Raw genomic sequence first — 72,089 nt, 5'->3', positions numbered from 1 at the left:
TTGACTTTCTGTATAATCAAAATCATAAGTTGTATTGAATAAAATATAAAAACAGGATGATTCAAAATCAACTTACATAAATAAGAACATCGGGACGTCTTGTTCTCTCTGCTCAGCAACCAGGGGTGTTACCAGGTGTTCCTTCCGTAGGATTCAGGAGTGAGGACGTTCGTAGATTCTTTTTTTTTTCATTAAGGGATGAGAATCCACCGTTACCAGTTAGTATACACGTGTTCTAGCAACGTTAACCAGATCCTACTGACTTTGCGCCAAATGTTATATCACTAATTACTTGTTTAACTTTTTTAAAAGAACTAAGTTGGTACAATTGAAATATTACATTATTTAAAATGACTACAAATTTGACTGAGTTGAAGTAACAGCTAGGAGTAGTCTTCATCGTCTAGGACGATAATTTATAACCTGCCTATAAAACGCAGAGTTGCTGGTCCCATGGCTGTTGGATAACGGTCGGTCCAAGAGTCTTCTGCAAGTCAGCGGTTTCTATGGGAACTGCATGATGAAATGTGAAGTCGGCGAAAACTTCAGCTAGTTCAAGGTTAATATTTTCTCATATAACATATATAACATTATATATATATATATATATATATATATATATATATATATATATATATATATATATATATATATATATATATATATATAAAATGTGCACTCGTAAATAAATGTGATATTTTCGGTCAATTTGGAGATAAAAAAGACAAGAGTTGTGCTACTTTATCTATTTATTGAAGACATTTCGCCCAATGTTCATTGGGCATCATCAGTTCATGTAAAAGAGTATTATAAGCGATACATCTATATGAAAAACAATTAAGTAAATGATCTTACCTTTAAAAGATCTGTAGCATTAAGATGTTATTATTGTGAAGAAACATCAAAAATTAATCTATTAAATAAATCAGCAAAAACACAGAAACACAGAACGCCGGAAGATTCCCAATTAAAGTAATTTTATATTAATTTTTTAATTTAACTTTTGAAAACATTGATTGATTCTAAAATCTATCAAAAAATGTAATTGTCAATTTTGAAATGTTATATTAACAAAGGCAAGGCTAGGGATCTTGACTGTTATGATCATATCATGCAAAATAAAGTATTTGAAAGCTTGAATGTCAAAACTGACAATCAGCTGGTGAGATTTAAGGAAAAGTTTTGTAGATGCCAACATAAATGTTATGATATAATAAAAGAAGTTGAAGAAAAAACCAATAATTTAAAAGTAGAATACGGAAGAATCAATTTTGTAGTATTAGTGCATGGTAAATTTGGCTTAAGTTGCTGATATCAGTTCTCTTATTTAATGCATTAGGTTGTTTCAAAATATGACACATCTCCATAAACTGTCTCTTATTAAGGTTACGTTCTCTACAGAGAATTCTAACATCATCAAAATTCACAGTATGTTTGGTGTTGATTGCATGTTCTGCAAGGGCACAAGTATGTTTAGAAAGTTTAATGTCACTACGATGTGAAGTAAGGCGTCTTTTAAGGGAACAGCCAGTTTGACCAATATAACATGCATCACATTCAGAACAGGGTATGTGATAGACTACATTCACTTGTTCCCAAAAGGAAAGAGGTGTTTTAATTTTAGAAAATAAGTTCCTGACAGTCTTAGCATTATTGATAGCAATCTTAACCGGGATATTGTTCTGTTTGTACAATTTAATAAGCTTTTCAGTATTATATGGGAAATAGGCTAGTGAAGAGTAGTAGGTGGTGGAAGTTGCAATTTTAGGAGAAAGTAGAGTACTGTTGTTCATAATATTATTAGAAATCATTCTAAGTTGATCATCATTAGGTAAATCATCAATAGAAGACCCAAAACTTATTGAAAAAAGGTATTTATTTATGAGAGATGTAGGGTAAGAATTGTCAGATAGTATACTTCTGAGTAACAAAAGAGAATCCCTTTTGTTATCAGGATGTGTTAACCTATGTAGCCTACAGCTGAGTGCTTTTATAAGATTTATTTTGTATTTGAACGGATGGCAAGAATGATAGTTAAGAAACCTATTACTAGCTATAGGTTTCCTGTACCAACTTGTACTTAGTGTATTGTCACTATTTCTAAAGACACGCATGTCTAAGAAAGGAATACTATTGTTATTCATTGTTATTTATTGTTATTCATTCATCTATAATGAACATTGGGCGAAACGTCTTCAATAAATATAGATAAAGTAGCACAACGCTTGTCTTTTTTCTTATCTCCAAATTGACCGAAAATATCCCATTCACTTACGAGTGCACATTTTTTTTTATATTAAATTAAACGGTCATATTTCTTAAAGATATATATTTATATATATATATATATATATATATATATATATATATATATATATATATATTTAACAGGTTGACTACCACGCTGATTAGGTATTATTTGCTTATGTATTTGTGAACCATATTGGTATACAGCACTATTTTGATAACGGCTGTGTGTACCAGTAAAGATGCACAAGCTTAACATTTATATGAAATGTTATTGATGAAAATCTTTTAGATGAACTGATGATGCCCAATGAACATTGGGCGAAACGTCTTCAATAAATAGATAAAGTAGCACAACTCTTGTCTTTTTTATCTGCAAATTGACCGAAAATATCCCATTCACTTACGAGTGCACATTTTTTTTATATTAAATTAAACGGTCATATTCCTTAAAGATATATATATATATATATATATATATATATATATATATATATATATATATATATATATTAACAGGTTGACTCTGCCACGCTGATTAGGTATTATTTGCTTATGTATTTGTGAACCATATTGGTATACAGCACTATTTTGATAACGGCTGTGTGTACCAGTAAAGAATCACAAGCTTAACATTTATATGAAAATTTTAATCCGTTGGCCTCCTAGATAAATTTGATGTATATTGCAAAAAAATACTACAGAAACAAAATAATAATCGATAATCAAATATTTAAATAAAAAGCAGATTAAACAATCAATACGGTGTGGCCTCTAGGACTGCTATATTGATTTTCCCAAACAAGCTTCTGGATATGATAGTGTGCACCATATTGGTGCATATGGCATTAGTGCAATGATATAAACAATATCAGATCAAAATGAATGATATAAACAATAAAAAGAAAATATGTTGGAATATTTGTTTTAAATTAAAAATCGACCAGTTTACGACTTTTGCACCATGCTGTATAAAATAATGAATATTTACAGGAATGTATTACATGAATTAATACAATGTAAGAAGGCTCTCTATATGATGATAATACTTTACGGTAAGTTTTTTAATCCAGGGCAGGATCAATCTAACTTTCTTCACGTATTACTTTTCAACAAAATATAAATGCAAACGAGGATAAAATTCGAACACCAAGTTTTATCTGTGCCTGTGGGTGCCGCAGTTTGAAGATGAATTTATTTATTAAAGTAGGGTGAATCATCCCCCTTCGGTATGACTCACTTCAGATAAAAGTAGTTATTTGTGATAGGGGCAAGGGAGCTTTCACTTCCAATACGAGTCCATTTTCTACACCCTTTTCCTTATATATTTGCTAGTATTTGCGTCCTATAGTATAAAGAATTTGTGTTGTACGGGTAACTAGACATTTGTTATAGTAAATTTTTAATAAGCTTGGATAGTACACTCAGAGAAAAGGTTTTTATTTTTAATTAGATTTTTATCTAACTTAAAATGATATTCACTTTCAAAATTTTTTTTTGAACATCCCATTTAGTTACAGTCTGTAATAAGGATTATAATAAGTAAATTGTTTAATTAGATTACAAGAGACTTGCAGGAGAGTGTCCAGTGACAATAACCTATTAAATCATAATTTTAGTAACAAAATTATTTGTGACTCTAATATAATGTTTATAATAAATAAAATTTTTTTTTTTTTTTAAATTTAAAAGTTTAAAATCTTGTTGGTAGATCGTTTGGAGTAAGACGGTTTAGCCTTCTATTTTCCTGGGGCCTCACAAGGTTCTTCGCTATCCTGTTGGGGTGGTTTTGCAATCGTCTGTCATATTTTTGGGAGTAATTGGCAATTCCTTCTTTGACAGTTTTCATCTGAAGATCACGATTGATGAATTCGATTGGAATCTCTCCAGTATGTCGATATTGGATCTTGACGCAGATCCCCACAGTTGGATCCCATAGCTCCATATTGGCTTTATAACTGACTTGTATACTAGGATTTTATTGTACAAATTCAGTTGTGATATTTTTTCTATTAGCCAGTACATTGTACTGAGTTTCAGAACCAACTGTTTTCTTTTCGTGAATATGTGTTTCTTCCACGTTAATCTGAGGTCCAGGTGCATACCCAAGTATTTTACATCATTCTTTTGTTGTAGTATTTGGTTATTTAATGAGACGGTTGGGCATGCACCTTTTCGATTAGTGAACGTTATATGTACTGACTTTCTTTTGTTAACTTTAATTCGCCATGTTTGTAACCAAATCTTTATTTTGTCGAGATTGGTCTGGAGCAGTTGTGAGGCGATATACGGGTTTGAGTGAGCCGCAAGGATTGCTGTGTCGTCTGCGTATGTGGCTTTGACGATGTTTTGACTTTAGGAAGATCTGCTGTGTAAAGTAGGGAGAGAACAGGTCCAAGGACACTACCCTGGGGTACTCCAGCTTTAATTGGATATAAGTTAGTGCACTGATCCTTTACTTTTACAAGGAAATGCCGATCGGAAAGATAGGACTTGAGGATTAGAAAGTAGTTGAGAGGAAGGACTTATTTTGTATAGCAGGTCAGTGTGCCAGCCTTTTTCAAAAGCCTGCGAAAACGATCTCCCCTGTCATTACGTTGTCCAAGTCCAAAATTCACTACAATGTTTTCTTGTCTACCTTTTCCTACTTTGGCATTGAAGTCTCCCAGTATTATTGTAATGTCTTTGTTTTTCAGCTGACTCATTACCTTCTTTATACCATCATAAAAATTCTCTATGTCATGTTCACTACTGCTGGCTGTGGGCGCATAAACTTGGACCAGATTTATATCTACTGGTTTTGAGTTTAATTGCATCACGATGACTCTGCCCGAAATGTAACTTACAGATTTAATACAGCAAGAGGCTTCTTTATGTACAATGTATGCGACGCCATTCCGGTGGTTAGTGACTTTTTCTCCGGAATAGAATAAATAAACACCTACAAAAATTTCAGTCAAATATGAAGAATAAATAACAAAAGTTACCAAATAAAGAATATTAACTAATACAAAATCATACAAATTAAAAAAAATGCTTTCATTAATTACAGAATATAGCAAATGAGACCTAGAAGCATTTAAATTTGGACAAAACCTTGAATAAATACCTTCGGTTGATACTTAATAAGGAATTTATAGGTAGCCAAATAAAAAAAATATAGTACAAGAGACACGGAAAGGAATGTGAACTTAATTCGATTAGGTGGGACAAGAACATCAGCCTCAGATACTTGTCCTTGTTCTTGTCCTCAAAAAAGGATACCAAATAAAAGAAAAACAACTTAAAATAATCTGCTATGCAGACGACGCAATACTACTCTCTCAAATTGAAGATGATTTACAACGTATGCTGCACCATTTTAATATAACCGTCAGAAAATTTAACATGTTAATTTCTCCAAAAAAGAAAAAATGCATGGTTACAACAGCAAACTTCTTCTTCTTCTTGAAAATCATCATCGCTATTTTAATTTTATTGGCCGCGCTTCTGAATAATTCTAATGAGCTGCAACCGAGCCACTCTCTCAAATTTCTTAGCCAGGATAATTTGCGTCGTCCTTGGTTTCTCTTTCTTTGTATCTTCCCTTGCATAATTAATCTAACTAATACGTACTTCTCGCCCCTCATTATATGACCCAGATATTGAATCTTTCTAATTTTAACAGTTTTTATGACTTCACATTTTTTCTTCATTCTTTATAACACCTCTATATTAGATACTTTTTCAGTCCACGATATTCTGTGGGTTCTCCTGTAGCGCCACATCTCCAAGGAGTTTAATTTTTTGATTTCAGATTGTTTTATTGTCCACGCTTCCATGCCGTATAGTAAAGTAGAAAAAACGTAACAACGTAGCATTCTTGTGCGGATCTCTAGATTAAGGTTACGGTTGCAAAGTAAGTTCTTCAATTTTATGACCGCGTTTCTTGCCATTTCTATTCTAGATCTGATTTCTTTTGTTTGATCTCCATCTTCGGTTAGCCACGTTCCTAAATATTTATATGTTGTTACTCTTTCGATCGTTGTATTATTGATGATCAGGTTATCTACATTTTGTGGTTTTTTTTGAGAATATCATTGATTTCATTTTCTTGAGATTCATTTGCAGTCCGTACCTTTCACATGCATTGTATACATGTTGTATTATGTACTGTAGATCTTCCATGTCACTTGCAAATATGACCGTATCGTCCGCATATCTAATATTATTAATGCTATTTCCGTTGACCAAAATATTTTCCACAATATCCAATAAAGGTTCTTGAAATATCACTTCAATGTAGACGTTGAATAAGAGTGGTGAAAGTATGCACCCTTGTCGAAATCCTCTAAGTATATTTACTTCCTCTGTCAGTTCTCCTTCGACTGTTATTCTTGCTTTCTGATTTTGATACATATTCGATATAATTTGTAGATCTCTACTATCTATGTTTTTGGTCTTAAGAATACTTAAAAGCTTTTCATGTTGAACTCTATCAAAAGATTCTTTAAAATCTATGAAGCAAGCATATATGTCCTGATTCATGTCCAGACATTGTTGTGTCAGAACATTGACTCCGAATAATGCTTCTCTAGTTCCTAGACCTTTGTCCTAGACCCTAACACATCTATGAATCACTTATTTCTTGTTTTAATTTCATGTGGATTCTGTTATGTATGATTTGAAGGAAGGTTTTCAATGTGTGGCTCATTAATGCAATTATCCGGTAGTCATTGCAATTTTTAGCATTTGTGATTTTTGGAATCGTTACAAAAGTTGAGAGAAGCCATTCTTTGGGTATGTGTCCCGTCTTGTATATGGAGTTAAAAAGTCCTACCAAGACATCAATATTATCTTCATCAATTATCTTCAAAAGTTCAATTGGTATATTATCGGGTCCTGGAGCTTTTCTACCTTTTGTGTGTTTTATGGCATAAATAATTTTCTCTTTCATTATTTCTGGTCCCGTGATTTCTCCGTCAACTTCTTATTGTTCTACTTTTTGGTCATAAAATAGGTGTTCAATGTATTCTTTCCATCTACGTAATTTGTCTTGCGTTTCAGTTATAGTGGTACCATCTGCATTTGTTAATATTGTTACGATAATTATCCTGGCCTAAAATAACCGTATTATATTATGACTAATGCTGTTCTGTTTTAGAATATACGAGACCTTTCGAATAGCTGGCATAAACTCCAAGTAATAAAAAAAACTGGTTCCATTCGAATCTTCCGGAATTAGGCCTGTCCATTCGAGGCGAAACCAGGTCAATTGATGTCAAAATCCATGGGATTCTAGAGCAGCTGTTTTCGTATAAATATAAGGGAACTTTTATTTTGAAAACAGTTAGTTAATAAAGAAGATTCGCGCTCGTGATATTATTGTTACGCTCGCCTACTAATAAATTATTGTAGTGATAAATAAACTTATATAAATTATCGTGCCTTTTAATAAATTAAAGTAGGAACAAGATAATAAATTAGTAAAGACATTATAAATTAAAGACATAACAATTAATAAATTCACAACAAATGGTGTCAGAAGTGGGATCGAACATAAATTAGACTTATAATAATAATACAAGTGAATATTTATAAATTGTGAAAATGACGACGATTTATGAGCTGACAGTGACTAATTTAAGAAGACATCTTGAAGACAGAGAATTAGCTTCTACCGGAAAAAAGGCTGAGTTAGTCCAACGACTAAAGAACGCTTTGCTAGAAGAAGGACTAGATCCAGAGACTTATATATTTGAAGATGCTGTCCTCTCGTCGATTTCGAAAGTTTCTGGTGACATCGCATCATTAGAGAACAAAGTTTCTGGCGATATTTCGAAAGTTTCCGGCGACATCGCATCATTAGAGAACAAAGTTTCCGGTGACATCGCATCATTAGAGAACAAAGTTTCCGGTGACATCGCATCATTGGAGAACAAAGTTTCTGGCGATATTTCGAAAGTTTCCGGCGACATCGCCTCATTAGAAAACAAAGTTTCTAACGAGATTTCTTCTCTGGAAAGTAAAGTTTCTGCTAACATCTCTAAAGTCACTTCTGAGATGTCTGCTCTTGACGATAGAGTGTCTTCATTAAAAAACCAAGTTGCTGCCGATATGTTGGCCTTCGAAGAAAAGATATGGAAAGAGATGGAAAGGAAGATGGAGGAAACAGGGACAGCAGAGAGAGGAAACAATCCAATTACAGCAGAGACAAAAGAAGACGAGACGAAATGTAAGTTGGAAACACGGCCGAAATTTGAAGGAAGTGGAGGTTCTGTCCATGTGAAAGTCCCAACTTTCGATGGAAAATCGTCATGGAACAACTACATGAAACAGTTCGAATCAGCCGCAAGAGCAAATGGATGGTCTGAAAAAGAAAAGGCTGTAAACCTGACTATCGCTCTTCGAGGAGATGCCTTAGATGTGCTTCAGACCATAGCCATAGAGGAGACCGATGATTTCGAACAACTGAAGAAGAGATTAAATATGCGATATGGCCACGAACATTTGGAGCATGTATATCAGTCACAGCTTAAAAATCGTAGACAGAAGAAAGATGAGGCTCTTCAAGAATATGAGGTAGATATTGCCAGATTAGTACGATATGCTTATCCAACAGCTCCCGAAGACATGATGGAAAAATTGGCCGTTCAAACGTTTATTGATGGTCTTCGTGATCATGAAATGCAGAGAACACTGCGATTAGCTCGTCACAAGACGCTGGTTGATGTTCTATCCGCCGCCCTCGAATACGAATCAGCTACGCAGGCCTCTGGCGGGTACAGTAAAGTTAGGACTGTAAAAGAGGAAGGAGATGAAGATAAACTTGACCAGCTCGTTAATATGATGAAAAGCATGACATACAAGAAAACGAAGACCATCAGATGCTGGAATTGTGGCGAAATAGGACACGTACGAAGCTCCTGTAAGCACCCTAGGTACGACGCAAATCAAGAAACTCACCATCAGGAAAACTAGAACGGGTCAGCCTTAGGGGGGCAGCTTCGACCCAAAACTTTTCCAAAGACCCTCTCATACTAATAGCTTCTTTGAAATGTCGTGAAGATAGTGTATATGTAGATGGAGACATAAATGGTAAAAAGCATACGTTGTTGGTGGATACCGGAGCGACCAGAACCATTATACGCCCGACAGTTATAAACAGCCGAAAGAAACTGTTACCAACGAGGTTACGACTTCGGACCGCTACAGGTGAAAATGCCAACATTCATGGAGAAATCCAGGTACAATTGGGAATTGGGGCAGAAAAGTTTGTCCATACTGTTATAGTTGCTGACATCGAAGAGGATGTTATATTAGGAATGGACGTAATGAATATGCATGGATTCCAATTGGATTTTAAGAATAAGGTAATCAAAGTTGGCAACGAGGAGGTATTTCTCCATCCACATAATGACAACACTGTGCAAGCAGCCATTACAGAAGATACAGTCGTGCCTGCGAGAAGCGAAACGATCATAGTAGCGCGACTACAGGGAATTGTAGACGAAGGGAGACCTGTTATGATGGAGCCTTGGAACCACGACGATGAGGTTGGCCGTGGAATCATAATTGGAAAGGAATTGGTGACTTCGGCTAAAGAAATTCCTGTGAGACTTATCAATGTCAACGACTACCCAGTGACCATAAAGAAAGAGACAAAAGTAGGAACTTGTGTACCTGTGACATCCATAATCCGTCAGGCGACAACATCTGATAATTCCAACGACAAATTCGACCAAATGGTTGCAGTTGCAGGACAGTCTCTAAATCAGATGGAGAAAAGGAAATTAAGGGAATTTCTGCGGCAGTATCGTGATATTTTCGTACCGAAAGGAGGAAAGACGGGAAGAACTACCGTTGTTAAGCATAAAATTGATACTGGTAATGCTAAGCCAATTCGTCAAACAGCTCGACGATTACCACAGGCGAAGAGAGAGGAAGCTGAAACGATTGTTCAGGAAATGAAGAAAGACGGGGTGATAGAACCTTCTACGAGCCCATGGGTCTCTCCGGTGGTCCTGGTTAAGAAGAAAGACGGAACGACGAGGTTCTGTGTGGATTACCGTTTGCTGAACAACGTTACCAAGAAAGATAGTTATCCTCTGCCTCGGATCGATGACACATTGGACACATTGGCTGGAAGTAAATTGTTTTCTACTTTAGATTTGAAGTCTGGATACTGGCAGGTAGAAATGGACCCAGTCGATAAAGAAAAGACAGCCTTCACCACAGGATCTGGATTGTGGCAATTCAACGTTATGCCATTTGGACTTTGTAATGCTCCTGCGACATTTGAGAGGCTTATGGAAAATGTGTTGAGAGGGTTATCTTGGAAAACATGCCTGGTTTATTTGGATGACATAATCGTCTTGGGGGAGACATTCGAAGATCATTTGAGGAATTTAGAAAACGTTTTTAATCGACTTAAAGCTGCCCAATTGATGCTAAACCCCAAGAAGTGCCAGCTATTTCAAGGTAAAGTCAATTATCTGGGTCATATAGTCAGTAAAGAAGGAGTGGCCGTGGATAAAGGAAAAATCGATTCCATTAAGGAATGGCCAAAACCAACTGACAAACATCAAGTGAGAAGTTTTCTTGGACTATGTACTTACTACCGGAGGTTTATTAAGAAGTTTGCAGATATCGCTAAGCCATTAACGCGACTTACGGAGGAAGCAAGAGATTACCGCTGGGATACAGACTGCCAAAATGCCTTTGAGACCTTGAAAAAGCATTTAATAACAGCACCAATTTTAGGGTATCCACTGCCAGAAGGAGAGTTCATCTTAGATACAGATGCAAGTAATGTGGGAATTGGAGGAGTGCTGTCTCAGATTCAAGGAGGACAGGAACGAGTCCTCGGATATTTTAGTAAAGTTCTTTCAAAACCTGAGCGGAATTATTGCGTCACGAGGAGAGAACTTCTAGCAGTAGTTAAATCAGTAGAGCACTTCTATCAATACCTCTATGGCAGAAAGTTTCTAATCCGAACCGACCATGCCGCCCTTAAGTGGTTGATGCAGTTTAAGAATCCAGAGGGTCAGATAGCCAGGTGGATCGAACGACTCCAAGAATACGATTTTAAGATTGAGCACCGGGCCGGAGTTAGCCATAGAAACGCTGATTCTCTTTCCAGAAGGCCATGCCCAGTAGAGTGTTCCCACTGCAACAAAACGGAATCCAAGGAAGCAGCAGTGCTAAGAACAACGATGGTCAACGACGACTGGACGCCTATTAAGATCAGAGAAGAACAAGAAAGAGATCCAGTTATACAGAAAATTCGAAAATGGAAAGAGGAAAACCGTCGACCACCTTGGCAAGAAATATCAAACCTATGCTCAGTAGTTAAGACGTATTGGGCCCAGTGGGACTCATTTATCATGGAAGATGGCTTGCTTAAACGAGTCCTGGAAAATGATGACGGTTCAGAGAAGAGAAGACAGTTGGTGATCCCAAAGAGCAGAATAGCCGAAGTACTTCGTCAGTTACACGACAGTCCATCGGGAGGGCATTTTGGTGTAAGGAAAACCCTTCAGCGAATTCGGGAACGGTTTTATTGGATGAACAGTTCCGACGACGTAAAAGACTGGTGTAAGAAATGTACTATTTGTGCTACGAGTAACGGGCCTCACCGGAAAAGGAGAGCTCCTATGAGACAATATAATGTTGGAAGCCCGTTTGAAAGAATAGCTTTGGACATCGCTGGACCATTTCCAGAAAGTGAAAATGGAGGCAAGTACATGTTGGTAGTAATGGATTACTTTACTAAGTGGGTCGAGATTTACGCACTTCCCGACCAGAAGGCCGCCACCGTTGCAGATAAGTTGATCCAAGAATATATCAGCCGATTTGGAGTGCCTTTGGAGATACATAGTGACCAAGGCAGGAACTTCGAAAGCGATCTATTCCAAGGAATATGTGATAGACTAGGCATGAAGAAAACAAGAACTACAGCATATCATCCGCAATCTGATGGTATGGTAGAGCGGATGAATAGGACAGTCGGCAAGTATTTGACGAAGATGGTGTCCGATCATCAGCGAGATTGGGACCAATACCTTCCGTTCTTCACAATGGCCTACAGATCTGCTGTTAACGAATCAACAGGTCAGACACCAGCCAGAGTCCTATTCGGACGCGAAATGCGACTACCTTGTGATCTAGAATTTGGGTGTCGACCTGGAGAAGATGTAGCAGGTGAGGATTATGTGATCGAATTACGAAGAAAAATGGACGATATACATGAGTTGGTCCGTTCCCACCTTCAGATCGCTAGCGACCGAATGAAGAAACGGTACGATACACAAGCCGAAAAGGGTTGCTTTAAGAAGAACGACAAAGTCTGGCTGTATAATCCCAAGAAGCGAAAAGGTTGTTCTCCCAAATTGCAGCAGTTTTGGGAAGGTCCATACCTCATCATGGAGAAGATCAACGATGTCATCTACCGAATAAGCAAGATTCCGAGGGGAAAGCCGATGATAGTACACCATAACCGGCTGGCGTCTTTCGAAGGTGACCACGACGTAGATGAAGAAGTGGAAGTAAACCAAGTCCAAGACGTGTCTGACCTCACGTTTGAGGAATTCATGGGTGCCTATGGAGGTACCGGTAAAGCAAGACATGGTGTTACCACTGAAGAAAAGCAAGATCTACTCGCGCTCCCCGATGACTACTCGCTGGCCCTTACCATCCCGGCCAGTATCAAAGACGCACCAGGGTTGGCATCCGTCTTTCGAAGGAAGTTTGGTCGAGTTGCAGAACTTCAATGCCAGGTGCCAGCTCCCGGTAAAACCTTGAAACTCCAAGATGCATCACGTTACCTTTTCTACCTGGTAACAAAAGACACTGCCCGTGACCAACCTACCTACCGAGATGTGTGGGAAGCTTTACTTCAATTGAGAGAGCACGTACTAGAGTCCGACGTGCAAAAGTTAGCCATGCCAAAGTTGGAGTGCCGCCAATTAGATTGGAGGGTCATCCGAAATATGGTGGAGGAGATCTTTAAAGACACCGAAGTCCAGGTGTTAGTCTGTTGCAATCCGCATAGTTACTGGTGCGGAGAGAAAACCGTCCCTTGTCATTTTTATACAACTGGAAGTTGTAAAAGAGGGTCCAGTTGCCGATACCAGCATACAGTTCCGGTTCCAGTCCCGACAAGGTTCCAGGAGGAACCATCTTTTAAGAGGGGGGCAATGTTACGATAATTATCCTGGCCTAAAATAACCGTATTATATTATGACTAATGCTGTTCTGTTTTAGAATATACGAGACCTTTCGAATAGCTGGCATAAACTCCAAGTAATAAAAAAAACTGGTTCCATTCGAATCTTCCGGAATTAGGCCTGTCCATTCGAGGCGAAACCAGGTCAATTGATGTCAAAATCCATGGGATTCTAGAGCAGCTGTTTTCGTATAAATATAAGGGAACTTTTATTTTGAAAACAGTTAGTTAATAAAGAAGATTCGCGCTCGTGATATTATTGTTACGCTCGCCTACTAATAAATTATTGTAGTGATAAATAAACTTATATAAATTATCGTGCCTTTTAATAAATTAAAGTAGGAACAAGATAATAAATTAGTAAAGACATTATAAATTAAAGACATAACAATTAATAAATTCACAACAATATCCCGATTGGTTTGTTACGATTTCCTGAAATCATTGCTTTAACCTTCTTATGGGTGTTGAAAGTGTCATACCTTGCCTCACATTCCTCAATTTCTCCACGTTAAATGGACATCCATGTTTCCTTAGTTTGTTTTATTTTCTGTTTTATTTGTTTATTAATTTCTTGATATTTAATTTTATTTTTGTTTTTATGTATTCTTGTTTCGTCCATCTTTTCGAGAATTTCTTGTGTCATCCATTCTTGTTTGGCAGCTTTTGTAAATGTTAATGTTTTCCATCCCACAGTCTCTATTGTGTTCTTTATATTCTTCCATTTTGTTTCGATATCTGTAGTGTTCTTATTTTGTTGTTTTATTTCTTGGATACTCTGATTTATTTTATTTCGAGTTTCTTGGTATGTATATAAAGTAAGTAAACTTACTAAGATGTAAATTGAAGCTGGAAGGTCAAATATAAGAACAAGTGATGGAGTTTAAATATCTAGTCATCACATAATCTAGCTACGGAAAGCTCGAAACTGAAGTGGAAGATCAAGTGCATAGACCAAACAGAGCCGCAGGCTGTCTGAATGAAACAATATGGAGAAATAAAAATATCGGGAAAGAAACGAAAGGCAGAATTTACAAAACAGTCATCAGACCAATAACAACATACGCGGCAGAAACACGACCTACACAGAGACGCAGAGAGGACAAAAAGGATGTTAGAAACAGCAGAGATGATAACACTTCCATATATATATGACACCGAAGAATGAACAATAAAAAAGAAAATAAAAGACGACTCGCAGGAATCTAAACAGATTGTTTACGATAATCTGCAATAATCACCTAACTAGACCGGGTACGTAACAAAGAAATCATAAATAGAATCTCAGTGACGCCAACAATTGTTAAATATATCTGGTAAAAGAGTCTCACACGGTTTGACGATCTAGCTAGATTGGGAGAATCAAGCTGACCAAAGCGAGTATTCTTACCGTTATTTAAGATTCGGCACCGAAGAGAGTGGAAGAAGATAGTAGATAGAGAAAAAAACATAACATTCTTTGAGAAATAGCCTAAAGGATATATGCTCATGGAATATTGAATGACCTACTTTACCAAGAGTCAATGGTCCATATATATACATATATATACATATATATATATATATATATATATATATATATATATATATATATATATATTGTTATGCTATTTAAATTGTATTATATTGCTTACTTAGGAAAAATCCTGTCTATATTTATTAAATGAACTAATCTCCAATTAATCACAATAAATCAGCATTAATTAATTACAATCTCAGGCTATTTAAATTGTACGATTTACCTTTGATCGTGGATTCAAAATATTTTCCAATTGGCGTCCTAATCGGGATAGGTAATATGACCTGAATAAAATACATAGAATTTCAACTGAACTATATGTGAGATGTCCTTTATTTTAATGAAATTTTATACAACAATCAATCCTGTAATATTTGCAATATACTAACTTTAAATATATGAGAAGTTGTTTTCTATCATGGACCCAAATGTTATTTTACATTGATTTTTAATATGTGTTATAACTAAGCTCTTTTTATAATTCGTTTTTTTTTTAGTGATCGCAAAATTAACTGTCTCTATTATTTATTCAATTTACTTAATTAATAAATGAAAATCACACTCCGGCTCTAATGAAATTTGACTGACCTTTCCTTCTCTGCCGTTGCAATTCTATGGCCACGCCACAACAAAAAAATCCTTTCTCTGCTTCTGCTCCTATTGTGGTCCAGATGACGTACACCTTTCTCCTATCTGTCCTTGTATCTCCAAATGTTTCCGGCTTCGTCTGCTATTAATATTCTTCGGCCCTTTGGTTTTCTATCTCTCTGTACCCCGTTCCTCACACTGGTCAGCTTTTCCACCGCAAATAAACACACCCGGTAAATTACGTCTTCGGGACTTCAAACAAACACAAATCACACAGCTCCTTCCTTCTTGGACGACGAAAAACTGACTAACTAACCTTTTTTTCTTCTCTCCTATCTCATAGCCAAAATCAACCTCCTTGCATTCAAAAATTGACCAATAAAAATCATCCACCTCTTGTGACGTATATCGTTGCCACCCAACTCTCTCTATAAAACGTCATTCGGGTTATTCCAGAAAACAAACCTTCTTTAATTATTCTAACTAAATCTATCTGCTTTACAAATATTTCTTACTAATAGCTACAAACGATACCTGTTTCTCAATTCAATGTCTTTTGTTAATAAACTTTTACCGATATAATCTTTCGGGGAGAAAACCACCGCAAATCCCGGTCTATTGTTCAACACTTTCTATATACACTTTTATTCCGGGTAAAACCATTTCACAATAACCGACTTATTTAAATTTCTTATCGATAATATTTGAAAGTCTTGTCTCTGAGGCCTAATGAACAATTCTTCGAACAACTTAAAATACATATTTTGTCTTATACAGGATGTTTGAAAATTCATATGCCCGTGTCTTTATGAAATATCAATAATTTTAATTTTTATTTAAGTAATAAAATTTGTATATCGGTTTTTTATTGCTTATGGACATTCAAAAGTACAACAATATATATATATATATATATATATATATATATATATATATATATGTACATATATATAATATTTAAAAAGCCTTTCTGGTCTTCAAAGGAAGATTATTTTGGAAGTCTAGAAGATAAAAAGTATTGAACGCGATCAGAAGTATACATTCTTTAATCAAAATGGTCAAAATATATCATCGGAACAGAAAAGCTGCCGAAGAGCCAAATTTTGCACCAAAAGTTATATTTTACTTATTCTTCATTCTTCTGTAACTTTCAAACTTTTGACGAACTTAAACTTTCATCAGCATTATTATCGTTAATAATAGTTCAAAACTAAACTTTGGTAAATAAAACAAGTAAACAATATATTTAGTTCTTATAATTTTTAAACTGTACCTACTCACATAAAAAACAGACTGATTTACTTTGTAACTTCATGAACTGGAGTTTTGTTTCTTACTAAAAATAAAATTAAAAATATCTTTCGTGTATTATATGTATCACTATTTTCTTGTTTTGTCGAATATTTATTATTAAGGACATTTGCCATAACAAGAAAAGTAGGAAGAACCAGTGGAAAAACATAAGAGCATCGTCAAGCAAACATCCATAAAAATATAGCACTTTAACTCTAAAATGCGCAATTTTTTTTCCTGATTTCATCTATAATTAACAAAAAAAATGCCAAAAAAATCTATGTCAGATAAAAACGTTTATATAGGGTAAGTCATAACTATTGGGACATAGACTAAGGACAGGTTATTTGGACCAAAATATGGCTATTGGGCCAAATATGCCTTAATAAAATGTTGCTGAGAAAAAAGATACAGGGTGTTAAAGTTAATTTTTGTTTTTCGTTTTTTGCTAATAGTTTCCCTGTATATTTATAAATTGCTATCAAAATTGGCACAGAGGCATAATCTTAGACAAGAAATAGTAAATTCATAGATAACCAGCTAATTTTTTCAAGATACTTTCATTAACAGCATCAAAAACAACTTTCCATATTGTCTGACGGAACTTGTTTTCCGATTTTGAGTAAAAGTAGTTGAGTGAATAAAATGCTAGCAATATTTATCTTTCACTAACATTTTTTTGTTGTTCATAATTTCGTATTTGTCGCTGAAAATAATAATGCCTTACCAATCATTTTATTCACTTTTTTTTTCCATTATCTTAAGAAGACTATTATAATTTTTTTGCCGACGGGCACTCTAACTATAAGTCTGCAGCCTTTCATAAGCGTCATTTTAACCTAAACTATAAACTACACCTACACCACTGGTTCAATGACGAATGCAGAACAGAGTTAAAAAAAAGATCAGATTTGAGATTAAAAAGTTTACGTTTCCGCAGCGGAAACGAAAGTATATGGAGAATAAAATTAAGCGCATTGAAGAAAATTACAAGAAAAATGAAATAAAATTTTTTTATAAAGAAGTAAAATACATTAAAACTGGGTACCAGGGAAGAACGATGAATGTAAAAGATAAGCAAGGAAACCTGATAGTGGATGAAGACCAAATATGTGAAAGGTGGAAAGAATATTTCGAAGAGATACTAAATGACGAAGTGACTACTGAAGAAAATTGTTATGTTCCTAGACAAATAGTAATAGAAGAAATACCAAAGCCCACAAGAGAAGAAATTGAAGAAATAATAAAAGATATGAAAAACCAAAAAAGTCCCGGGGAGAGCGGCATTGTGGCAGAGAACATAAAATATGGAGGAGAGGTCTTAATAAACAAACTTGGTGAGCTAATACTAGAAGTATGGGATGCCGAAGAAATGCCTCAAGAATGGAATAAGTCGATTATAATTCCTATACACAAAAAGGGAGATAGAACTGAATGCACAAACTATAGAGGAATATCATTATAAGAAGTAATGTATAAAGTACTCGCCATACTAATTAAAAAACAATTAGAAATATATATAGAAAAGAATCTAGGAGAATACCAGGGAGGATTTCGGAAAGGAAGATCAACAACCGATCAAATTTTTATGCTAAAACAAATCCTGACCAATTGCTATGAATACAACATTTCAGCACAAGTACTTTTCATTGATTACAAAGCTGCCTACGATACAATAAACAGAAACAAGTTAATAGAAACACTAAAAGAATTCCAAGTGCCAGAAAAAATAATAAGATTGGTAAAAATGACAATTAGACAAACCATTTGTGCTGTGAGATGCAACGGTACAGTCTCAGAAGAATTCGAAGTGAAAAAAGGTGTTCGCCAAGGAGACCCGTTGTCTACATTGCTATTCAATATAGTTCTAGAAAAAAATGTAAGGATTAGTGGGATAAATAGGTCCGGTACTATTTTATACAAGGAGCACCAATGCTTAGCATACGCTGATGATGTGGTTCTCATTGCAAGAAATGGACAAGAACTATCAAATATAACAAAAAGACTGATTCGGGAAAGCTCTAAAATGGGACTGAAAGTTAATATTAATAAATCGAAGTACATGGAGATCTCGAGCAAAAAAGGAATAAGCACCAGGGGATCCTTTAAATTGGAGGTGGAGAATGGATCAGTTGTAGAATTCGAGAAGGTGGATGAATATATGTACTTAGGTACTCTTATTGATCAGACATGTAAAGAAGAAATTGAAATCAACCTGAGACTGACCAAGAGCAACAGGTGTGCTGGAGCCATGAGCAAAATAATGAAGGCCAAAGATATATCTCGTAATACAAAAATAAGAGTATACAAAACTATAATTAGACCCACAATGCTATACGCTGCCGAGACATGGACGGAACAAAACCATACAGAACACATTGGAAGCATGGGAAAGAAAGATACTTCGCAGAATATTTGGTGGAAAAGTAGTAGAAGGAGAATTGAGAAGACGAACTAATGCAGAAGTGTATCAGTTGTATGCTAACCCTACAATAACAAATGTGGTGAAAAAACGTCGACTAGAATGGCTCGGCCATCTAGAAAGAATGCAAGGTAATAGACTAGTCAAGAATATTGCTTGGAGAGTACCTGAGGGCAAAAAAAAAGAGAGGAAGACCAAGAAAGAAATGGAGAGATGCAGTGATGGAAGATGTCAGAGAGATGGGAATCAGAGATTGGAAGCTGTTAGCTAAGAATAGAAAACGATGGAAATTATCCATCCAGCAATGGGCCTAAAAGGCCTGTTAACGCTGTACATACAATAAACTACACCTAATAAAATTAAATAAAAGTAACTACAGAAATATATTTACAGAAGAAAGTCCTCAAAAAAGGGAATAAACATAGATACTTGCTTCACGACTAGAATATCTGTAATTAAATTAACATTCCAGAATGGGAAACAGAAATAAAAATGCTCTGTTACGTAGACGATGCAATATTGATAGCCCAAGATGAAGATAATCTAAAAAGACTGGTCCAAAGATTTAACATAAGAGCAAAAGAATTTAATATGGCACTTCACGTCAGAAAACTAAAACAATAGTAATCAGCAAAGAACCGACCAGATGTAAAATAGAAATTGATGGCATCAGTATTGAACAAGTAATGGAAATAAAATACCGGGGAATTATACTGTCTAGCTATGGAGACCTGGACAAAGAAGTGAGAGATTACGTACAAAAAGCAAATAGATTGGTAGGATGCCTTAATAACACTATATGGCGGAACAGATACATTAACACTGAGATCTAGTCAAGAATTTATAAAGCCAGTGTAAAACCAATAATGACATATGCCTCAGAAACAAGAGCCGACACTGCCACAACACAAAGGCTACTGGAAACGGCAGAGATGAGAATACTGAGAAGAATTGCAGGAAATACGCTGAGAGATCGAAAGAGAAGTGAAGACTTTAAAAGAAAATGTAACGTATCGTGTATAAATGAATGGACACAAAATAGAAAAAAAGAATGGAGTAACCACATAAGCAGAATGGGGAAGACCCGTGTCGTCAAAATAGCAAGAGATAAGTCACCAATCGGCAGAAGAAGTATCGGACGACCGTGCAAAAGATGGAGTAACAACCTTCCATAGAGGTATTAATACGCCAATGAACAAGCAGAATTGCTTATAAAGAGGAAGAAGAAGAAATAATAATACTGTACTATATCAACAACTGATATTTAAAACAATGTACAACACGAAGATAAGAATATATATTATAAAAATTGCGTCTTTAAAATTAAAATTCAACAATAACTAGAAACACAAACGACGAAAGTGACTACTAGAAAGCAAAGATCATCTATTTTCTGTTCAAAACCCAGAAAATAAAGTTTATATTTACCAAACCCTACTGTATATTTGCATTTTAAACACAATTGATTCATAATGGATTATTGTCCATTGAATACACTGAAGGTAAAGAAGATAGGGTAGGTAAAATGCAACTTACCTAAAATCAAAATTGCCCTGAGGTACAGAAGCATGAGCCACATTAATAATACACAGAAATAAAAAAAGAGCAAATGAGCATATAAAAAATGGTATGGTATAAAAAAAAAAGGATACGGATACAATAAATGTTGATAGTCATTTATTGTATCCGTTTAGCAATGTTTGATACTATTTGTATTTAGCTTACTCAAAATACTTACATTTTTTTTCTCTCGGAAACTGTTTTAGTATGACATTTACATAGTTCTTCGCACTTTCTTTTTCTAAACAACTTTATAACGAAACTACTTTTCTTAGGCGTACAACAACATTTATTAACATTTTCACAATTGCAAGGTATTCCTTCACCGGCCTTCTTACATGTCCGCATAGTTTTGCTAAAAGAAAACGTTATGAAATCACCTATAAAAATCAAACAATAAACTATTTTTAATTTTTTTTTGTATTGGAAAAGAAAATAAACCAATTCTAAAAATGTATTATGATTGCTTTACTTCAAGAACGAAATTTTACAAATATTGTTGCGTTTTGCACATGCGATGACCTCAATATAACAATTGGGGTCATCAGAAAGGGAAGAGAAGATATGTTCAATCTATAACTCGCTGGTTTCTCCCTTTCACATTGGGTATGAATATTAAAATAGAAAAATGTAAATGTAGAAATGTAGAAAAATATAAAATACAGTAAATACGCTAAAATGAATGTTTATATATACGTAAAGTGTTCTTTTTTGACAATGTTCAATCGCGATTGCGGCACAACTGCGATAAAATTCTAAACAAATATGAAATCTATATACCAAGTAAACGTACTTGATATATGCAGCAACAAGATAAATGGTGTATTGTACTTTAATGAAATTATAGAATCAACCGCTATCGAAAAGACGCCTTCAGCGACGTACAGGACCCACAAGAAGTTGATAATGGACCAGCCTCCGCCCCAACTGCATAAAACGACTGTCTCGGTCACAAGACAGCCTAAGCGAAGTGTCTCAGGTACCTTTAACCCCCCCCCCACACACACACACACACACACACACCTGTGTGGTTTGAGAGATAAAACTCGACTATGATTTTGTAGATGGAATTCGTCCCTTATCTCACACACACGTCTGGTTTTATTTCGCAGATGGCTCGTCTTGTAAATTAGTTCTTAAAACAGCTGTATTTGTCGTACAGGGAATCTATGAATACGGGGAGAATCAAAACTACCACAAAGTCTGTTAATATTATATAAATGTTTATATATCGTTGCGAAACTGCAACAATTATATAAATGTATATAGGCTATGTGTACTCTTTATTCTTTAATATATTCCATTACTTCGTTAGTAATCACCAACATTAATTTGGTTACATGCTACAATTTAGTTACATAAGAAATCAGTCTTTAAATATGGTTTTACTTACAACGTGAGGATAATGCCATAATGAAAGCTGGTCAACATATTAAAATTTACAAACAAACATATAATACATTTAAAAATTGGTACAAAAACAAACAATATCATAGAGCCTCAACAAAAAGGATGCCCTAATGGTTCCATGGGTTGCAAAGAACAACTTATTATCGACTTAGTCATTTCTAAAGAGGCATACACCAAATTGTATTCATTGACTACATTCAGTGCCGCATAAATGGCTTATAGATATATTGACGCCTTTATAAAACATATAACGACGAAGTGGAAGACTAACATTCACCTTCAAATACCTGGTGAAAAGGTATTTGGTTGAGTCCACTTTGATTTTGTCTAGTGATGAACCCACTATCTCAGCTACAAATATCTCGAAGTACAGCAAGCGCGAAAAATTGACCATAAACTAATAAAAACCGAACTAACTTCTGAGTTTGTGCGAAGAATAAGAGAGCTAAATCGGTCATATCTTAATAGCAAAAAGTTGTTAGTGCATTAAATACGTACGCCTATTCCGTGCTTAGCTTCTCGTTTGGTATTATAAAGTGGTTAAAAACGGATATAGAGGGGCACAAAGGCGCAAAAACACCATCCACGCAGTGCAGTAGGTAGAACAACATTACCGCGATATTAAGTGGAAAGAGGACTTATGGACGTAGGTAAACAACTGGATAAACAGGTTGCTAATTTAAGAACTTATTTTTCGGTGCAGGCTGAGATATACTTAACATCGAGTAATTTGCGCAGTAGATGATACAACGCCCCTAAAACTGAGGGAACAAGAAATGCGCATAAACCACCTGACTAAGCAAGAAAAAATGCACACCTGGATGGGTAAACCTCTGTATGGGCGACATTTCAATAAGATCAGCCAAGAATATGTTGACAATACAGCGTCGAACTTTTGGTTGACATCATGAAAGATGTTTCCCGAGACGAGGGTTTCCTACTTGTCATTCAGGATCAGGTTATAACAACTAAAAATTACCTGAAATATATTGTTAAAGATCCTTAAGTCCAAAATGACAAATGCCGATATGGATGCCAAGCCCAAGAAACCATCCAACATCTTATAGGGGGCTTCCAGGCGTTTGTCGGTACTGATTATAAATAATGCCATGACACAGTAGGAAAAATTATTATCCACCAAGAACTAGCTGACAAACTGTGACTTCTACAAACCGACCATCTTCCTTATTATCAATACGTCCTGATAGAATGCTTGAAAATGACAACTACACGCTATACTGGGACCGCACTGTGCTCACATACCAACCAGTGGCACATAATAGACCGGATCTCATACTAGTTAATAAACTTACTAGGCATTCCACACTTATTTGGGGTGGTTATACCTAACACTAATAATTTGCATGTTAAATATAACGAAAATATCGCCCAGTACAGAGATCTAGAAATACAAATCAGGAGACAATGGAGAATGGAAGGTACCTAGATAGTACCTATTATTCTATCTACTGCTGGTGTTATTCCCAAAAACCTCCCAGAGAACAAAACAGCTGAGTTTAAGGCCATGCAAAAAGCTGTACTTCTCGCGACATCCATATGTGTACGAAAATTCTTGGTAGATACTTCAGCATACCAAGTCACCTAGGGCTCGATAACACGGAAAGAGTTCCATCAGAGCTCAATCCTTTTGATACCGTAGGTATCTGGGATGAGTAAATTTTCCCCTTGGAGGGAGTGTAAGCCGTATGGCTAAATCTGGGAAAGCAATATTCATTAAATAAAACAAAACACAACAAATTTGATCAAATATCTATATAAATAACAGTGAAGTTTTCACAAAGAAGTATTTTTCTTTCTACGCGTAATTTGACAGGTTACATCAAAATAATGGATCTTTAAATAAAAGTTCTCTGGTTATCTTTTACACAATAATATATTTATAAAAACCATGAGCTAAAAAAGTAAATTTAAAAAATTTTGGAGATAGGACCTTTTTTGTTACAAGACAGTATAGGACAATAATTATATTTAGTATTGTTCTGAAGCTATTTTCTTGTGGCATTTTAAAATAATTACTATGTAAATGGGAATAAGCCACAATTAAAGGTTAAAATACATTTATTGACGTTTCAATTTCCGAAGTGGAAATTGAAACGTCAATAAATGTATTTTAACCTTTAATTGTGGCTTATTCCCATTTAAATATTAATTAATTATATTTAGTTTTAATCCGTGTAAACAAAATATACGATTCCGTACATCGCGCATCGTTAGAAATTATGGGAATATTGAAGGGGCTTTAATACAAAAACACTATTAATAATTTCAGAATTAACTAAATAATCACAATCAGTAACAATCCTATTAACTTCAATATTAATCAGAAAGAAGCCCAGATAATCGCCGCCGCTATTGTCTAATATTAATGTACAAATTGCCTCAATAAAATAGAAAAACAGCTCTGGCGGTACGGTTGTTCGTAATGATCAGCTTTGATTTTCGCCGACGATCATGTTATCTCAGTGCAACCTGTATATCACACAGAATTTATGGTTAGAGAATTTTATAATTGGCACAGAAAATGGGCACTACAACTACTACAAGTTAGTGGAAAAAGAGAGATTATTTTCAATTATATTAAGCCACGATTCATGGTATACATGACAAAACCATTATTAGAACACTATTAGGTACAAAAACCACTATTAGATACAAGACTTTAATATGGCTTTATTATTTAAAGGTATGCAGTTAATTTAATTTTGTTTTAGATACAATAGATTTTATCTAAAACAAAATCTCAAATGTTTCTGCAATATTGTCATTCTCGGCGGGCGAACTTTCGACACCAAATTGTCTTTGTACCTGGGGTAATGCAAGGGTCAAATTTTAGTATAGGAAATTTCGACACCGCGGCGTAAAGCAGGTAGGTAGGTAATTAGCGGCGATGGACATTTGCACCCAAGCAGGACAAGCGGGTTTTCCCAATATTTATTGTCACGGCGGGGGGCGTGGCACTTGTGTACTTGTGACTAAATTATTTCAGTTGTAATTTATTTCTTGTTTGACGTTGACTTGTGCACGTATACGGATATTTAAAAAATGAGTTTGATAAAAAGTTCCCGTGGTCGAGATTTATTAGTGGTGGAGCATCATTCGTTCTCGAAACAGAAAGTGTTTAAAAGCGGCGAGATATTTTGGCGCTGCATCCAAAGAAATACTAAGTGTTCCGCAAAAGTGTTTACAATAGGCTGTGAGGACCTCACCATCACAAGAAGTGATTTGGTACATAATCATGAAGCCGATCCAAAAAAGCTTGAAGTACAGATGGTAACCAATGCATGTAAAAGAAAAGCCCAAGAGGACATATCGGAAAAGCCTGCCAAAATTATAAGAACTGCTGTTGCTGAGTGTGATGCCAATTTGCTGACGGTTCCTGACATAGCTAGCATAAGAAAGAACATTTACAACTGTCGTCGTAAACTGTTACCAGGTCCGTTACCAAGAAGCATATCAGAAGTCCATAACGCGGTTAGTAATTATTCTCCCAAAACCTGTCGCAATGAAAGTTTTTTGTTTTTAAATCATCCTGAATTAAATGTAATTGTATTTTCATGCGAGACAAATATTCGTTTGTTGTGTAAATTAAAAACTTTGTATATGGATGGTACATTTTCATACAGTACCAAATATTTGTAAACTTTGAAAAAGCAATTCACTGTGCTTTATTGTATATGTGGCCCAATGCAAAAATTAGTGGATGCCGTTTTCACTTACACCAAAACTGGTTTTAAAAAATTCAATCTTTGGGTTTGGTACAAGAATATAATGATACAAATTCAGAAATTGGAAAATGGTTAAGGCATACGTTTGGTTTAACTTATTTAAATCCAGCAGAAGTTGAAGAATGCTTTCTTTATGATTTAATGTCATATAAACCTATAAACGCAACACTTGATATATATGCAGATTATTTACTGGAAAATTACATTTTCGATAGCGCTCTATTTCCACCACACATATGGTCTAATCAGAATCCGTCTATTGCGAGGACCACAAATGCCTGTGAATCCTTTCATTCGAGATTTAATTCTTCTTTTTATTAAACACATCCTTCTATTTTTATTTTTATTGAAAAGTTAAAAGAATTTCAAGTAGACACTTATGTCAAAATAAATAGTTTACATATACCAGCAAAAATCAAAGATACTACTGTTAAGGCTAAATTGGCATTTTTGGAGAAAATGATGGATAAACTACGATCCCAACAAATACGTAGGTTAGATTTTATAAAAGCTATATCTTATCATTCCTATAATAGCAAATAAATCATTGTATACAAGTATATTAATGGTAAAATGTACAAAAATTAGGTACTAGTTGTATTATATTTAGATATTATTACAGTTATAAAGAAATAAAATGCACATTACTTTTATTAAAATAAATAAATTAATTAATTATGGTATTTTATTTATGTCGCAGCTATATTTATTTGGTGTCGAATATACCTGTAAGATAAAAACGGGAATTGGGGCTGGTGTCGAAAATTGCCATTAAATTTTAGTCGCTACCTGCTTAGTGTCGAAATTTCCTACGCCCGTCATTCTGTTAATTTTTTGTGAAATGAATGAATTTGTGTTTTAGTCTTTCTCTATTTTCCAAAGTATTTCATATATAAATGATAAACCAATAATAACTAACCTGATAGTTTTTGGATTGCATTTTTAGAAATTTCTGTGCATCAATCAAAAAAGCAAGCAAGAAATTGAAGTAAGAAAATCTGTCAATATTTATAGGAACCGCGTCAACCGTGTAATTTAAGCCACAAACGAATTCTGCATCCCTCTTCTGGTTTGCGCGCAGCTCACGTCTATTGCTATGCTAGGCATATAGTAATTGCAGAACTAATCTCATCGACTGAAAGTTTTTGGGTTGCATTTTTAGAAGTTTCTGTGTAATGCATCAAAAATGTTGCAAAGGGGGCAGCGAAATTGAAGCAAGAAAATCAGTCAATATTTATAGGAACCGCGTCAACCCTGTAATTTAAGCCACAAACGAGTTCTTCACCTTTGGTTTGAGCGCAGCTCGTCTATTGCTATCTTGGACATACAGTAGTTGCAGAACAAATCTCACCGTATGATAAGTCAGTTGTAATGCGTTGATCTGGTGATTTAGTTATTGAGCTTGGGATAGGTGAACATGTGTGTATGTATATACTTTTTAACTTTATTTGTTGCAATCTGTTATGAATATAAGAATAAACAATATGTGACACAGTGGGAGTTACATCCGGTGGTGAGCACCCTTTACAGTACCTATATTTAGTTTACATTTACATTACCAAATTTTTTGACTTTTATACAAACAACTATTCACAATTTAAACAAATTTCTGTCTAGTTTCTAGCGGAGGAGAGATCTAGAGAATCCAGCCTTTTAAGTCGTCTAAGCAGTGGTGGAGTCAGGAGGTCGTTGGCGAGTGGATTTGGATGAGATGATAGTCTCTTAAAGTAGTTTTTACACTAAATGGCGGTTGCTTCTCTAACAGTTTCAACATTAAAGTTATGATGAATAACATCGTTTATCACATACCATGGGGCATTGCAGACATTAAGACATCACAAAGGACTTTGGATTGAAATCTTTGTAGCCTTTGTTTGCAAATTTGTATTACTGGCTGTTTCCCAGATTTGAATCCCGTGCATCCATAGCGGCCATAGTATTGTCTTATAGAGAAGAAGTCTGTTTTGGGTACTTAAACCTGACTTCCGATTCATAAATAAGTACATTTTTTTGTAAAGCATGCCCAGTTACAGTCGGTTGGACCACATATGTTTTCCCAAATTTAGGTGATTGTCTAAATGTATATTTTGTGTTTGGGATTTGGTTACCGATACTAAAAAAATCGATAATATGAAAATGTCATCAATACATACATCGGTACAATAATGAGATAACAATATATCAGGTATTATCATCATCATCCAGTCTTCTGCGCCCAAAGTTGAACATAGGCTTCCCCTAATTTCTTAAAAAATTCTGTCAGTCTTGAGCTTCCTGCAGCCAATTTTTTGACGTCGTCTGTCCAACGTGTAGGTAGTCTACCTCTTCTGTCAGCACGTGGTTTCCATACTGCAATTTTTTAGTTTTACCGCTCGTCATTCATTTTGGCCACATGGCCCACCCAGTTCCACTATCAGCTTTACATTATTTGTAATTCTAGGCATAAAAAATGCTTTTATGCCGGTGGCATATAAAAATATTGTTCAACATCGTTGACACTAGGCGGATTGAAGAAAACTACTTCGTGTTTGGAATGGACCGTATTTTATGCTGGTTAAGAACTTTTTTTGAATTGTAGAATAACGAGACTTTGATTTAGTCGAACGATTATTCTACTAGTTTGCCTGACGGATTCAGACAGACTCTCTTGAAATGAAAAATGTAAAATACCGAGACTAATTATAGATAATTTACTTTACAACTCTGCTTGACATGATTCAAACACACTATTTATGAAAAGAAAATCGGTTGCTAATTATAATTGCTCTTGGCAACACAGAACATTCACTCTAAACTGGAGCTGGATATTAGTGACACACAATATGGGTTCCGCAATGGTATGGGTACCAGAGAGGCACTATTCCCCTTCAACGTGCTGACACAGAGATGTTTGGATGTTAACCGTCCTCTTTACGTCTGTTTTATAGGATACAATAAAACGTTTGATAAAGTAAAACATGACCGACTCATGGAAATTCTAAAAAATAAAAACCTAGATGAAAGAGATTTAAGGCTAATAACAAACCTTTATTACAATCAGCGAGCAATAGTACGAATTGAAAAAGAGACATCTAAAGAAATGGAAATAAAGAGAGGAGTCAGGCAAGGCTGCATACTATCACCTCTATTATTTAACGCTTATTCTGAAGAGGTAATTCGAGAAACTCTGGAAGATGAAACAGTCGGCATAAAAGTAAATGGAGTCTTAGTTAACAACATTAGATATGCAGATGATACAGTAATAATAGCCGATAGTTTACAAGACCTGGAACGACTCATAAATAAAATAGTAATGTGCAGAAATCAAAGTCAGAATCGAAAAAGCACGTTCTAATTTTATGAAAATGAAAAAGGTCCCATGTGGCAAATATTTACAGAGTACTATACTAGGGAGTGGAATCATGTACGTTAAATCTAGACACAATGAGACGACTTAACGCCTTTGAAATGTGGACCTATAGAAGAATTATGAGAGTTTCCTGGGTAGATGGAGTTACGAACAATGAAGTACTGAGAAAAATAGGTAAAGAGAAGGAAGTTGAACTTACAATTAAAGAAAGAAAGCTACAGTATCTCGGACATGTGATGCGGGGCGAGAAGTATGGCATCCTGCGACTCATAATGCAAGGAAAGATAAATGACAGAAGAAGCCTCGGAAGAAGACGAATTTCATGGCTCAAGAACCTGAGAGAATGGTTTGGATGCAGCTCAAAACAACTTTTTAGAGCTACTGCCTCAAAAATTAAAATAGCTATGATGATTGCCAACCTCCGTAGCGGAGATCTGAAGAAGAAGAACACAGAACAGGGTTGGTGCTGCAAAAATGGTGACGTAATTTTACATTAAAATATTAAAAATAATAAATGAAATTAAATTTGAACACGAATAGTGCATTGCTGAATTGTCACTGCGAAAGAGACAATTCAATGCGTTTTAACTATCGTAGGAATCATTTCAACAATTGCTAATTGACAGAACCATAATATTTTTTTATGAAAGTTATTTACACTTTTTGAGAACGATTTCCGAACTGGGCTTTTGTTTATTCACAAAACAAAACACTGTAGTTAATGAAATATTGTGTAATAGGGAAACTAATTAATAAAATAACTTACGCTAATTGTTTGGTTCCTTCTTTTAAAGTTCGGTGCTTATCTAAATCATTAGTAATTTCCCCTGTTGAAGCCTTAATTAATACAGTAGATCTGGAAATTGTAATTTTTACTTTAGAACTTCTTACAGATTTGGTAACACAATCTTCTATATTGACTTTGGTTTTATTGAGACCTGCAGTTTTTACTTTATTATTTTTCGATTGTGAGGAATCGTTCGGCTCAGTGGTAGAGATTTGACTAATTTCAAGTTTATTTATAGTTGAAAGTTCTGTGGAAGGCTCTTCATCGCTCAGATAGTTTGGAAAATTATTAGATTTTGCAACACACCTTGACTGTGGATCCTTTTCATCTTTTTCCCAATTTTGCGAAGTGCTTGATTTTAAAGCCGAAGATCCATCGCTGGCAGTTTGAGAAACTTCTCCTAAATCTTTGGTTGTTGTTGATTGAGATTGCTCAGGTATACTGGTAACTGAAGTACCATTACTCGTGTATGTGGTTGTAGAAACAACAGTATTTTTTGGATGTAACGTTTCGTCTGTCATTATTTTCTTTCTGTTAAAGATAAAACTGTATTTTTATAATTTAAATAAGGAAACGTATATATATTGTTATGATTCATTTTATCGGCCAAAGAGAAAAATAAAAATTAATAAATAGACCATTTAAATAAATTTTCAAGACATCCTGGTAAACAAAATTTATGTATTAGATTAAGATAAGATTAGATTAACAGAAAGTTTTGCCTGTCAACAACTGATTTTTTAAACACTCGTAGGAAAAATCTTTTTATATAGAATTAGAAAGCCCATACTCATTATAATCTTTTTATTGTTTGTATATGACCTAGGATTAAGATATTGTAATTAACCTTTTGTTGTATGGAATGAATTATGTATTTGTAAACAAAGGGAAAGCCAGTTTTAAAGCAAACATTTTAGTTTCTCTAGAAACAGTAATGGGGTTTTTTCTTAATGATTGTAAACAAAATAAAGCTTTTTGATTGGACAGTTTTTTTTTGAATGGGGAATTGATAGTCGATGTATGAGAGAAAGGGGCAGTTGTCATTTGATCATCGAAAGGAAAGGTCGCGTCTCGATAGAGGGTGTGTTCGTGAGTTTGGATACCGGCATTGTGAAAGGAAGTTAGCAGGATTGTGGAAGGAGATTACAATTCGATGAAAAGATTTCCTTGGATCTAAAGTTGGAGTTTCTGGAATACGTAGGAAATAGTTTGGCGGCATGACAGAAAGAGGTCCTTGTGTCATTGAGAAGTAGCTGAGTGTTTTGAGGAATTCAATTTCAAGTTTTAATTGTTGGAGAATTGAGTCGGGTGTTTCGTACACTCTTTGCAGGAGGATTGCAGATACGAAAAGAAGAAAGCCGAGGAGAATAGTGGTAGATCACATTGCTGTCGAGCATGGACGATTCTGGGTATGGTCCAAATACAATCTACGAAGGAAAGGTCAGTGATTTTCTGTTCAGAATTGAAAATTTTGTAACTGTGAATGAAGTTTGTTGACATCGTTGTCGTTACCATTTTAACTCAAGAGTAGACTTCATTTGTAAAATGTTTTAAAGTTTTGTTTTTGCAATAAAGTAAATATTGAAGAATCATAAAGATAAAAAGTTTTAAATACAATCATTGAAATTGGCTTTAAATTGGTTTTGTCTTCAAGAAGACGTAAAATATTCTTTTTGTGTAAATTTTATTGTATTCATTTACGCTGATTGATAAGATAACGGTAAAATGTGATAATTGTTTTATTCTGCTTTAAATAAAATAAAAAAATACCAATTTTTTTGTACCTTACTATTTTTATTATTATTATTTTTTTCTCTATCCCGATAAAGGACAACTAGGAAATCTTTGGACCCACACAACATAGGTTAATATGAGGAGATTTTTCACCCTGAGAACAATTAAGTTATGTTTTTGATTTGCTATATTAATCAATTAAAAAAATTAATAACATAATAAATGACCCCCAACGTGTAAAGCTTAGAAAGTATTTCTAGTTGAAATTTAGAAGGATAGAGAAAAAAAAGCCGGTGATTGAAAATTTATTTGCCCGATGGTAAAAGTTGATATATTTGCATTTTACGACATAATATTTCAAATTTCTCTAGGTACAAATTTTGCATGATTTATATTATTATATTTGATTGTTTTTTTACAATTGACAATTTTTTTTTTTAATTTAGTGAATTTGTTTGAATTTATTGCATTTGGGATAAGAGGAAAAGTTTTTCGTCTTTGCAACATTACACGAATTTTAAAGCTTCATATTTGGCGGGGATAAATAATCTAACGAAAATGTCTACCACGGGAAGCAAAAGTGTGGAAAGTAAAACACAAAACGCAAACTTAGAAACAACAACCATGGAGACCGAAAAACAGAAATTATCAATAGATAAATTATTACAGCTAATGCAAATACAAACACTAACAATGAATGAAACATCAAAGAAAATGGATAGAGTGTGCGCTCACACACTCTAGTCTCTCGTTTGATGTTATCACTCTTGCAATCTTAGCATTTGCAAGATCTTAGCCTTCTTTGCTTCTTGTTGTAGTAGTATCGTACCCAAATTGGGCATAGAATGCTGCTTTGTATACGCTACGAGAATTTATTCTGTTAGAACATCCATTCTGATCCTCCAACTTACGCCTATCTTACACTCACATCTTAGACTTATATAACTCTTGCACGCAAATAGTGTTCTCTGAAGTATCTTTATATCTCCTTGGCGGTATACATTTCTAAACATAAAAGGTAAAATAAATAGGTGACATGAATGCTAAAGTCGGAAAAGAGGAAATGCATATATAGAAAAATAACAGGTAGACGAAGGTCACATGAGTCAAATGAAAATGGGACAATATTAATAGAATTTGCTACAGGGAACAAAATGAAAATAGATAGCACAAGTTTTGATCAAAAGACATTCATGATCATAAGGTAACATGGTATTGTCCTGTTGGAACATCAGATAGATTCTGTCCTAATAGAAAGCAAACATAATAATAATAAGGTAATAATCGATTGCATGATATAGAAGAACAACGGCAGACTATGTCGGATGCAGCGGAAAAGTATACAGGAAGAAAGCATATAAAGAGACGGCAAGACTGGTTCGATAAAGAACGTATAAATACTTTGGTAAAAAGAAATAGAGCGAAACTACAAGATATAGAGAAAATATCCAAAATGCGATGAAAACTATGTAAGGAGAAGAATAGAAGCTAAAAGAATTTACAGAAAAAGAAAAGAAAACAGCTAGAATAGCAACTGAAAACATAGAAGAAGCCTATATAAAGAAAGAGTTAAAAAATTTCTACTAAGAAGTTAAGAAAGCCAGAGAAACTAAAAAGAATAATCCACAAGTTTGCAGAACCAAAAAAGGTTTACTTTTGGAGAAATAGCAGAAAAATCAAACAGATGGTTGAATGAAGTCAAAGAATAGAATAGAATAAGAGACCTAAAAAATAACAAAAGTGCAGGAGAAAGTGATATCCCAGCTAAGATTTTTAAGGAAGATTGAAGGAAAGAATTTAGTAATTTGGCAAAAGAAAGAAATGCCGAAACAATGGAATAGCACACAAATTTGTCCTATCTATAAAAAAGGAGACAAAACGGAGTGCAAAAACTATAGAGGTATAGCACTATTTGTGTAATCTATAAAATACTTGCAAAAAATATTAGGAAGAGATTAATGAAATACGGGGGTCGGCATAAGTCAAGCAATGCTCTAGAAAGATCGGCATAAGTCCGGCAACGCTCATAAGTCTGACAATGCTGTTGAAAAAGATTAAAACGAAGCATGTTCGTGCTTCAGCTCAGACAATTGAGTTGGTGTCATGATACCACGTGGTAGTCGAGAAGACGCGTTTTCAGAATGAATAATCGATACAAGATCACGCTTCACGAAAGTGTTTTTTTTTTGTTACGTCGTATCTTTGTACGAACGCGGATTACGAAACTATGTTTACCAAATTTTAACAACAATTTCCGAATTCACCGCTACCAAATCGTTCAACAGAGTGAAAGATATACCAGAAATTCTTAAAAACGGGCTCTGTTGCCGAGGCGCCGCGTTCTGGACGACCGGTCACTGTAACAACTAACCAAAATATGGAAACAGTGGCGCTGGCGTTTGTTGAGCATCCGAATCAATCTGCAGTGTGGCTATCAGAAGATTTTCAAATATTCCATCGTTCTTTATGACTAATGCTGAAACGCATGCACTATAGCAGATTGAAATTTTGCAAGCGGTAGCTCGGATGCAGTCAGAACGATCCGCAGTTCCAGCGTTCTATTTTATGTACGGATGAAGCAATCGTCAAGCTAAACAGTACGGTCAATCGGCATAACTGCGTTTACTGGAACGACCAGAATCATCTTTATTCAGTCTTTATTGAAGAAGCATTAAACGTGCCTGGGGTGTGTGTGTGGGTAGGTATCCATGCGGTAGGTCTCATGAGTCCATACTTTTTTGAGGGCCAACGTTATCTGGAAATGCTTGAAGATTTACGTTGGCAAATGGTCAACGATCCAATACTTGCGAACATCCGTCATTTCAAGCAGCATGGTGCTTCGCCGCCAAACGCGGCATGTGTGTGGGAGTACCTTAATGTTTATTTTACAGAATGAATAGGCGGACGAGGAATCACTGAGTGGCCCGCATGGTCATGTGACAGGACAACCTGTGGTTTCTTCCTGTGAGCCTTGTCAAGAACCGTGTTTTTGCAAGAGGACCATGTACTTCTAAACTCAGCAGACGCAGGGAGTGAACACAAACTAGGACTAGCAAAAATAAGAATGAAAATTGCATCAAACATTTTCTACAGGAAGTCACCAAGGAAAAATTCAATGTAGAATCACTGTGGAAGGACTCTACAAGAGAAATGTACCAAAGGAGACTAGCACAAAAGATAAAGCTGAAACAAATAGACGACATCGAAGATATAAACGCGAGCTGGGAGAAAATTAAAAACAACATTGAAGAAGCAGCAACAGAAGTTCTAGGAAAACGCAAAGTCATACTGAACAAAAGAAACAACAACAATACACCATGGTTCAGAAAAAAAATAAAAGTGAAATGTAAAGAGAAACAAGAGGCCTACACGAAGTACAAACAAAAAATGAATACTGGGAACAGTTTACAAAAAGGATTGAAAGCAACTTCTACGATACACAAAAGCAAATATGGAGATTTATAAGAAACCAACAAAAAGAAATGGCAGAATTAAAGGAATACAATAACATACCAGCAAACAGATGGGAAAGATAAGCATGCAATATAGAAGACATAAATGGATGGGTGACAAAACAGAAACATGAGTGGAATGAACACATTAGTAGAATGGCAGAGGATAGGATAGTACGAATAGCACGAGATAAGTCACCAAATGGACGAAGAAGTATTGGAAGACCAAGAAAAAGATGGTGCGATAATTTAAACAATTCATGAGGCTAATATTGAAGAAGAAACAGGCTTTAAAGCCTACATACAAGGAGGAAGAAGAAGAAGAAGACCACGCACCCTTCCCAACTCAAATTGAAGAAGAATTTAAAAATCTTCACGGACAGCTTGACGTGCTTCACCGGACCTGCCTCTCTGTTGCGAAATGTTGCAGTAAATGCATTGATTCAATGGGTATCAATTAGAACACTTACAGTAACCCTTTTTTAAATCCCTTTTGTATTTTTTTTTTGAATAAATTCATTCTGACGCTGCATTTTTTCTCTTAATTCAAATTTGTTATCTGATTTATGCCTACCCCTGTATGATAAGAAGGTGGTCGAAGAATACCAGGGTGGTTTTAGACTAGGAGGAACAACTACTAATCAAATAAGTATGTTAAAATAAATACAAAATAATAGCTACGAACAAAACTTAGGATTACATACATATACTATTTATCAATTTTAAACAAGCATACGTCTCCATAAATCGAACGATGCTATATGAGGCCATGAAAACATTACAATAGATATACCAGAAAACCTTGTAAGGCTAGTGATAATGATACTTCGGAACACGAGAAATAGTGAGCATGAACAAGTTCGCAGTGAATAGAGTTTAAAACAAGGGGATCTGCTACCAACAAATTTATTCAATCTAGTATTAGAACAAATCGTAAGAAGATCAAATATGAGTACAAACAGGACTATTTTCAATCGCAAGGAACATTGCATAGCGTACGCGAATGGTGTGGTGATACTAGCGAGTACAAAAAAACATCTAAAAAAAGTTTTACAGAAATTTGAAAAAGAAGCGGACAGATACGGATGTACAATAAACCAAACAAAAATGCAATATATGGACATGATATGAGACATAACAAATAACAGTAAATATAATTATTAAAATAAAAGGAGTAAAAAATGTCAGAATTTGAATACTTGGTATTAACCATGACAAACACAGGAAACGAAATTAAAAAGATAGGCAAACGATTAATGAAGGGAAACAGAGCGATAAGGCCACTAAATTCAATACTGAAATCAAAAAATGTGTCAAGAACAGCTAAACTGCGATTTAGTCGAAATTCTATGAGACACTAATCCGACCCATAGTGATGTATGCCAGCGAAACGTGGGTTATGAACTAGCAGGAAGAAAAGAAAGTAGAGAGGGAAAGGTGCTCAGAAGAATATTTGGGAGAAAAATATTAAAATGAGAATGAATGTAAAACCAATAATTACTGCAAAAATACGAGCCCAAAGAGCTAGATGGCTTGGTTCACATTATACCAGAGAACCGAAATTTCAAAACAATACGGAAGGCGGAAGAAATGGGGAAAAAGAAGAGATATCCAAAGAAGAAATGGTTGAAAGTAGTAAAGTTAGACTTGTCAGAAATACAGAAATGTCAGAAATACAGTGTGAGAGATTAGAGAGAGAAAGCAAGGGAGCGAAAAGAAAAGGGAGGAATATAACCAAGTTTTTAGAAGCCAGGGCCCTACAAAGCCTGTAGCGTTGTTTCTGAAGGCCTGTAAGTCTTTCTGAAGAAATGCGGTCACATTGTGAATTCGGCTTTTAACGATAATTAGGCTCAGTTAAAGTTTTCTCAACGGTTTCCCTCCTCTTTTTAATGCATTTTTTAGATATTTCCCAGAATTTTACATATCAGACTAGAAGAAAAATGGATGTGAGTTTGATTTCCTAACGTGGTAAAAATTGATTTAACTTAGTTACTTGGGTAAAATGGTAATGTGATGTTATTATTACTGCTAAAATTATTTAAACAGCTTCAAGTACAAAGCGCTAAATAAAAACTAAATGTATCAAATAAATTATAACTTACTTATTTTCTGTTGTATCAGACGAATTCCTAAAGCGGCCTTTTGGAGACTTATGGTCTTTCGACATCTGTTGACTTCTCTCAGTTTTCTTTTTAACAATTTTCTCCAAACTTGAACACCTACTATTTAATAGTTGCAGAGCCTTCTTTTGTACTCTAACGTCATGTTCTATTTGTTTTATTTGTTTAAAGTTTTCCCTGGCCTCTAATTTAAGCAAACAGAATAACGTTTCCTCTTCTGTTGACCAGCAAGTGCACCCATGCCATTTTGGTAGCAGTAAACTTCCACATTTTTCACATTTGTCTCGTTGAGTATTACTTGAAACATTTGTCCTTTTATTACTACTAGTTTGTGTATTATTACTATTATTAGTAGCATGGATATTATAAGTATTAGTTCTGGGAGGCTCTGGATTTTTGCTGCTGCCCTTGTTTTTCCATTTAAAAGATGAGAGGACTAAAAAATTATTCACATCAATAAGAAAAAGAAATTAATTAACTACAATGTGAAGACGATATAAATGTAAGTAATTTTATTTATGAACCATTCCAAAGAAATCAAAATTACCATTTCCACTTTTCCATAATAGTTATTTAGAATTATTCATAATGGATTTTGTAATTGAGCAAACGCAACAAAGCAAGAACTTGCAACAAAACATGTTCTCAGATTTATCATTTGTACCGCACTGATTATGACCTAATATTTAGTGTGAGTTCGATTCCCACTATAAAATCAAAAACCTGTGTTGCCGCTTCGAAGCCCCTGACAAACTACGAAGTCGTAATCTGTCTGGTAGAGCTCCTCTAGACTTAATCTTTCGGAGTCAATGTTAAACAATAGTTCCTATATGTCTGTTTACATTTAGGGATATATATGTATATACATTTATATATATATATATATATATATATATATATATATATATATAGACATGTAAAGATATAATTTCATCCTCAGGAGTTGCAGCAGACTCGGCAAAAATAAAAGCAGTACAAGAATGGCCCACACCAAAAACAAACACGATGTTCGAAGCTTACTTGGCCTTTGTAGTTACTATCGTCGCTTCGTAAAAGATTTTGGAAATATTGCCAAACCTCTTCATAACCTGAGCGAGAAGAAGTTTCCATTTGACTGGACTCCAGACTGCCAGCTTTCTTTCACCACTCTTAAGCATAAATTGAATCAGAGAGAATAGGGTCTTTTCTAGACTTATATAGGAATAGAGAGAAAGTGCAGGAGGGTAAGGAACACGTCATAGGATACATTAGTAAAACTCTGGAAAAGGCGGAAAGAAACTACTGTGTCACCAGAAAGGATTTATTGGTGGTCGTTAAAGCAGTAGAACATTATCGTTGGTTCCACTAGGGCAGAAAATTCTTGATAAGATCCGACCATTCCGCCTTGCAGTGACTCCTCAATTTCAAGACACCTAAAGGCCAAATAGCTCCATGTTTGAAGAAACTACAGACCTATGATTTTAAAATTTGCCACCGAGCGGGAAGAAGCCAGGAAAATTCGGACAGTCTCCCGAGAAGACCATGCAAAGAGAGGAATTGCTGATTCTGCGAGCGCCAAGAAGAACGACAAGCTCGACAAACTATATTGCTAATCTTCAATATTCATGAATCTCATAATGTACAAAATAGCTATTTGTTTTATTTATCTCAGTTTTGCCAGTTCAAACACCATCGAAGAATGAAGATGCACGCCATTATGACGCTGTCTACAAGCATAGGGTGCTCGCTATGATAGAGTCTCAGGCGACAGAGGTTTTATGTCGATTCATGGTATAACTAAGAAGAAAATTTGAATATTTAGTCAGTAGTCTGAATAAAACAGGAATCGCGCTAAGTGATAAAAGGGGAAACCATGGAAACCACCACAGACTTGACGACGAAATTAATAGTAAAGTACGCGGTCAACTGATTTAAGGGACGGACCAGCCATTATAGTCTTCACGACTCTACCAAGCTGAATCTACCAGAAGAATTAAACGTAAAAAAAATGTACAGGATGTTTCTAGAGGACAACAAAGGCGTGACAGTATCTTATGAAACATACCGGAGTATATTCTGCACAGATTTTAATATAAGTTTTGGTTATCCACGCGCAGATACTTGTAGTGTATGTGATGAATATCAAATTAAAGTTAAAGCATTAGACGTTGAAAAAAAAGGTACAAATCATCCGAATCGCTCAGCATCCCTTGATCGTGAGATTCACAAATTACATGTAGAAAACAAAATACATAAACTAAAAGCAGGCACTTTCTATGACAGAAAACGACAGTCTCGAATTAACAGTAGAAATAACGCAAATTTTTCAGAATCTATCTGCATAGATTACGGAAAAAATCTTCCAGTACCTAATATTCAAACTAATGATGCCTACTATAAAAGGCAACTTTCTGAATACGTATTTAATATTCACGTACTGGCTACGTCACAAAGTATCTTCTACATGTATCCAGAAATAGAGGGGAAAAAAGGTAGTGATGACGTTTGTTCTCTTGTTCACCACTTCGTGTACAATATTATGCTACGAAATACAAAACACCTAAGTATCTTTTGTGACTATCTTTAATGATGACATTTCCATTAAGAGGGCACTCATACTTAGAGTACGATAAAAATATGGGAATTTATAATAAAATCCTTCATAAAAAGGTATATAAAAACCCAGTCGGGCTATGTTAAATAGACAAAACGTTTTCGGAATAAATATTCCATCATCAGTGTCAGGTTAATACATGAATGTAGCCACTAAATATGTGGGTGAAAACCCTTTAAAATTATTAATTGAAATTTGGTTTACATTATTTCTTTTATAAGATTAAGATGTTAAAATTACCGTTGGATTGGTAACACGGCGACATATGACTCTACATTAAGTTGCAAGTCCTGAGACTTCCAGAAAGCAACTGACTTCAGTTGCAATTCATAAATTTTTAATATATGGTATACAGCCAACTAGAGGAACTTAGTTTCCTTGTAAAAATAATGGGACATCAAATCTGCAACTAGGACAGAGGTTCCTAACGATTGAATTGAGGTAGTTAAGGATGCTCGTCAAACACCGACGCCATTTGAGGTAATTATTGTTGATCATTCATTAAGGAGACTATGTGTTTAGATAAAGTACAAAAAGGGGCACATTGCAAGAATGAGCCCCTTGTTCCTTTACAGATATCTGACATGGTGCGTGAATGTTAACAGACCGTCTATAATAAGTACATAATTAGAGAAACAAAAGTAAATTTATATTATACAGGCATTCAGTAATAAGGGGATATTATTTTATAGTTGTTTATGTGTATTTTAAAGAGGCCATATGTAAATTATCCCTTAAATATTGATTTAATCAAATCGAATAAAATATCGATGAGCCCTTTTTATTCCTGTACCCTTCATATTATATTCAACACATTTTGAAAATTAATAAATTCATTAAACAAAATTTTTAAAGAAAAATTTAAATACAAAATTTTTTTGGGGTATAGTTATTTCTAAAGTTTAATATTAGGCTTACCTTTTGTTATATTATTGTATATATCCATTAGTATTCCTTCTTCTTTACTCTCATTTTTAATTAATATCGATGAATGCGAATTTGAATTCCTATTTAAATTGCTCCTTGAATTTATTTTACGGCATGTGACGAACTTTGCAGAATTATCGATACCACCTACAAATCTGTATGTAGTAAAATGACAGTGTTTATACGACTTAAACTGGAAGTCACAAAATGTATGAAGAACTATACACAAAAATTGTTATATTATAATATGAATTTTTAGTAATGCATGGAGGCTGAACAGAAATTGGGGAAAAATATTCAAAAATGTAGTCTAACCAATGGGTCGAAGATCTATCAAGAATCGAACAAGCAAGGAAAACATTCATGAGCGTGAAAACATTTTTTACAAGATCAGACCTTAGTCTACAGCTTAGAATCCGAATGATCAGATGTTACGTTTTTCCTGTCTTACTGTATGGCTGTGAAAGTTGGACAATGGACTCTGAAATAGAAAAAAGAATAGATGCCTTTGAGATGTATATATACAGACGAATGTTGAGGATTCCATAGGTACAAAGAGTTACTAATGTTGAGGTACTTCATCGCATGTGTAAACAAAAAGAATTACTAAGAATAATCAAAGAGAGGAAAATGCAATACTTGGGTCATGTGTTGAGAGGCGAAAGATATGAATTACTATAAGTTATACTGGAAGGAAAAGTACAGGGCAAAAGATCAGTAGGAAGACACCAGAACTCGTGGCTGAAAGACGTGAGGAGATGGTTCGACCGCTCATCCGCAGAGATCTTTCACGTAGCAGTTTCCAAAACTACAACTGCCATTTGGATCGCCAACCTTCTATTTCAGAAGTTATATTTCTAAGCCAAGTCTTTGGACGCTTAAGCGTAGAACGCTCTGTTGTTGCTGCACTGACTGGCAGTGTAATTAATATTTGCAGAAATATTCAGATTTTTGGATACATAGGTATGAATATCGCAGTTTTCTAATACTTCTAAAATACAATCAGGAAGTTTTCCATTATTTTGCACGACTCTTTTCCACTTTTGAATCCGTAGTGAAAACTCTTGTTCTACTGTGGAATATACAGTAAGTAGTTGGTCCAATAATATCCTGGAAGGTGGAAGTTAAGATATTGTCTAAAAGGGGTAAATAAATAGATCTTCGGAAATATTCTTCGCAAGAGTTAACAGATTGGTTTTGATGACAGGTTTGACGAGAAACTATACGAGGCATCTTCAATTCAATGTCTAGTTGTTCAGCTATTTGTTTACTTCATAGTAAAGTTTGCTAAAAACAGATTCAGCATTTGATCTTTTATTTTGAAGAATGCGTTTAGTGTCCTCTATGGCCTCAGTAGCCTACTTAAAATCTCATTTTGGTGACTGAAGAAGACGACTAAGTGATACAGTTGTACCTAAAACATTAATAAGACAAACTACTGTTTCACAGTTTCACAAATACCTTGGACAGCAGCCCCAGTTCCTTTATTTGTATTCATTAACGTATCAGACAGAGCTAACGCAACAACGATATTCACTTTGATATTTATTATAGACAAATTATAAAATGTAGCACACAGTCTCAACAATTATAATACATATTCAAATTACAAACAACCAATTCATAGACAAAACTGAAGATAAGAAAAAGGCTTCCGTATAATTCTACACTTACCCCTACAGTAAATGAGTTTGAATCAACTCTTGACTTCCTGCTTATAAGGTTGATGGGTTTTAAATTATTTTTTTAGGATTATTTGATTGATATTTAATTTTGTTTTGGGGGTGGTCATGACCCCCGTGACCCCCCCTTGGATCCGCTACTGATTATTATTGAATATATTGAAAATATTGAAAATTTTTCAAAATATTAGAATATTTTCTATAATTATAGAAATTGAAAAATGTGGTTCGGCGAATTAAAAGTTTAAAATTTGAGCTGGACTTTTGTTTTTGTTCTCTAAAATTTAAATTTTTTTTTAATTTAGCGATGGGCAACTGACGTGGGAAGGGGCTAGTATAAACATTACATAAACACCAAAAATCAGAATTAAATATCAATCCGGAGGTTAAATTACCACTCTTAGAATTTTTAACTCAAAAACACGGCTTTTTTGCCCACAAGATCGAGGCCAAGTGAGACACCTGTCAAATTGGTATAACGAAGCGTCAATTAATAAAGATCTCAAAAAAATTTAAAGAATCTCCTACTTTTTAAAATATTCTTTTTGGAAAACGATTTTCTAAGTGGAAATCGAAACGGTAAAAACAAACGGTAAAGTGTAAAATTTTGATTTAATTGGTTTAATATCATATAAATACAATATTTAACTTGAACATGTCACAAGAAAACAGTTTCATAACCTGGTTATACAATTTCTTACTTTGATTTAGTAAGAGTCTACAGTATCCGCGGGAAGTCCTAAGAACCCAATCCGTTCTCCAATCAAGTTTTAATAAAAAATAAACTTTATTTCGTCACAACTGTATAAACCATTTAGCACATTTTAGCAGTCAAAATGTGTAGTATGAGATATTACAAAAGGACTGCCATCTAGGGATTCATCAATTTTTTAGTCAAACTTTTTGTAAATAAACAATTAAAACGTCAAACTCATATTGTTCATATCTTAAAAACTTAGAGTCTATAGAGATTTTCGTCAACTATCCAGTAATTATGACTGGCACTCCCCTATAAAAAGAAGACCTATTCTTAGCGAATGACAGGGTCATCTATGTGGCCAACCATTCGAAATACAAAATTTAAAGCTGTTGGTGTTCCGGACACGGAAAGTAAGTAAGTAGCCAAGCGTAGACCAGAAAAAGTTATACAGGTTCCAAAGGTCAACCCGAATCTGAAGCTAAAAATGTTGAAGAGTGAAAAAAGTAAACAATTAAAAGTTGAAAATAAATCCCAAATAAAATTGGGCGCATTAAAACGCAAGGCTACAGATAAAAGAAGAAGGTGTCGAAGATAAATTAATTTTAAAGAATCGTCTTCCGAAGAAGATATAGATAAATCAAAAATATGTGATGACAACGTATTTGATGACAGTTCTGAATTATTTTCCGAAAACACTGAAATGTGTTTGGTTTGTGGTGAGTTTGGTGTAAAAACTGAACTATGGTACATACAGTATGATGCAAATGTATGGAATAAATTCATTATTTCAGAAACAGACGACTTTAAAAACTTTAAAAAATCTTAAAACAAGTTAGTTTTAATTTTTGAATGGCCATCAACTGCTATGTATTGGAAATTACGTCATCAGTGTCGGCGTAATGACGTAATCGACGATTTTTTTAAATACAAACCGAGGTCACGGGACAGCTCATTTGAAAGGTCTCCTTATCGCCTTTGCAACGGTATAATCATTTGAATATTTATTTCTACAGGGTTAACCAAAACTGTTGGTTTATTAATACAATTAACTTATAACAAATGTTTACTTAAATACAATTAAATTACAACAATTGTTCAAATTGACGACTTTAAGCAATAACTCAATTTGAAAGGTGAGCAATAAATTCTTTCCTAGCGGTTTAGATGACAAGGTGTTATTTATGCAATTTCCGTTCTGATGCGCTCCTTCAACTCTTCCACATTATTCGGCCGATTTTGATACACTCTGCTCTTTAAATTTCCCTACAAAAGAAGTCTAATGGAGTCAAATCCGGAGACCTTGGTGGCCATTCGATTGGTTCCCTTCTACCTATCTACCTACCTGGGAAAACGTTATTAAGGTAATTTCGTACTTAGTAACGCCGTAGTGTGGGGGAACCCCATCATGTGAGTACCACGAATCATTTATATTTGGAAATAGCTAATTCAGATATAGCAACAGATAATCCTGTAGAAATTCTAGATAACGAGAAATAGTTAAGTTTTCCTAAAAAAAAAAAATATATGGCCCTACAATTTGATTGCTTATAATGCCGGCCCAAACATTCACCTTTTTGGGATATTGTGTCCTATACTCTTCCATCTAATGTGGATATTCACTTGCACAGTATCAATATGTCTGGCGATTTACGTGACCGTTCAGCATAAAAGACCCTTCATCAGAAAAAACTACTTTTTGTCTGAATCCCTGATCTCTGTCACATTTTCCCATAACAGTTTCGCAGAATTTAATTCTTCTACCAAAGTCATCTTCTAATAGCTCCTGGACTAGACTTCTCCTTTTTTAACACTCTTACAACAGTTGATTGGTGGGCATTATTATCTAGTGCGACCAGTTTCTTGGCTTCGGATATTGATTTTCTACCACTACTAGGAAGATCTTTAACATGGCCCGTTTCTCTAATTTTTTTTTAAATCTTACTTACTGTTGATTGAATATTTAGTTTGCGATTAGAGTATTTAGCATTAAATAAATTAAGAACTTCTGCTTGAGTCCTCACTCTATCTCCATAACCAATCATGATTAAAATCTAGATTCGTCCTGTTTCTGTTAGTTTCATTTTTGTAAATGCTGTTATTAATGTCGGCAAAAAACTCGAAGAGTAAAAATTTGGCGTCTATTATTTGATAGATTCACAGATCATCGACAAATAAAGACGAGTCAATGACAATATTGATTTAAATTTTTTTGAAGAATAACTTGGAATATTTACTACAATAATTAATTTCAGATTATAATGTAGCACTGTTTGTTATCAATGTATTTTTTTTCGGGACCAACAAAAAACACCATTTTGTTTTATTCCCAGTGGCGTTCCTTAGTGTATTTTAGTTCAGTGAATGAATATTTATTGTAATTCCATGTTACTTAACAAAGTTCATAATTTTGATGAAACCTATAGAAATAAATATTCAAGTGATTACATCGTTGCAAAGACGATAAGGAGACCTTTCAAATGAGCTATCGGGTGGCCTCGGTTTGTATTTAAAAAAATCGTCGATTACGTCATTACGCCGACACTGATGACGTAATGTCCAACACATATATATCAGTTGATGGTCATTAAAAAATTAAAATTGACGTGTTTTAAGATTTTTTTTAAAAGTGGTCTGTTTCTGAAATAATGAATTTATTCCATACTTTTGCATCATACTGTATGTGTGTTTTTTGGACAATGGGCTCACGCTGAGTGCAGTGGATATGATTGCCCTGAAAACTATCAGTGGGACTTTTGTTCTATGAACTAAGTTGTTTGTTGTAGAAACAACTTTTGATTTTTAATATATCAACTTATGTATCTGATTATATTGTTTTCGTTCAAGTATTTAATGTTTTCGTATATAGCGATACCATCTGTTGTCTCATTATTTTCTTATTACTACTGTCGGAATTACCCCAAACGTCTGTCGGAATTACCCCGGTGATCGGGGAAATACCGACATTTTGCTAAAGTTAGGGAAATATTGTTTTTAAATTCGTAAATGACATTGTTTTACCAATATTACATACTCAATGGATGCGGAAAATTTTAGTCATAGTATAGGTATTTTCATAAAAAACCTAACTAATATAAAATAAATCTGAAAATTTAAATTGTCTTACGGTGTCGGAATTCCCCAGGTCTACCCTAATGGGTATCATATTATAATATCGATAATATCGATATAATATCGATAATTAGCAATTCAATCAGCAATTAAAAACATTTTTTTTATTTTAACCCAATTTTAAAGTAGAGAACAAAAAATATTGGAAGGGAAAAATCCATATTTGATTGATGCTCTAACAGCAGTTAAAAAGTTTTTACCATCAATGAACACAAGTGACATACCAGCCTGCTACTCAAATGAATATGATATCTACACTTATAATGCATGGTACAATGAATACACAAGGTATGATATTGCGCATGACATTTGACAGCTGGCCCAGGAGTGTGACGTAGTTAAGATCGCCTGAACCACCTCGAACCCATTATTACAGCTTAACGTACACATTAATTTTGAAATTATGGTTAAAAAGTGATCTAATTTTTTTTTAAATGTTTTGTTTTGGTTATAATTGAATAAAAAATATATTTTCAGTAGCGTAAAACCTTTACTTCTCTTAGAGATTCAGGCAAAATATTTATTTTTGTTTTCATACATATTTACTAATAATATAAGTACTCTTTTTGTATGCAAATCCCTTGAAATTTAAAATTTTTCTGCAGAGGAAATACTGTGAATAGGTAAATAGTAGTAGATTTGCTTATTCTGATTCACTGTCACTCACTTCCAAGCAGTTTTACTGAAATAAAAACAAAATAGAGTACAATAGAGAAAAATCTGTTTTACAATTCAATATGGTATTTTAGATGAGTTATAATGAAATTTAGTAAAATAAAAAATATACACATTACTATAACCTACCGATTATTATATGCAAAATTTACTTATCAAACAATATAATAATATGAAAATAAGACACAAATTAGTTCAAACGCAAAACACAATAAATATCGACTTCAGACGACTTTACACCGGCAAGACAGAAAGCTTGTATAAAAACAAAAGTTCAACAATAATATTTATCAATGGTGACTATTGCAAATTGCAAGTTATGAGATAATAAATATATTTTAAAGTATCTTAATACTTACTGAGTCATATATTTTATAATAGAAAAATAATTTATATATATGCTTATATATGTGTCTTTATACAAATGGTGTTTAGTTACTATTTATTTATACTGTATAGTATATAGTAGTTATTTGCCATTGTATATCTGGTTTTGTACCTTTTTCAAAGTACGCTGTGCAATTGCTTGTTGCAATAGTGACAATGAAGATAAAATCTTTAGGTTTCATACATTTCCTAAAGATAGCGTGACCAGAAAACTGTGGATTATATCTTGTTGTAGATAGGATAATTTTAATTGTAATACTGCAAGAATTTGTTATACACATTTTAAAACTGAAGATTACCAAAGAAATCTACAACAGGAACTTTTAAATTATGTTTCTAAAAAGGGTCTAAAACTCAAACCTGAGGCAGTACCTAGTCTTTATTTGCCTAAATCAACATCGGTTACCCTTTTAACCAACCAAAAGAAACGCGTACAAGGAGGCGAACACAGAGAGTCCAAAAAGTATGTTGAGCAGCTTCTTACTACTTCTAGGTCAACGACGTAAGTCTAAATCTTTATTTTTATTAATTATTGGTCATGAAACCTTAATGGTTTTTTCATATCGATTTGTTAAGTAAGAAATTAGCCTCAGCCTGCTATGCAATTTGCAATAAGAACTGTTTCGGAGGAAATCAATTTAGCATCTTCCAAAATAACATATTTTTCTTTGTTAAATCATGTTATCATTATTAAAATATACAATGTTATCATTATTATAAACAATACCAAGATAATTTAATGTGTGAATATTACAAAAATGTCATTTTAAATGTTGTGCAATATTGTGTGCCCTCACTACACTCATATTCGATGGCCAGCTAGCTCATTCGATATAAATAAGGTTGACTTTGTTATTATTTATTTTGATTTTGTGTTTAGTTCAGTAGGTATATATACGTACAAATTTTGTGTACCTCCATTACCACTTTTCTGTATCTTTTTAAACATCTGAAATATCGAACTCTGGAGTATAAGTTAATTAACCTGTACCTACGTGTAATAAAAGATAATTAAAACTTGTCTTATAAAGGATATCTATATTTTATAAAGGATAAATATTATAATAACATAATTTTATCATCTCTTTATAATTACTATAATTAAATTAGCCAAATTATATAAAAAAAATTTAAAATTAAAAGTCTTTTCTATACAACTACATTCAAATGTTGCGGGAATAAGCGATCTTGACTACGTCATGCGCGAAAGCGAACCTATTTTGGAACATTATGTATCATACCTTGTGTATTCATTGTACCATGCTTATAATGTACCAATTATAAAAACATTATTAAAAAAAAAATAGTTCCCATAACCTTTGGGAATATTATAATTTTGTAAATTCGTATTACTATAATTACATACGAATATTTACAGATGCTTCAAAAAAATCAAAAATCAAAAAAACAAAAAAATCAAAACCTTGAGGAAGCCAAAACGGGCATAGGAACACACATACCTAGTATAAATTATTCCTTTTCTGAAAAAATTCCTTCACTTATTAATATCTGTACAGCTGAAATAATAGCTATTCAAAAGGGTCTAATAATTTGCGAGGAAAAAAATTTTGATAAAGCTATAATATTTACGGACTCAAAGAGCGCTATAGACAACATTAATAACAATATGATAACTGCAACAAAGGATTACAGAGTCTTGCAAGTTAAAAAGAAACTATACTATTTAAATAAAAATGGGAAAGATATTAGATTATGTTGGATTCCTGGACATAATGATATCAAGGGAAATGAAATAGCTGACAAACTGGCAAAGATTGGGGCTGAATTAAATATTCCTGCTAAAATTCGATTAAGTAACTTGGATATCATGCCATTATTAAAAAATAAAATATGTTCTATGCATCAAAATAATTGGGTAAATTCTTTTCAATATAAAGGCAAGTGGTATAACAACATACAAAATTTTTTCCTAATAAACAATGGTTTGACACAATCCCATACATAGATAGGCGGCATATTACTACCATTATTAGAATGAGCACTGGTCATTGCCTGACAGGAGTACATTTATATAAAATCAACATTCGCGATAATCCATACTGGGAATGTGGGCAAATTGAAACACTAGAAAATAAAAGATTATGATGTTTATCAGGAGCTGATCAAAATTAATATTAAAACCCCAATTAACATACCAATGCTTCTATGCGATATTAACCCTAAAATTATCAAAATTCTTCTCAGATTCCTACAGATCAACCATATAAAATTATAACTTTAATAATAACCTATCCAATATTAACATTTAAACCAATTATAAGAAAATAGAAAACATAAATTAAATGTAGATATGTAGATAAAATGTCTATATTCACTGATATAATTGATATTGATAATAGGGCATGAGAAATATTCTCAGACTCACGACAGTGGCCCAAAAATTAACAAAACAAATGAACTGGCTGATTAGTCAGTAGAATAAAAGCCAAAGAGAAGAAGAAGAAGAAGCAGAGAACAAAAAATACAAAGGTAGAATTATGAGAGAAAGAATAATAAAAATACAGTTTTACTTAATATCAACATTTACATGGAATTTTACATGAAGTTTCTTTTCATGCTTACAGTTTATAGGAAAGTATTGTGTAAAAGTACATACCAGAAAATGGTAATACAGTTGAAACGTCATCCGAAACATCTTTCGTTACTTCTTTTATATTAACTTTTTTGAATGTATTTTGCCTTTTTGAATCTGCAGCTTCCTTTAATGTCAATTTATCTTCATTCCCCATTTTTGACGTAAAAACTTGAAATTTTTGTGTGTTTGCCATTGGTTTTTTGAATGGTGAAAAACTGGAAGTTTCCGCAACTTCGTTCATTGCATTTAGATCAAGAAACTGCCCTAACTCCGTACTGGTTTTGTTCTTAAGTTGAGTAAAAATGTTCTTTAAAACTTTTCCATGATATTTATTCTTTCTGTTTCTGGAAACTGCGGGTAGATTTTTGGCGCTTTCGACAATTTTGCTAAAAGATTCAAATGATTCATGTTGGCTTCTTAATAGTTGTGAGAATGAAATTTGATGGGGATACTGATAAAACTCTTCTGTGAAATCTTTAAAATGCATTAATGTAATTTATTTAATACTGGAGTACATTAAAAGACTTAAAATTTGGACTAATAAAACTAAAAGAAATCAGTTCATGTTCTTTGAGATCATATTGACAGTTTAATGACAGTTTCGAATTTGTATTGAGGTTGTCAATTTGACGAATTAGACGTATAAATAAACGTCATGTTTTTTTTCAACCTAAAACATTTTTCGAATAGCAAATTTAGTAATAAAATCGTTTGAAGTTACTAAACCGCAGAATAATAAACAATCAGAATGCCCACTCTGTTTGTCAAGATAAGTACGCGCAGAAGGAATCAGCCGTGTTTTAAACGGAACCAGTGCTGTCAGTGAAATTTTATCTGGTGTGCATAGAAAAATTAACCCGGTTTAATTTATTTACGGCAACCATAGACATAATATGCACTATTTTATTCGTACTTTTAGTTGAAGAATATATTAGATTATTTCAAATTTACTAAACCCTTAATCTCTAAAAATTTAAATTACAGTTCTGTCGTAGCTTGTCACAAATTTGTCAAACCGATTCTATGTTTCCGTTTAAAATATGGCGATCGCGTGCTGACCATAGATAAAATTACACCTAGATTGGTAACAGGGATAGCCAAGGTCAAATCACGTTCGGATTTCGCTCCCATTCGTTTGGTGGCGCTGCTAGTCTCGTTCCTGCGCGGAAGGAGTGTGCTGTGGTCAATTCAAAGTTGAGTTTAGACAAATACGGCGCAATATTTGTATTTGTTTTATTTTTTATAAATTATTTTATAATTTAAAAATTTTTATATAAGTAGTGCAAAAAGGTACAATTTTAGACGATTTTTTATTATGGCATCGAACACATATGGAATACCAATGGAAAAACGAAGAAATGAACAAAGAAGATGTTGTGTTCCAGATTGCATGAATACTAAAATTGTAGCAAGCATTACCGTTTTCGAAGTCCACGAAATTATATGGATATGTTTGATAAATGGATGAGTGCTGTTAAGAGCCGTAAATTGTAAATTTATGCGACTAAAATTGTAGTAAAATGCCTTTTGCAGAATAAGGCTTTTATTCACATAAAACTTGACATAAGAATGACAAAACAATTATTTAAATACTGACCAGTTGTTTTCACATTAAGACAACATTAAGAAAACTAAATTATACTACACTTGGCTTGTATTAATAATATTTCTTGTAGCACATATAACATTTTTATAAATAAAGGTTTTATTCTATATTTTAATCTTTAATTTGTTTAATTGATGGATTCGACCGTTACTTGATGTAAATTCATTTTATGTAACAGTAAAACACTGAAAACTTTGTTTTCAAAACTTCCACAAAATTTATTTTAAATTCTTATCACTACAGCTGTTTCGACTGATTGCCTTTCTCAAGTGATCTGTTTTTGGCATGGGTTTACACTTTATAGTCTCTAATAGAATAAGTTGAGGAGGGGAGAACTGTTTGTCTCAAGCTGGTCATTCAGAATTATATCTGTGCACAGATCACTTGAGAAAGGCAATCAGCCGAAACAGCTGTAGTGATAAGAATTTAAAATAAATTTTGTGGAAGTTTTGAAAACAAAGTTTTCAGTGTTTTATTGTTACATTTAATTTGTTTAATCACTTAAAATAAATGATAATAAAAAAATAAATATAGTCTCAACATAACAAGATAACCGAAAAAGTATACGAAAAATATTTATTATCGTATATGATAAGGATTTTTCTTGTTATTTTAGGTTTATATCGATTTTCCTTTACTTTAAAGTGAGTTCACAATCCTAGGCAATATTACTAAACTTTTGAATTTAGCGCCATGTATATATAGTTACGCTCCCGGTCACTAGGTGATGCGCCAATCATTGTTTTATTCGTTAACACGGAAGTTTCAATGCTAGGTGGTAGTGTGCTATGGTGCTGACACACTTCAAAGGCGGCAACTGAGAGTGGGCATTCTGATTGTTATTTATTCTGTGACTAAACATAAAAGCACAAGTGCCGTAGCCAATATTAATTGTAACTCAAAGTACAAAAATGAGGCATGTAGATGCAAAACCGGACATGTCACAGTTAAGTAGTTTAGAGAAAAACGCAAAAAACTGTAGAATAAAACTTAATGGGTACTTTTACTATGAGGAAGATTGCACACAAATCCTTATAACTGAAAAGAAGAATTAGCCTATGTTTCCAAAATTCGTGTTGTCTTCGACGCCAGTCTACGTGACGTTCGAGGTGTGTCTCTCAATGATACTTTATATACAGGTCCTAAGCTTCAAAAGGACATCTCTTCGCTTTTACTTAATTTTCGATATTTTCGTTACTGCTTCACGTACGATATAAAGCAAATGTATCGACAAATTAACGTAAACAGAGAATTTTGGAATTATCAAAGAATTCTCTGGAGGTCGGATTCTTCTAAACCTCTCCAAGAATACTTTTCACGTACTGTTACGTACGGTGTTTCTTCTTCACCTTATCTCGCATTAAAAACCTTACAAGAGTTAGCTGAGTCGGCAGAGTCTCGTTTCCCTAATGCTTCACAAGCTTTAACGCGACATTTTTATATTGACGACGGTCTATTAGGAAGTGATTCTCTGTCATCTACCCGCTCTCTACAGTTAGAGCTCATTCAACTTTTAAAGCTCGGGGGTTTTGAGCTAAGCAAATGGGCCAGCAACCATCCCAGTCTACTCCAAGATTTTGGCTCCGATATTCTGACATCTTGTTCGTTTGATAAAGAGGAACCTTCCGTTATTAAGGTGCTAGGCCTGAAATGGGACCCGTCGACTGACGTCTTTTCTTATTCTTACTGTCCCCTTGACAAAACTTGTACAAAGCGGGCTATTCTTTCGGAAATTAGTCGTATTTTTGATCCTCTTGGTTTCATCTCCCCGTGTCTTTTAAGGGCCAAACGTCTGCTACAACAGTTGTGGCAATCCAATGTATCTTGGGATGATAAACCACCTGAACAAATACAACAGGTATGGCATCAGTTTAAAACCGAGTTACCTGACCTTGCAAACATTCAAATCCCTAGACACTTCGGCTTTAATAAATCTTCTAAAGTTGAGATTCATGGATTCTGCGATGCTTCAGAGTTAGGATACGCCAGCGTTGTATATTTCCGATTTAGTACTTCTGATAAATTTGAAACTGTACTTGTGTGTGCTAAATGTCGAGTTTCTCCTCTGAAGACACAATCTATTGCAAGATTGGAACTGTTGGCAGCTGTATTGCTGGCGGATCTAGTCGCCTTCATTAAAGAGTCGTTTAAGCATATCTTTTCTTTTTCCGATATTCATGTTTGGTCGGATTCCACGATTGCTCTTACTTGGGTTAATTCTTCTCCGCATAAATGGAAAACTTTTATTGCCAATCGAGTAAGACACATACAAGAACTTATACCATGTTCTTCTTGGCATTATGTGCCATCTAACCAAAACCCTGCTGATTGTGCTAGTCGTGGTTTGACACCGGCACAACTACTACAATTTTCACTCTGGTGGCGTGGTCCGGATTTTCTTTCGAAGTCAAGGGAGTGTTGGCCCTCTCAAGTTAATTTTCACTCCTCCCATTCCACGGAAATGTTAGAAGAAAAATTGCCCACTGTATTATCATTGATACCGGTCATTTCGGATAATATCATCTCTACTTTACTTTCAAAATTTTCATCTCTGATAAAAATTCAGAAAGTCATGGTTTACGTCTTAAAATTAGTGGCTAAACTTCAAAGAAAAAACAATGCTGCATCTTTCGATTCCCTGAACAGTCATTTAGAGATGGAATCTGCGTTACGATACATTGTTAAGCACGTACAAGCTGACGTTTTTTCGGATATTTTCCTCAAAATTCAACAAAATTCGCTGTTACCCAAACCTTTTCGTAAACTCGCACCCTTTATTGATGAATATGGACTTTTGAGAGTAGGAGGTCGATTACAAAAGTCTCGGTTGTCTTTTGATGTAAAACATCCATTGCTATTACCCAAAACTCATCGTCTCACCGATTTAATCATCGAATGGACTCATCAAACGCATCTGCACCCTGGTTTAAAGGCTATGCATTATTTATTGCTTCAACGTTTTTGGATTCTGTCTCCGAAAAGTGCCATTCATCGCTGTTTGTCGAAGTGCATTCGTTGTTTTAGATGCCGACCTAAATCTTACAACCCCTTTATGACAAACTTGCCAACTGTCCGAGTTACTCCGTTACGTGCTTTCCTGTCTGTTTGTGTGGATTTTGCAGGACCATTCTTGTTATTAATGTCCAAACATAGAGGTGCAAAAACATATAAAGGATATGTTTGTGTATTCGTGTGTACGAGTACAAAGGCCATTCATCTGGAAGTAACTTCAGATCTTAGTTCTGAGTCCTTTTTGGCTGCCTTTCGTAGATTTGTATCTCGACGCGGTAAGTGCCTAACCATTAGGAGTGATCAAGGTACCAATTTTAAGGGAGCCAGCAACGAAATCATTAAACTAGCTCAATCTGCTGCTGAGACTCTTTCTATTACCTGGGATTTTAATCCACCCGGTGCCCCTCATTTTAATGGGTTAGCCGAGGCTGGGGTCAAATCATTCAAGAACCATATGTATCGTGTTTTGGGTACACAAATTTTGACTTATGAAGAGTTCTATACTCTTATGACTCAAATCGAGGCAGTTCTTAACTCCCGTCCTTTGTGTGCAGCAAGCTCTGACCCTAATGACTTGCAGGCACTGACTCCTGGTCATTTTTTAGTTTTTGAACCCTTAGTGGATTCAATTCCCGATCCAGAACCAAGCGAACCAGCATCGGGTGTGCATCCCATTTTTACCCTTAGACCTTAGACTCCGAGCGAGGCCCAACCACAGACAAAAGGTAAGTGAATCTCCTATAGAGTTGACAATAAGATATTAAATCTGCCAATTGTTATTTGAATTGCATTTTATTTTACATATCTATTTACGAACATTTGCTATTTTTCGCTAATTTACTTACAAACAAATTATTTCATTTTTTCGTTATTATTATTTATTGATTATCATTTAACCAGCGACTTCATTAAGTTTTATACAAAACAGCCTATCTTTACTGAATAATAATCTACACGGTTATTAGGGTCACTTGCGTCCGAGTTTGCAACAAAAATTTGGATATGTCCTGCTTTGAAACTTATATGACAAAGCGATGGGAAAATTAATGAGATTTTTTTTACTTTGACAGTTTACTCTATTAAAAAGACAAAATGAACAAGACGTTTTTTTTTGTTAAAAAAGAACAATTTTTATATTAAACATGGAATATTATTTTTCTTCTAAATATTCGCATGGTGGATTATTATCATCATTATCGTTATGTTCAGTATTGTGTTGGTCTTGACCAGTATCGAGAATGTTTTTGTAAAAATCACATTCAGGCAAAGATGACCAATCATTACCAAAATGACAGCATAATAATGTCTCGATATCCTTCTTCTTTTTAAAATTCAGTGGAACACCGATTTGCAGTTCTGCTGGAGTAATTTGGGATATTTTTTTACCTTTTTTACTAATAGGCAATGCGTTTGACGCAGACGAACAATAATTTATTTCTCCCATTGCAAGGATATTGCTTTTGGATGTACGGTTTAATATAAGGCGTTTTATTTGGAAAATCTTGAAATGTATTGAACTGGGTGCTTTAATGAATGCATCAGCTTCTTTTTTCCAATCCTGGGCAATCCAGTCTTTTTTTAATAAAACCAATGTTTCCTGCTCCTCAAAAACTGCATAATATGTATCAGGAGTTATGATGGTGTCTATCTGTCTCAATTTTTTCTCACTGATACCAAATACTCGATCAGAAGGTATATAGGAATGACCTGTTACCAGAAATATGACCTGAAATTTAGTTTGGGAGCTTCCTGGAGCCATTTTGCACACATAGTCAATATTGTACAGTTTTTGTTTTGTTGGTTTTTGTTAGTAGGCTCATTTCTTTTCAGACAATTGTATACTGCTGACGCAATTTCATTTGATCCTTTGTATCGTTCATGTTCCATCCAAGAGTAGGCATATACATTATTTTTGTTTAAGTTTCCCTTTGAAGAACCTTTAACAACGCTGAAATTATATAGACACAGTTGACGACTATAGTAAGCCCTTTGGGCAGCACCAAATTCTTTTCACAATCGTATGAAAAAATCATTAATCCGTCAGTCTTCTCTTTTAAATGGTCAAAAAAAGCTTTGACGCGTCTTGAATGAAGTTCTTGTTCAATCTGCAATGCTTTCTTTTTATCAAGATCATTTCCGACTTTTATTCGTTTTTTTAGTTCAATACATGTTGAGCATACATCTGATTTAGGACTTCCAAAGCCCACGTTAAAGAATTGGCTAAATACGTTGTGAAAATAGCTGAACTTGACTTGTGTAGCATTATCAGCTTGTTGTTTATACATTTTGTATCTTCTTCTTCTTCTTCGTCTAGCCATTCACGTCCACATCTGAACATAAGCCTCTTCAAGTCTTCCTTTCCATTGTTTTTTATTGTACGCTACTTGTAGCCAATTTTTCCCGGCAGTCCTTTTCAGATCATCTGTCCATCTCATAGGAGGTCTGCCTCTGGGTCTTTTGTGTTGGTATGGTCTCCAGGTTAAAATTGATCTGTGCCATTTGTTTAGATCGCTCCTAGCTACATGTCCAGCGTATTCCCATTTCAACTTTAATGATTTTTGCACCACATCGGTGACTTTGGTTTTCTGTCTTATCCATGTGTTTGTTTCTTGTCCTTAAGTGATATACCTAGCATTGCTCTTTCCATCGCGTGTTAAGTGACTCTAAGTATATTCATATTCTTTTTTGTGATTGTCCATGTTTGTGCCGCATAAGTTAATGTCGGAATAATGCATGCATCAAAAACTTTAGATCTAAGATGTAATTGAATTTGTTGATTTCTGAATATATAGTTCAGTTTACCGAATGCTGCCCAAGCTAACTTTCTTCTTCTTTTTATTTCTTCAGTTTGAATTTCCCTATTTAGTATTATTTTTTGTCCTAAGTATATATATTCTTCAACTTTTTCTATAACTTTATCGTTTATTATTGTCACGGTGTCTTCGGAGTGCATGACTTTTGTTTTGTTTAAATTCATTTTCAGTCCTATTTTAGAAGGTTCGGTATGTAGTTCTAAAAGCATGGTTTGCATTTCTTGTAGGTCAGTAGCTATCAGGATTACGTCATCTGCAAATCGTAGATTACTGAGGTAGAGGCCATTGCTGTTTATTCCTTTATATTTCCAATTTAGGTTTTTAAAAACGTCCTCCAAAACTAAGGTGAACAGTTTGGGTGGTAAAGTATCTCCCTGTTTGACTCCCCTGTTTAATGGTACAGGGTTCGTGTGTTCATTTTCATTTAGGTAGTATGTAGCTGTAGCTTGGTTCATAGTTTCTTTTATTAAGTTAATATATCTGCTGTCTATTCTACAATTTTGCATTGCGTTTATTACGGCCGTGTGTTCTATGGTATCGAACGCTTTCTCGTAGTCTACAAATGTTAGGAAAACTGGAAACTTGTATTTACATAACTACATTTACACTTTTGTACATTTTGTATACTTAACTTTGTAATATTTAGTTCTGCAGGAAGGTACTGTCTTATAGCTGATTTACCTCTGCAATAATGAGTTAATAAACATTTTTACTGCTTCCAATTTATCCTTATAAAGATCTGTTTTTCTGTCTCCACCTCTTTTTTCTTTTAAATTACCATCGACTTGGAAACGTGTGAAACCACCATTGACACGGTGCTTGGTTATACCTAGCAATCCAAGAAAAGCATCTCGGCACACTTGGACTTCTTCTAAATTTCGTTTTTGAACAAAATAACAAACTGTTTTTTCCTTCGGTTTTATTGCATCTCTAGGTCGCTGACGATTTGGTTTATGAATTATATAAAAGCGAGAAATGAACTGATCTTGTGTGAGTTAATCTGCAGTTTTATAAAAATCTTCATGGAACTTTTTGACATCCTGCATCGAGAGTGTTGAACATTTCCATTTTGCTGCTGAATGCTTACACTTTGGAAATGTTGGTAAACCTTTAGGCAAATACCTACAACAAAACAAAAATGGCTTAGGTACCGTTAAAAAAGATAATTAAAACATGTCATTGTATTTTGCCAATCGCATTTAGGTAAAGCTTTCCGAAATACGTTTTTTAAGTTTTGACTCATCGATATATTATGTATAATGAAATTTTTGAGGTTAGTTTTTGCATTCTCGAAAAATTAATTCACGCACTTCATCGTTATAATATTTACCTGTTAACTTTAGCTTTAGATCTTCTCCATTCTGCTTTCTGTATTTTCTTCTTCCTTCCAGAACCCATGCTAACCTCACTTAAGAAGGATTTATTCATCTCTAAAATATTGTGACAAAGCACTGTAACGTATTATGATTAGAAACTACGCTGCCGGGAATAACAAAACAGACACGTGCTGCGCTACGTCATGTGATTGCAGTCCATTGGTCGAACGTCAATGTCCGATTTTGCAACCAAGACGCTTGGGCTTTGTCCGCTTTTGAAACTACAATCAATATTTGATTGTAATATTTTACGGTAATAGGCCTGTTTTGCAACGAATTTTTACTGTGGACTGATACAATAGGTTATAATGAACAGAATCCTGGTGTTAGTTTTCTTTCGACCAAAATGTGACATATCCGGTTTTGCATCTACAGGCCTAAAATATTCACATGAAGTTTATTAACAAAATAAAACTACATCATATAAAATAAAAGTTTAAATGTTTATTCTTGAAATATTTTAGTCGTTTTAAGCAAAATTAATGAATATATACTTCCATTATTCATGATTATTCTTCTTTTTTCACTTAAAGAATTCATCATCACTAAGCGATTAATAAGGTGTGGTACGAATTTTTGTATTTTATATTTCCCATAATGACGCTGCAAAAATATTGCACACAAAATAATAACATAAGACAAAGAAATTAAATTACATTAATTTCTTCAGTCTCGAAATATGACTATTTGCTGGGTGAAAACTACTTCGAATATTCTTTGATTTATAATAAGAAATTTAACCAATACATTATTTGCATTTATAGATCACCTAGCTCTGATACTGAACTATTTTTTCAGAGCCTGCTAAATTTGTTACATATTCTGCCCATTAAAAGCAGAAAAATTTTATGTGGTGATTTTAATATTGACTACGCTGCTGTTTGTGCTACCCAACTGTCTTTGGTAACTATTTTTGAATCATATGGTCTCACATCTCACAATGCACGTTAATTCTCCAACAAGAATCTCAAAAACATCATCCTCGACAATTGATTATGTGGTTTCTGATTTTCCACCCGCTGACGTCCATTCTACAGTTATTAATGGGGGGCTTTCTGATCATGAAGCGGTATATACAAAGTTTAGCAGTTTACTATAATTCATGCTTGACTTCTGACTGGAGTTTTTCTTCCGGGGACATTGACTGTAATGTTAGTGATTTTCTAAATAGAGTTGTATCTATTTTTAATAAAGCATTTCCTCTAGTAAACATCAGGCCAAAACATTACAAACCTTGGATTACCAAAGGCATTCGCATATCTGCGAAGAATATGCGTTCTCTGCTATATATTAAAAAATTTAATGACAGTATCCCCATCTCTGATTGTATCAATACGTACAGAAAATGCTATCTAAAACTACTCAATGTAGCCAAAAAATCCTACTTTCATAATCGCCTAACAAGCTCCAAAAATATTTCAAAAGAAACTTGGTCAATAATAAACGATTTTCGAAATAAAACCAGTGCAGCGAATCAAACCTTTTCTATTCCTAACCCCGAAAATCTAAATGATTACTTTGTTAATGTGAGTAAAAATATAACCTCAACTATTTCGCCACAACAAGATCAAGTTTCCTATCTCCCTAATTCAAAAAACATTGCTGATATCTTCTTTTTAAGACCAGTTGATAAGACTGAACTCATTCGAACAATTGGTAGTATAAAAAGCAAATCGTCCTGTAGTACAGAGGTCATGGTCTCGCTAGTAAATGATTCCCTTGAAAAAGGTACATTCCCTAACTGCCTAAAGACTGCCATCGTTATTCATCTTCATAAAGATGGAGACAAATCTGATGCCTGCAACTAGAGACCTATTGCCTTGTTACCAGCACTATCAAAAATTATTGAAAGGCTTATAAAAGTTCGACTTATGCCCTTTCTCCTTAAACATAATATTTTATCGCAAAATCAGTTCGGCATTTTGTCTAATAAATGTACTAGTGATGCCATGTTTTCTGTGTTACATGAGGAATATTTATCACTAAATAGTAACCTCTCCTCCGCCACCGTTTTCTGCGACTATTCTAAAGCCTTTGACTGCGTAAATCACGACATTTTATTTAAAAAATTAACTTTCTATGGAATTCGGGGTGTGTTTTTGAATTGGTTCAAAACTTACTTGGTAGGTAGGAAACAATTGGTTAGAATAAAAGACACCGACTCTAGTTGTAAAGACATTGAGTGTGGAGTACCGCAAGGTTCAGTATTAGGTCCCATTCTTTTTTTACTTTTCATTAATGACATCATTTACTTGAAAATTAAAGGGAAAATTTTTCTATTTGCTGATGATACCAGTATTACTTGGAGCAGCTCTAATATTTCAACGCTTCATTCAATTATAACCGCTGATTTGCTTATAATCAAGGCTTGGTCAGACTCCAACTTACTTAGCTTTAACGTGGATAAGACAGTAGCATTATCTTATAAAGGAGTCATTCAACCCTTGCTTTTGAATGAGAGCCAAATCAGTATCGATAATTCCGTGAAATTTCTAGGTATTCTTATCGACCGCGATCTTAAATGGTCCTTGCATACTGACTCCTTAAGGAAGAAACTAGCCTCAGATTGCTTTGCAATAAGATCTGTTTCGAAGGAACTAAATTTATCTTCTGTCAAAATGGCATATTTCTCATTGTTCGAGTCCCATCTTCGATATGGGCTTCTAGTATAGCGGCCCAATTTGATACTATTTTGAAGTTGCAAAAAAGAGCAATTCGTTATCTATTTGGTCTCAAACAAACAACTCATTGCAAGACCTACTTCAAAAATCACGGAATTTTGACGCTTCCCTCTTTATTTATTTTGGAAACGGTTTGTTTGATTCGCAAGCATCTAAACATTTTTCCCGATAGACCTGATCATGGCTACTCCATTAGAAATTCGGATTGTAACGTTTATTTACCGATCCCGTCCACTCAGCTAGTAAAGAATTCTATTTTATATAGTGCAAAAAAACTTCATAATCACCTTCCAAAAGAAATTAAATCCGCAACATCTTTCATTAAGTTTCGTAAGATGACAAAAATATATCTCTCTGAAAGACCATATTATTCAGTCGACGAGTTTCTTAATGTATAACAAAGAAACAAAATTAGTATTGTTTATAATTACATTTGGGTGTCTCAACCAGTGGCTACAATTTGTCTCATTTGTTGTTGTCTGTACAAATTATGTAAGTGATACAATAATTTTACTAATTTAAAATTGTATTGTTCTGTTTTTTTATTATATTTGTTTTTGTTTTATACTTTTTGTACTTTTTGACTGATTTTTTTTAGCTTTGTCCATAAAATTGTTCAATCATTTTCAGTGACAATAAAGCATATTTCTACTTTATACAGTTGGTACAGTATAAATCCCGATGCACCTCATCCGCGTCATAGTAAGTGACGTCTCATGATGGGTACCATGAAGTCAGAGGTATGTTCCTCCTTAGAATCTTTCAGCCAAGTACACTGGAATTACAACCACTAGACATATTTTATTATATACGCGTAGACATAATATTTGAAGATTTTTATTACTTAATGTAAACTTAAAGGCATACAACATAATTTGTTTCATTTAATTTGTATAAGTGGATTATAAAGTGATTTTATGTCAAAATACAATAATATTATTTTCTACTGATTTCAGTTTGTATTCAACAACTTTTATTATTATTTTTTTAATTACCCATTTAAATTTCCATACCTACTTCGTATACTAAGTATTCTAGAAAATATCTAACAACCTAAGTGCGTCATAGACCAGATAAGATAAAGTACAGATAACAAACACACTTTTAAGTTAATAGCAGCCTATCGCCGCCGTACATACAAATAACGCAAGTCTAATCGCAGTCGTCGAGTAATGAACTTTACGTTTTAAAGCGAGTAATCGCGTCCAAGGCTACATACAAACCGTCGCCTAGCAACAGCACACTTCTACGACATTAAAGAAAACTAAGGTCATAAACCCCGGTAACAGGGAAGCAGAAATGAAAGAGGTTCACCGTTAAAAGAACCAGGCGACCGACACAGCCGACGCGATCGAATATCACAGTCGGTCATGAAAGTTTGTTATTGGTGTATTTAAAAGTGGAGATGGATGGGCGTCGCAAAGCAACACGCCCCTTATTTAAAACGATTGGTAGAAAGTGTGTCTGAATTATTTAATGAGTATAAATTTTGTTCTATTTTTTTTAAAGAAAACTTCATTACAAATTTATAAAAGATGGTACATAATAGAATATAAACAAAAAGGATAGGCTATTCATAAGTATATAATTTTAGTTTTGTGAATAAGTAATCCTCGAAGTATAAAAATAAATTTGACCTTCAAAAAGAGATATACTGTGTAATTCGTAAGTGACATCTGGCTTTACTTTAAGTGGTAGCTGGAAAGTTGTTACGTGAAACCTATAATTTATTCCCATATTATTTAAAAATTTGGATAGGTTAGAAAAAATCTATTATGTAAATCTGCATTTAATGTTCCATAATCTAAAAAGTTTTCCCGTTAGTTTTTTTTAATTATAGTTACATATTAAGTATCATACGCAGTTTTATAACAAGATTGTATTTGATATTATATTTTTTATTTCAATTATCTCTTTTTTGTTGTCTTTATGATCTCCTCATCAATTTTATTATAAAACTTTCTTATTTTCCTTCTTCTTCCACTTATCTATCATTCAACTTAGCTTGTTCTCTTTTCATGACCTCTTCTCTACACTCCTGGTCAAAAAAATCCGAATACTTGCATTATGTAGGTGTTTTTTTAATTTTGTTGGTGTATAGTGGTTTGAATTAAGAAGAATTATACAATAATAATGAAAAAACTTTGGCCAAAAATGATAGGGGTGCCTGGGTACGGTTGTAACAGGGTACGGTTGTAACAACTCGAATATTATCGAAACCGTGTACGGTAGGCGAGGGGCACATAGGAAGGGATACGTAGACAACGTGGCCCGAAATGATTCTCAGTGATGCATCATCACCTTTCGCGTGGTAATTACAGTTACAGTGAGACCCATTGTGTTTTGTCAACCAAAAGTAGGGAGACGAATTTCTTTCTGTTATAACTTAAATATTAATAACATAACATAACAATATCTTTATTTTTAGAAAATAATATACATTCCGTGAACATAAAATTATTTAAAAAAAACAGTGTCACAAACGAAAATATTATTTACTTATTCCTAACCGTTACATATATAAATAGTCCTCCACAGAATATGGCTCAAGAGCTACCAGTAATTTAAATATTTGATGTTTATACAAACTTAATCTTTCCTCCCTTTTATTAGGTTCAGGCAGTTTATTAAACAATTTGATGCAGCAATAAAGAGCGTTTTTTTCTGTTATACTTAACCTGTGTATTCAAATTTTATAATTATATAACCTGGTATTTACTATAATACTATTGGGCTCAAAGTTCCTAAAGAGTATTTTATTCTTATATAGAAACAGTAAGCATTCCTGAATAAATACAGCGTAAACTGTTAAAATATTATTACTCCTAAAATGCCCTCTACATGATTCCCTACTTTTTAAGTCAAACATAACTCTGATTATTTTTTTCTGAACCAGAAATAAATTATTTATGTCCCTACTGTGGCCAAAATTTATTAGACCATATCTAAATTTTACTTCAAAATTAGCATGATACACTGGTTTTAATGAATTACTATTCATGTATTTTTTTAGAACTCTAAAGCTGTAAATCACTTTACTCAAAGACATACATAACTGGTCAACATGTTTATCCCAACATAAAAAACTGTCAATATATAATCCTAAAAATTTGGTACTGCTGCTAATATTTAAAGTGTCATTATTTACAATAATACTGTTTGGCATATCTGAATGTGCATAATTTGTCTTAAACAAAAGAAGATCTGTTTTATTTTGATTTAAAACCAACCTATTCATAGAAAACCAGTCTTCAGCTTTCTGGAACTCTAAACTAGCATTAACGCTTAGAACAGACATGTCTTTACCACTGACTAAAATGTTTGTATCATCTGCATAATTTGTTATGCTGGAAGTAGTATTAGCCACTAGACCATGAAGATCATTGATATAGATCACAAACAGTAAAGGACCAATCACACTTCCTTGTGGTACTCCAATATTGATAGTGCTTTCAGATGAGATGCCTATTTCAGTGTTTTTATGTATTTTTACTAAATGTCTCCTATTTGCCAAGTAGGACTTAAACCAGTTCAATGCTGGTCCACGTATACCATATTTCTCCAATTTATCAAATAATAGGTCATGCACTAAACAGTCATATGCTTTTGATAGGTCCAAAAAGAGACCCAAAGCCATATGACCAATCTCAGTACATTTCAAAATATCCCAGACAAATTGAAAAATCGCAGTCTGAGTTGATTTTCCCTGTTGATAACCATGCTGATTTGTACTAATAATATGACATTTTGTTAAAAATTCTGTTATCTGCCTATACATAGTCATTTCTAAGATTTTTGAAAAGGAACATAGAAGGCTAATTGGTCTATAGTTATTAATTAATTTAGGATCACCCTTTTTGTAAACAGGTGTTACTATGGCAGTTTTCAGGCATTCAGGAAATACACCAGATTTTAGTGAATTATTTATGATTGTAGTGAGAGGATTCACTATCTCCTTTATACAAAGTTTAAGGATTTTAGTGGGTATTTCATCAATTTCACAACTCATTTTGTTTTTTAAATTTTTAGTTATATCCATAATTTCAGTTTCTGTCACAGGTGCGACAAACACTGAATTTATGTTACTTGCAATGTTGTCTTTATATTCAGTGTATTGTAATTGAGATAAAGTGTTATTTAAAGTAGTATTTAAGTGGATCATGTATTTATCAGCAATCTCTTGAGGACTACCCTCTACTTTTATTGAATTTACACTTTTTAATTGACCATTAATTTCACTAACAATTTGCCATGCATTTATTTTTGTTGGCAGCTTCAGACATCCTGTTTTCATATAGCTTTTGATCGTTTTGTTATTAGTTTCTTATTATATTCTTTTTTTACCTGTCTATAGGAATCATAGAATTTATGGTTAACTCTGCTCATTGTAAACAAGATGTCTAAACGAGTCTTACATTCTATTATCTCTGGATCATCTCTTTTATTAAGGCCTTTTTTACGTTGCCTAGAATCTAACTTTTTAAAAGGAAAGCACTGATTGAATATATACAGAAACTGATTTAAGAAAGTATTCCATTGATCATTTACACATTTGTAACTTAAATTAAGCCAGTCATGATTATGTAATTTACTTATAAAGGTTTCAATATTATTTGTACTAAAATGTCTTTTCATTTCAAGAGTATTCGTTTCTGCTTCCTCTACCTGAAAAGTTAATTTTTGGGCAGAATGATCAGAGATTCCAGCGTGCAAGACTTCTACTGACACATATGATTGCATATTTGTTAGTATGTTATCTATACAAGTTTTAGATGTGGCAGTTACTCTAGTGTAGTCTTCAATTACATGACAAATATTATATGAGTTAATTAACATACAAAATTTTACTTTATCTAATGTGTTATTCTTAAGATCGATATTGAAATCTCCCCCTATAATTATAATTGTGTTTTCTATCATAATTCTTCCCAGTATAATATCAAATTTGTTAAAAAAAACTGCCAGATCGCTACCTGATGGTCTGTAAACTGATGCTATAATGAGTTTGTTATTACCTATATTAGCTTCGCATACAGCACACTCTATTACCCTATCTACTGATAACTCTTGTATATCCTTTCTTTCCTGGCCAATTATGTCTTTACTAAGATATATAGCTGTTCCTCCATGTTCGTTCACATTATTTCTACAATGACTAGCTGTCAGCACAAAATTGTTAATTCCATATTCACTTAATTCTTCTTTAGTTTTCCAATGTTCTGTTGTGCACAATATTTTACAGTAACTGTCGTTTGTTAGAAGTTCTTCTATTTCATCAATACAATTTCCTATGGATTGGAGGTTCTGGTGGATGATACTTATATTCTTTGCTCGTGTGACTGTGTTTTGTATTTCAATTTCCTTGTGTTGATGTGTCTTGTGCTCTCTATTTTCTCCTATGAAAAATTTCCACCTTGGTTATCTAGAAAATCCTTATGACGATGCATCTGGAACCTTTTTATGCCAACACCATTAGGCCAAAACTCTGGTTTATACATGTCATCCTTATATTCAAAGGGAGCCGATACAACAAATCTCTTCAACATATTTTCTTGACTTGGCAATTCCTTTACCATAATAGATTCTTGTTGAATTTTCGTCTTTTCTATTAGAAATTTACATATCTCCTCTTGTTTTGTTGTTCTCTTCACTCTATACAAGTATAGCCACACTTTTTTCTTTTCCCCTGCAAAACCACTTGTGCTAGCGTCATCGCTTTCTGCCGTTCCTATATTTTTTTTAGTTATGTACCGATGTCTCCTGTGTATAACTTTTTCGAACCCATCTGAGTCACTATCGCTGTTTTCCTCAGTTATTTTATGTTTTTTTATTTGCTCATTAACCTCAGTTGTTTGTTTATTTTTGAGGTTGACATTAATATTGTCACTTGTCTTCTGTTCAGAGGAACTACCTACTTAAACTTTTTGACGTTTGAGCTACTACTTCTGTGAATGATCTATTTTGTGTACGAGGTGGTACCGACCTTGAGAATTTTTTATCAACAGAGTGATCCATTATCTGATCTTGTTTATTTACACTTTCGTATTCACTTTTTTTTTGCGGTTTTTTGCTCTAGATAACTTACTTTTTGGCGCAATAAATTATTGTTTTCTTTTAATACAACATTTTTGTCTTCCATTTCCATAATTAGTCTTTTTAAGAGGTCATTTTCTAATCTCAGTTTGGATAATTTTTCTGTAGTTGACATCTCGGTTGTTTCGGTATCACCGCCTTTTTTGTCACAGCATATTATGATATTTCTCTCACATGTTTCAAATCCACATCTTTTTGCACAGCTAGAGTGAAAAACACTATAACAATATTTACACACAACTATTTTACACTCTTTTTTAGCGCAGCATTTAAAATTTATTTCCAAGTTTTCACCATCAATTGGCCGTACGTCTTCGACAGCGGCCATCTTGAAGTTATATAGTTATAATATTATTACGTATTTCAAAATATGCTTATGTAATCGTCGCAGTTTAGATAAGCTTATATTTTTTGTATAGGTTATGCTACTTCGTGCTTGCTACAGTCCTATTATCAAAATGGGGGGTGGGGACGGTTGTAACAGTAATTTTAACATTACTGTAATTTTATAGGCACTATTTTTGTATTACAGATGCCTAGGCAACGCATAAGAAAGACCTCGAGAGGTGAAAACGACATAATGTTGTAAAAGAACGCTTACGATGAAATTAAATTAGGTGCTTCTTTAAGAAGAGCAGCAGATAAGTACGGCGTTAATTATGTTTCTCTTTTGAGATACAAGCGAAAGAGAGATGCAGTAAATGAAGATGACCAGAAACAGCTGGAAAATATTAAAATGGGATATGTGGCTCATAACAGAGTTTTTAACGAAGACCAAGAACGGCAATTAGCGAAGTATCTCATTCGTTCTGCGGATATATCTTTTGGTCTCTCTACAAAAGAGGTAAGAAAGTTGGCCTTTGAACTTACCGTAAAATATAATTTAAACGCTCCTTCCACTTGGCTGGAAAATAAAATAGCTGGAGAAGAATGGTTTCGTTCACTCATGAAGAGAAATTCCGAACTATCTATCCGCGCTGCTCAAGCCACAAGCCTGTCACGGGCGACAAGTTTTAACCGATATAATGTCAATATGTTTTATGGGTGTAAAAATTGGACAATAAATAAGAAAACCAAAAACAAAATAAGAGCAACAGAGATGGAATTTCTAAGGAGAAGCTGCAGAATAACAAGAAGAGATAGGATAAATAACATGGAGATTAAGAGGAGAATGGGCATGAACTCCGACATAATAGACTACATCGAACAGAAGAGGTTAACCTGGTACGGACATGTCAGAAGAGCAGACCAAAATCGGTGGATAAATAGAATAACAGAATGGAGCCCGATAGGAAGAAGAAAGAGAGGCAGACCCCGAAGATCTTTCAGAGATGAGGTGGACGAAGCAATGAGTAGAAGAAACCTACAGGAAGGGGACTGGCTAAACAGGAAAAATTGGAGAAAACGGTTGAGTGAAGGAATACAGTGAAAACTGTGGAAATCCTTGTATATATATATATATATATATATGTTTTATGATAATCTTCAGACTGTTGTGGATCGTGATCGCTTTGAACCTCAGGAGTTGTTGCAAGATGTGGCACAAGGCAGATGGGCGCAATTACTTCTGCTGAACGAGGCACTTTGGTCACACTAGCATTTGTAGCTAACGCATTAGGCAACGCCATTCCACCTATGTTCCTATTTCCTCGAATTAGATATCAAGAGCATTTCAGTAGAGACGGACCAGTGGGATCAATCGGTGCCAGTAATCCATCAGGATGGATGTAAGAAGAGTAATTCATTATATTTCTTAAACATTTTCAAAAACATACGAATGCCTCTTTGTGGCATAAGATATTATTGGTGCTAGACAATCATTCGTTTCATATACATATCAACTCCTTAGATTTTTGCAAAGATAATGGGATAGTATTACTGTCATTTCCGCCCCACTGCTCTCACAAGCTACAGCCCTTAGATAGATCCGTTTATGGGCCTTTCAAAAAAGCCATTAATACTGAATGTGATGCCTGGATACGAAATCATCCAGGAAAAGTCATGACTATTTACGACATACCGGATATTATAACTATCGCAATGCCACTTGCTCTTACATAGCTGAATATCCAGGCCGGGTTTCGAAAGACCTTCCCAATCTTGGATCTTCCCAATCAACCGCGATTTGTTTCAAGAAATTTATTTGGCGCCATCGTTCGCGACAGAAAAGCCTAATCCAAATTCTACTGAAGATGTGGGTATTTCTAATCAACATAACATAATATTTGCACCTGATGACGAATACTTGGGACACATTACAAGAGGCGAAAGATATGAACTGCTTCGAATAATTATGCAAGGGAAAATAGCAGGAAAAAGGTCCATAGGAAGAAGACGAAACTCCTGGCTAAAGAATCTACGGGAATGGTATAGCAACGAATTGTTTCGGTCAGCAGTTTCGAAAATACGTATAGCCCTGATGATCGCCAACCTTCGGAACGAAGATGGCACTTGAAGAAGAAGATGACGAATCACTATCACCTTCGTTATTGAATGAGGATCCACCTTCATTCAGCGCAGTAAACCCAACTGAGCCCGAAAATAGAGCTTCAACTAAAGAGGCTACATCGCAGCCATTTACTAACAATGATTCAAATATCATAGTACGCCCAGCCAATCCTAAAAAGGAAACACTCATTGACCATCAAATGCTTACACCAATTGAAATAGCTGAGCTCGAAGCAACAAAAACACCGCCTAGACAAACATCTCTAGAACCTGAGACATTCTCTCTGAGAACATTCTCGCCTGAGACTTCACGACCTTACCCTAAAGCTCCACCTAGAAAACTAGAAAACAGAGGTCGAAAAACCAAAAAGTGCTATCTACACAGATATTCCAGAAAAGAAAGCAGTTAGAAAGGAGTATGAAGAGCAACAGAAATGGTTGAAAAATAGACAAACGAAGAAAAAAGTACTCGAGTCATCTACTGGAAAGGTAATCAAAAATAAAGGGAAAGGAAAAGCGAAGAAAATGAAGATTAATACACCATCAGAAGAAGAATACCCATTATTGTCTTATTTGTTGATAAGTTGGATTCAGTGCCAAGGTAACTGCAAACAATGGTCTCACGTGGCATGTACTGATAGGAGTAGATATTATATATGCCACAACTGTGATGAGTCTGATTAAATATAGGGAAATATAATTTGTTTAAACTCAGATTTTGTTTGATAATTTTTATTAATAATTTGATTTTGATTTTGTTTTGTATTTTTGATTAATAAATCTGATTAAAAATATTAAAACTGATTTTATATGTGTGATTTATGTATTATTTTTGAATGTTACAACTTTCCCTTATTCGTTTTACAACCGCCCCTGATATGGGGTCGGTTGTAACAATCGCACACACTTATTTAACTGACATATTCCCTCCAAACTATTTTACTTGAACTATTGGTTTTGACATTAATTTAAAGACAAATGAACATTACTTCACATCAAAGACTTTGATCGTTGCTTACAGCTATAATAGCTGTGCTATGAAGCACTAAAGGAAAATTGTTACAACCGTACCTAGTCTACTACTAGCAACATACTTTTTTGCAATTTTCATTGCATTTTCGATAAGTTGCAGGTTTATTCTGAAAACCTCAGATCACTGTTCATTAGTGTTTTCATGATTACCGATAATAATGCATAAGTTGTGGCATTACATGAAGATGGTCTCAGTATACGTTATATATTGCAAATCATTTGAATATTGCCAAAATTACCATCCATGATGCTCTTACAATGTATCGTCAGACGGGACAGCCGATCAAAAATTTAACGATTTAGGGTAAAAATCAACGGAATATAAGTTGATGAGCAACCAAACATACATTTCTCTCCATACGCATTTAATTGCCAAGAAGGGCAAATTTAAATTTGCCGATGCTTCATTTGGATTGGCCGCAAACTATACCTTGCGAGCGCGGAATGAAATGTTATTTCGGGATGGATAAGTACTTAAGAACTTAAGTAGTGGAGTGATATTGAGTGCAAAGACTGGCTTTTCTGGGATTTATTTTTATTTTCTAAAGTAATACTGTTTTACGTTACCGCTGCCGTAAATAATTAAAGGATAAAGGGTTTTTTTGATATATTAGAAGTTTTTTTTAAATTAAAATGTAAACAAATTCAGATAAATTAACCTAAATAATTCAACATATAGGAGAAACTGTAAGTATTGATAAATTTGATATTGTAAATTATATTTTGCAAAATGGGTTTTCATCTATTCCATACGAAGAACAAATTGTTATTAAAAATAAGGGGCATCCTTTGCCTAAAATGTCCCGGCTTATAAATATTAGTGCGGGGGTAAGGGAAGTAATAGATCATTTTCAGATAATTGATACAGCAAGTAGGTACTCATGGCTTACCAGGAGGGAAATAAAA

General features: G+C 34.1%; 2 protein-coding genes across 3 annotated transcripts; one reads left to right on the top strand and one right to left on the bottom strand.

Moving 5' to 3' along the window:
* Window positions 1-16,798: 16,798 nt before the first annotated feature.
* On the bottom strand, window positions 16,799-50,731 carry LOC140447044 (uncharacterized). 2 transcript variants are annotated; one of them, XM_072539630.1, is made up of 6 exons: window positions 50,144-50,731; window positions 40,945-41,100; window positions 37,416-37,869; window positions 30,107-30,658; window positions 21,014-21,190; window positions 16,799-16,896 (listed from the first exon to the last, which is right to left on the bottom strand). In XM_072539630.1, the coding sequence occupies exons 1-6, from the start codon at window positions 50,607-50,609 to the stop codon at window positions 16,872-16,874; spliced, it is 1,830 nt and encodes a 609-aa protein (XP_072395731.1). In that variant the 5' UTR covers window positions 50,610-50,731; the 3' UTR covers window positions 16,799-16,871. The 2 variants fall into 2 exon arrangements, with proteins under 2 accessions (XP_072395731.1, XP_072395732.1); XM_072539631.1 differs by having other exon boundaries at window positions 40,945-41,108; window positions 50,144-50,283.
* Window positions 50,732-52,950: 2,219 nt separating this feature from the next.
* Window positions 52,951-55,434, top strand: LOC140446689 (uncharacterized). Its single transcript, XM_072539284.1, has one exon. It carries the CDS (start codon window positions 52,951-52,953, stop codon window positions 55,432-55,434), a length of 2,484 nt encoding a protein of 827 aa, XP_072395385.1.
* The last annotated feature ends 16,655 nt before the right edge of the window (window positions 55,435-72,089 follow it).

This window comes from Diabrotica undecimpunctata, chromosome 7 (genome assembly GCF_040954645.1).
Source record: "Diabrotica undecimpunctata isolate CICGRU chromosome 7, icDiaUnde3, whole genome shotgun sequence".
NCBI classification, from domain to species: Eukaryota; Metazoa; Arthropoda; class Insecta; order Coleoptera; family Chrysomelidae; genus Diabrotica; species Diabrotica undecimpunctata.
The sequence above is the reverse complement of the archived record's forward strand: the minus strand, read 5'-3'. Positions and strand labels throughout refer to the sequence as shown.

Coding starts and splice junctions, on each gene's coding strand:
- LOC140447044 (XM_072539630.1), bottom strand. CDS start 50,609: ATGCATTTTAAAGATTTCACAGAAGAGTTTTATCAGTATCCCCATCAA. Junction 41,101..50,143: donor AACTGTATTACCATTTTCTG/GTATGTACTTTT, acceptor ACAGATTTGTAG/GTGGTATCGATAATTCTGCA. Junction 21,191..30,106: donor GAAGGAACCAAACAATTAGC/GTAAGTTATTTT, acceptor GTTTTCTTTTAG/CAAAACTATGCGGACATGTA.
- LOC140446689 (XM_072539284.1), top strand. CDS start 52,951: ATGTATCGACAAATTAACGTAAACAGAGAATTTTGGAATTATCAAAGA.